We start from the raw sequence: 72,089 nt of genomic DNA, 5'->3' as shown, positions 1-72,089 counted from the left end.
TGGGTTGCTAGGGCTCCTGTTGGTTGTCAAGGCATACCCTGATTACAGCTGGGCAGCAGGCATTGTGCCGCCATGTTGCCTCATGTCAGGGCATTGCACCTTGTGCCAGTGCTTACGTGCTGCCCGGGATACCCTGGGTGTGCTGTGCCACGCCTGTGTGTACTTCAGGAGTTACATTTGCACTTGTGCATTATGCTGGAGTGCGGTGCGCCATGCCCAGGTGTGTTTTGGGAGTTAAGCCCCACTGACATTAGTGGAATCTCTTCCTTCTTTCCTTTCTTTCTGTTTTTTTTTTTTTTTTAACATGTGTTCCATATAGTAGGTCTTGGAGTTGACTATTCTTGGATGTCATGTTCCATTGTACAGGTTTGTGTTCTTTTCAATGCACAGGTTCAAGTGGATACCAGAAGCGGGGACTTTTGACTCCGCCCCAGTACAAATGGAGCCTGAGTTGAATGAGGATACATATGCTGATGAGGGTTTACTGAAGGGGCTTGGCCCGCAGGTTAAGGGGACATCCCTGGTTGAAAGAGACCTCAGAACTGCAGGTGATCAAAAGAATGGCACTAAGGCTAGGGCATGGCTCAGTGAGAGAGAGCTTGTCTACCACATGTAAGGCCCAGGATTCATGGGGGACAGGGAGGGGTGGCTAGGGCAGGGAAGAGCCCATATTTTTATGATAATGTCTTAAAGAGTTTCTTTTTTGGTGAGGTGTGTGTGTGTGTGTGTGTGTGTGTGTGTGTGTGTGTGTGTGTGTTTGTGTGTGTGTGTGTTGCTGAGGATTGAACTCAAGGGCATTATACCTCCCTATATTATTTTTCACTTGAAAACAGGGTCTTGCTAAGTTGCTGAGGCTGGCTTCAAACTGTGACCCTCCTGTCTCGGCCTCCCAAATACTGGGATTATAGTTAGGCTGCCACACTTGCCCACCATGCTTGGCCAAAAGAGTCTCTTGTAATATCTCCTGCCCTAAACCTGTTGTTTATGACTAATTGAAGAATAAGAAGGTAAGAAAGACACTTACTTTTGGTAGAGAGATTGAGCCCAGGAGTGTTAAACCTCCTCCCAGCTATACCCCTAGCCCTGTTTTTTTAAATTTTGTTTTGAAACAGGGTCTTACTAAGTTGCTGAGGGTCTCAGGAAGCTGTTGCCATTAGCCTCAAACCAGAGATGCCCCTGTCTCAGCCTCCCAAGTATTGGGATTACATTATTTGTATACCACCACACTCAGCTGTAAAGACAGAGTTCGTGCAGTGTGAGAGTGGGAGACACGAGCAATGGTCCACAAAACTCTAAGACAGTAAATCTCACCACACGTGGTTTGCGTCTCTCCACAATGTCACAAGGTTTACTCAACCTCGAAGGTGATAACATGCAGGAAGTTATTAGGAAATTCCCTATGTAAAGTTAAGCTAGTTTTGGATGCTGGGCGGCTGCTTTGCAAAAGCTATGAATGAGTCTCAAAGGATACAGCTCACACTAACACTTCTAACTAACAATTCTAATAAGTTTACTAGACTAACGATTCATGTCCAGAAAGTCTACGAGACAGTATACAAGTTCCATCATTCGAGCACTTGAATCAGCAATTAACAAGCTACAAACAAGCAGGGGGGCGGGGATAATGAGGAGTCCAGGAATGGAGGAGGAGATTCTGGGGTTGGTCAGAGAAGGAAGGCAGAAGAGTCCTGCTCATCCTGGTCAGTGGAAAGATCGCAACGGAGCCAAGTCATTGGATCCGAGTTGACACATGGCAAATTTGTGCCATAAACAGCTCAGCACACTGTGCTGAAAAAGTTGCTCTTTTATGGGGTTTGTGTAGGTGTTGCCGGGTGTCTTATCCAACCTTACCAGACGCTTGTCAGTAACCATAGTAACCACAGATGTGTCGATGATATCAATTGGGGGAAAGAACCTATGATCCCAGGGTGCGTGCTAGTCGGAGCCATATGCCGCATGTGAAACAAGTTGCTTATGAATGAGGCCCTCACATTGTTTTATGTCCCATGCTCTATACAAGGAAATAAGAGAAGATGTTTAGTAGCAAATTCTGAATTAAGGCCCAGGAGTTTGTTCACCATTTTGTCCCTTGTTCCAGTCCCGGTTTTATCCCCCTGCCCCAAGAGATTTTATCCTCCCTATTCTTAGGGGAAAGAGCAGAGACCTCTGTCTTGTAACTCCTTCAGGCTGACATGAGCCATTGATCCCACCTACCTGAGGTAGGATAGGCAAAATAAAAGTAACAGGTAGACTTTGCAACTCAGTGAGAACTTGTTTCAAAATAAAGAATAAAAAATAGGGCTAGGGGTGTAGCTCAGAGGTAGAATGACCCTGGGTTCCATCCCAAGTACTACAAAAAAAAAAAGTAAAAAATAATAGTAAAAAGTAGACAAAGAAAGGGAAGACTGTAGCTTTAAATCTAAAAACTCCACCGTGTTCTCATTTTTATCCGGAAGGTCTATCCGATAAATCTTAGAACACTGTATGTCTAGTGAATTGTGCATTTATATAATATTCAGATTTTACACTGATCAAATAAGTCAAGAGAAAAATACTGTTCCAAGCCCAATGATGTGGGTGCAGTCCAAGTGCTATCCATCCACTAGGTAACATCAACCTGAAGGTCATGAGAAGAGCCAGACCAGCACCACCTGCTCTGTACTCCACAAAGGAATCACACTCATTAGGCTGCCTCCGCCAAGCTTCCCCCGGACAGAGTTTCCTTTAAAAGAGCCCTTGCCCAGCGTGGTGGCACACCCTTGTAATCCCAGCGCTTGGGAGGCTGAGACAGGAGGATCGCACAGGTTCAAAGCCAGCCTCAGCTACTCAGTGAGGCCTCAACAACTTAGACCGCTTCCAAATAAAACATAAAATAGGTCTGGGGTATAGCCTGGAGGTCGAGGCCCCTGGGTTCCATCCTCAGGACCACAAAATAAATAAATAAAAATTTAAAAATAAATAAAAGAGCCCTGCAGGCCCAAAGCCTGCCTGCCTCTGACTCACCCTGCAACACGTTCTCTCTCAAAGGTGTACCTCTTACTTTTCTAAATAAACCTCTGCCTATGCCTCTGACTAGGTTGTGCCGAGATTCCTTTATGTCACGTAAGCCAAGCAGCACGTAGATCCAGAATGGAGGAACCGGCCCTTCTCCCATGACACTATTCAAGGAAGGTTATAAAATCTCTCAGGGCCTGACCAAAAAGAGGCAAGATTGGTGCTGCGATCTGCCTCTGAGTCTGGGGTGGGTTGAACCCCAATGAATATCAGCTTGACTTGGAACTGGTGAAGTCTCGAAGTCACAAATCTTACAGGCATGTTAAATAGGCAAGGTCTCCAGATCAGTAGGACAGTGGTGACCTGTGGCCACAAGCAGACTTATTTCCTAATGTACAAAGGCATCTCGTGTATACAATGGCAACATGATTAGTCAAAGCAAACAACGGTACATGCCAAAAGTTTTATTGGCCATTGAATATGTTCAGGGACCAGATACAATGAATATAAAATACTTACATATGTGAAACCTACATAGATTTAATTCTACAAACTTTGGCCTAAAATTTAGACAACCCTCAAGCACACTACTTAGCTCTCAGATATATGCACGTCTCTAGTCACAGATATCTAGGGTGTCAAATATCTTTGTTTAACCAGAGCTGTAATGTGATTATCCAAAAGACTTTAAAACAGATATTTAAACCTTAATTTTTTAGGACTTAGTTTCCCTAGGAAATGAAAACCTAAGAGTCAGCAGAAAACATAAAAAATTATCTCGATAAAGTACAAAATCTCAGCTCTGTAAGTTAGCTCCCTGCAAACGTTACCAAGAGTGGATCAATACCTCAAGGAAACCTTCTTTCTTTAAACATAGAGAACCACACTCGACTCATCGGGGCACCAAATTCTGATATTAGAAAATCTTCAAATAGCTTTTAGATTATAGCCAACTCAGTCACACAAATCTCCCTCCATAAGGTCCACCCTTCATAAGCCCTCTGTGGCCTGCCTGCTCCCTCTACACCTACAGAACTCCTCGGCAACCCACCCATCTTTTTCCCCCAAAACTGGAACAATCCAGATACTTATTTTTAAGGCAAAATTCATGCCTTACCATTTAAAATCCCCTCTCATCCCAAAGCATTTCATTTTCCATTTACCCTTTCTTACCATAGATTATCTCCATACCTATGACTTTCCTGTATCTTTTTATTTAATGATTTCTTTTTTCCTTAAATTTTTCAAATTTGCATTTTGAAACAATCTTTATAAAATTTCTGAATTTAAATAAATTATTTCTTTTTTGCCATACTGGGGATAAAACCCAGGAGCATTATACCTTCAAGCTACACCCCTAGCCCTATTTTTTATTTTATTTTTTATTTTTGAAATAGGACCTCACTGAGTTGCAAAGGGCCTTCCTAAGTAGCTGAGGCTGTCCACATACCGTGATTCTGTCTCAGCTCCTAAATGCTGGGATTCCAAGTATGCACCACCACCCCCAGGTAAATTTCCCCTTTTAAACAAGATAAAATACTTTGTTTTTATAGTTTTCTCATCAAAACACAGCTTAATATTTTTGCATATAGGATTACATGTTAATTAGAATTTTAATTCTTAGTAAACATTTCTGGAGAGACACTGGAGATTGATTCCAGGGGCATTCTACCTCTAAGCTATACTCCCAACCTTTTTTTATATTTTATTTTGAAACAGGGTTTCACTAAGTTGCTGAGGGCCTCATTAAATTTCTTTATTTTATTTTATTTTATTTTATTGGTGCACTGTATTCATACATCATAGTGGGATACAAACTTTTGTAGACATACATGCACACATCGCCCAGTCAGCCCCCACCCGATCCCCACCCCATTCTCTCCCCATCTCTCCCTCCCATGCTTGGCTTAGTGGTTGGTATCTAGTATTATAGCAATTTATCCAAAATTAAAAATGATAATCTCACATAACAGTTTCATTTGTCTGATACCAAGCTTTTGATGACTTAAAGATAACATTTCAATATTTCTTTTTGCTTTCTTTCTTACCAGAGAATATTTTTTTTCTATTTTTTTAGGTGAAACTATCATATATTTATATATTTATTTTTCAGAAAAAAATCTATCCTAATATGGAATATGGACTCTAGATACCCAAAACGATCTTGAAAAAGAACAAAGCTAGAAGATATATATTTTCTGATTTCAAACCATATAAAGCTACAATAATTGAAACAGTGTAGTACTATTCTAAAGGCAGATATATAAACCATTGGAGTTAAATAAAAGCCTAGAGCTAAATTCTTCCATATATTGTCAAGTTATTTTTGACAAGGTTTCTATGAACATTTGGTGGTGGAAATAATAATCTTTTAACTAAATATTGTTGAAAAATAATAATTACATGGAAAAGAATAAAATTGGACCCTTACCTAATCCCATATACAAATATTCACTCGAAATAGATAAAAGACCTAAATATAAATCTTAAGACTATAAACTTTTAGGAGAAAATCTGGGTCATAAAACCTCACAACACTGAAATTGGCAGTGATTTCTTGGATATGATTTCAATGGCACAGGCAACAGAAGAGTATACAAACTCCCTAAAAAATAAAAAAAATATTGTATATCCAAAGACAATGTAAACAGAGTTAACAGTTACTAATAGAATGGGATAAAATATTTCCAAATGCTATATCTGAAGGTATATTAATATTCCAACTAGAAATCCTAAAAGTTAACAACAATAAAGGCAAACAATATCCTTTAGAGATAGGTAAAAGACTAACATAAGTAATGAATCTCCACAGATAACCAATCTTAGTTGACTGTTGGATGGAAACTATTGTTTCTCTGTTTCTGGTGTGTGTTACCTATTTCTTCTTTGTAGTTAATCTCTTTGAGTATTTTCTCTAGTGCTGGTTTTGAAGACAAAAATTCCTTCAGTTTCTGTTTGTCATGGAAGCTTCTTATTTCTCCATCTAATTTGATAGAAAGTTTTGCTGGGTAGGAAATTTTTGGCTGGAAGTTGTTTTCTTTCAGAGTTTGGAATATGTTACTCCAAGCCCTTCTGGCTCTCATGACTTGGTTTGGGGAGTCTGGAGTGATTCTAATTCGTTTGCCTCTGAATGTCACTTGGCCCTTTGTTTTTGTTGCCTTTAAGATTCTCTGCTTGGCTTCCACATTGGTCATTTTGACAATTATGTGGCGTGGGGATCCTCTTCTCCGATCCTGTCTAAAGGGAGTTCTATAAGTTTCCTGGACCTGTGTATCAACCTCTTGCTCTATGTTTGGAAACTTTTCTGCTATTACTTCCTTGAAGAGATTGTTGATCCCTTTGGTTTCACTTTCTTTTCCCTCCTCTATTCCAATTATTCTTAGGTTAGCTCTCTTAAAATGGACCCATATTTCTTCAATATCAGATTCCTGCTGTTGGATATTTTTTTCTAGATTAGAAACTATGCGTTCATTTTTGGAATGATCATCTTCTAAGAGCGAGATTCTGTTCTCCATGTGGTCTAATCGGTTGTTTGTGCTTTGAATTGAGGCCTTTACTTCATTAATTGCATCCTTTATCTCTTTTTGGCTCTCTCTGAGTTCTTTTCGAAGCACCTCTATTACTTCTACAGTTATTTTTCTGATTTGATCTTCTAGAAATCTCTGATTTTCTGTTTTATCGGGTTCTGATGTTGTGGGGTTGTGGGCATTCATTGCTCCAGTGTTATTCCTCTTTCCCATGATTTAGGAAGTTTGTGCCTTCTCTGGGTTCTTCCCTTGGGTCACTACGACTTCACTTAAGGTGCTCTGGATCTCGAGTCTGTAGTATCTCAGACCCCACTACTCCTTTACTGGGTTGTATCACAGAGTCTCCGACCCAGAGAGTCAATAGAGGCTGCTTTAGACTGTGGGGGGTGCCAGGTTGCAAGTTCTCCTATGGTGTGATATCTCTGCCACCACCACTCCCCCACTGGGTCAAGTCCCAGGGAGTACAGTACTGGGATTTCTCCTCTGTGGCCCGCAATTTGACTCACTGTTCTTTAGTACGCAGATGTAGCTGTACTGGATTCGGGTGAATTCTCTGCTGCTGCCACCGGTGGCAATATGGCACCGCTGCTACGCCCTTGCCGTGAGGCTGGCGTATTTCTTCTTGGTTTTGATTTCCACTCTGAATCCCTGCGGCGTGTGCTGAGCTCAGCCACTGGGAGCTTTAGATTTTACCTGCGGCGAGAAATCCCACCTGGCTGTTCCGCAGTGGCTCACCTTGGCTTGCTGTAGCCGTCTGGTGAACTTGCCGCTGCCGCCGGCAGTAAAGCGCTGCTGCCGTGTCCTCAGGCGTGAGGCCGGTGTATCTCCTCTGTGGCTCCGAGCTCTGTTCTCAGTCCGCTTTCTCTCTGGAGCCTGGTGATTTTTTTGTTTCTCTGGTGATGGTGTTTTCTGGCTATGAAAGGCGTTGATTTTGTGGTAATGGAGATTGGTTGTTAGCGGGACTCTTAAGCCCCGCTTTTCTCGGTCGCCATCTTCCCGGAAGTCTCATTAAATTTCTGAGGCTGGCCTTGAACCTGTAATCCTTCTGTCTCAGCCTCCCAAGTACTGGGATTACAGGCATGCAATTGCCTCTCCCAGATTAATTCTTAAATCTTAATTTTTAAGCTTAATTCAAACACATTTAATAATAACCCCAAATATATTGACTTGTAGATATTAAAAAGCCAAAAATATACATTGCTTTTCAACTTTAAAAAAAAATCTATGATGTACTGAGGGTGGTCACCCATGCCTGTAATTCCAGCACTTTGGAGTCCGAGACAGGAGGATTGCAGGTTTGCAGCCAGCCTCAGCAACTCAGTGAGGCCCTGTTTCAAAATAAAAGATAAAATAGGCTGGGTGTGGTAGAGCGTGTAGCATGTTTGCAATCCCACTACTTGAGAGGCTGAGACAGGAAGATCGGTGGTTTAAAGCCAGCCTCAGCAACTTAGTGAAGCTCCCAGCAACCTAGTGAAACCCTGTTTCCAAATAAGAAATAAGGCTGTGGATGTAGCTTAGAGGTAGAATGTCAATGGGTTCAATCTCCAGTAATAAAAAAAAATCTTTATTTTTATCTTACAGCAAACTTAAATGAACTTACCTGCTAAAGACTTAAGTCACGTGAACCAAAAGACACTTCCGCTCATATCTTCCCAGTTTACAAGTGCCCGCTTATTTATAGGCTAATTAAAGTAGAACTTCTTGGAGGATTTTTATCATGTAGACACACCATATAACACGTACCCACAGGTGGTACATAGAAGCATACATATACATACAAACCAAGATCCTGTGGCCTTCAGCCCAAGATCCAGGCATGAGATACAGTGTTATACTAAACTAGATTAATCAGGTGTATAAACAGACAGCTACCTCTAAATTATGGATTTTTGTTTGCAAGTCTTGAACCAAATTCTTTAAGTAGAGATGTTTGGTTTTAAAAAGTTTTCTTCACCCTATTTTTTTTAAATCAATATGATTACTTCCTCCAGAGCCCTAAACCACCCTGGATCCTAACTTTGCATTCCCAGAATCATGACTTAGTTGAAAAAAGCAGAAAGTTGACATCTAAAGACACAGAATTCAGCTTAGACATCATTGATAAGGGCACGCCCAGTGAAGCAAAAGCGTTTCAAAGGTGAGGTTTGTTGTACAGACTTCAGTTATCAGCCTTCCCTGTTTTCTTAGTCCACAGAGACCCTTACAAATAGAAATTGCTCTTCTAAAGGATCACAAAGTCATACTTTGTAGAATTGTTTAGTTAAGTCATTTAGTCTAATTTGTTTTTAATCAGATATAGCCCTTCAATGAGTAGGGCAAAAAGCACTGTTTATGTCCGCCCAACTGGGGAAAGCTTCCCTTGAGCTTTTTGAAGCTTTTTAATTAAATTTGGTCCAATGCTGTTTTTAGAACTCATTTTGTTAGTGGTTTATCTGTTGGTAGAGCAAGAGTCAATGCTGGGGAAGTGTTTGGGGTCAGTAGATGTGCCGCTTATAGGGATTCCTTTCCGGACAGTCACCAGTGGGCCAGGTATGCCCTCTCCAGTGTTTCAGAAAGCCCCAAACACCAGAGTATAGCTCAAGGTGCGGGGTGACCACACCTTTCTGTGCACCTCCCAGACCTGCTGCCAGAGCTCCTTCCAACTCAGGAATGAGGTATGATCATCTTATATAAGAATCATATAAGACACTGCACAGCGTTAACACCTTACTTGTGTAGGGTCACCCGAAGTGGGATGATAGGAACATTTTTGTCTCTAATCTTTGGAGTCCAAGTGTTACTGGGTGGTGATTCCTCAGTTCTTGTTTCCCCAGTTCTTTTTTTCTTTTTAGTACTGGGGATTGAGCCCAGAGGCATTCTACCATTAAGCTACACCCCAGTCTGATTTTATGTTTTGTTTTTGAAATGGTCTGGCTAGGTTGCTAAGAGTCTCACTAAATTGCTGAGGCTGTGATCCTCCAGTCTCTGCCTCCCAAGTACTGAGATCACAGGTGTGTGCCACCATGCCTGGCCTTCCAGAAAGATTTCCATTGAGACACAGATGGGATAAGCATAGAGGATTTATATAGCAAAGTCAGTGGTCCCTCCCAAGAGAGGAGGCAAGGTATCCTCTGTGTGGTAGGTTTTTGACCTAGGTCTGGGCCTTTCTTCTTGTATTATAATTTGGGAGATCACTGCTACTTTACCCCACAGCTTAGTGAGTCTGCACTAATTCTACTTTGTCAGAAAATTTCCCATTAGTACCTAAGTGAAACCCCAGGTGTGTGTGTGTGTGTAGGGAGATAAAAAACCGCAGCATGAATGATGTCACAAAGAACCTAGGTCACCCAAGGACTTTGGATTCTCAGTGCACTGGGACACTCCACAGCTGGAAAGCTCCTTAGGGCAGTTGAACCTGGCTCTTTGCAGACGTGAGAAGTACCCATTCCAGGTTTCTTCTTACTGCATTCTTGTCCAGTGCAATCAACAAACGTGACTCATAGGACAAACAGAAGGGCAAGAGTGTGAAAGTCTTACTTTAAAAGCAAGAAAAATGGGGGATAGAGAAGGAGAAATGCCCCCAAACACAAGGAAGGGGAATGGAAAGAGAGCAGCCATTGAAGTTCTCAGGGAAAGAGCATGCATCCTGCGCCCCCTAACTGTTCTCTTGTGATTGGCCTGAATTGGGTGCTGGGGACCCAGTGTCCGTGGTCCAGTCTGAGTCCCTAATTTGAGCCTCCATCTTGGTGATTGGTGGATGTTTTTAATGTTCGGGTACCACTTGCCTGCCTCCCCAGCATCTCCCTTGATCACCCTTGGATTTGTTTACACTGGCTTCCCTCCAGTTTGGCCCGCAGGAGGGGCTGCAGTTTTGTTTTAACTTGCAGTGCCCTTGTGTGGTCATTGTTATTCCTGTATCTGTTAACCTTCTCCATTTCTCTTTTTTTTTTGCAGATAGTTTCTTTTAACCCTTTCTGTTCCTGAATCCTCTGTCCTATACTGCCTCGTTGGTTTTAGCTTCTCAGTATCTGGCCTTGAACGTTGCAATAATAGGAAGCAGTTCTCTGCATTTCTCAGTAGTCACACTTAAAGACTCAACTTTGAGCCGGGCGTGGTGGCACACGCTTGTAATCCCTGCGCTTGGGAGGCTGAGACAGGAGGATCGCACAAGTTCAAAGTCAGCCTCAGCTACTTAGTGAGGCTCTCAGCAACTTAGTGAGACCCTGTTTCCAAATAAAATGTCGGGTGTGGTGGTGCACACTTGTAATCCCAGCATTCAGGAGGCTGAGACCTGGAGGATTACGGTTCAAGGACAGCCTCAGCTACTTAGTGAAGCCCTCTGCAACTCAGTGAGACCCGGTTTCAAAATAAAGAATAAAAAATAGGGCAGGGTGTATAGCTCGGAGGTCGAATGCCTCTGGGTTCTATCCCCAGACCCGCAAAAAATAAATAAATAAATAAATAAGACGCAACTTTGGACCAGTAGTATGGGACTTACACAGCAGGTTCATTGGCTAAGATGGCAATTACTTGAGGTCCAGAAAGGTCGAAATTCAGGGGCTTGGCTGTTGTTTCTCTGATCTGATACCCACTCTTCCTCCCAATACTGGCTTCCCCAGCCCAGTGACCAAGAAGCCGAGCCCCCGTCCACCACCGACTGGCTGGATTGCATCTGGTTAAGTAAAGTGTCTCGTTCCTACTGATCCTCTTATTCTCAAAGGCCATAAGCAACACAGCGAACCTTCATTTTAGAAGGACGCACATGTATTTAGCATACCTGGTGTAAGAATAATAGACGGACAGTAATTTTACAGTTCCATCTAGTTCATCGTGAAATCCGCTGTACCTGCTCTATCCGCATGTCAGCTGGCGCACTCTGTCTTTGGACTTAGTTTAGCTTTCACGGTGCTCCAAGGACTTCAGTGGGGTCTCACACTCCCCTCTTCACCCTTACTTTGAGCTCCAGCAGTATCCACTGACTTCCTTTGGTTTGTCAGTGATTCAGTTTTGTTCCATGTCCATCACCCCAGCCGGGCACTCTCGTTCCTTCCCCACAGGGCTGCAGGTGACAGATGGGGATATATTGGAAGTTAAATTTGAAGACTGATTTGTGGGTTCACATTCAGACTACAGTTTAAAGTGAGAGATTAGACACTTCAGATTCTTCATTTGTTTGCTTTTATGGTACTATAAAATGAGCTATACCCCCAGCCCATTCATTTTTTATTTATTTTATTCTATTTTTTATTTTTTGGTGGTACTGGGGTTCCTGGAAGCCCTTCTACCTCCGGGCTACACTCCCAGACCTATTTTATATTTTTATTTGGAAACAGGGTCTCTTAAGCCAGCTCACCTGGCTTCGAACCTGCGTGATCCTCCTGTCTCCGCCTCCCAAGCATGGGGATTACAAGCGTGCGCCACCACGCCCGGCTCATTTTTAATTTTGAAACAGAGTCTTGCTAAGCTGTTGAGGCTGGACTCAAACTTGCCAGCCTCCTGTCCCAGCCTCCCAAATACTGGTGTCACAGGTGTGCACCACTACACCTGGCAAGACACACTAACTTTGGAAAAACCCTCAGCCACTGTTAGAGTGTCCCCACCAACCCCAGCCCCACCATCCACATCTTTCTGGGTCCTCTCCGCTTCACGATCCCCCGCCTCCACACATACTCCTCATCCTTCAAATGTCGACGACTTCACCGTGCAGAACAACTTGCCTCTCTCCAACTTGGGACTAGCTTTCCTGATTCAAGGCCGCGTGGATGGGATTGCTAAGTAAAAGGCTGTGCCAAAGAGAAATTATGTCTCCCCTGGAGGCAGAGCCGCTGTGCTTAGTTACGGGCGTTCAGTGTTCTCCCTCATGCCTCCTCTCCTCCTAGTGTACCTGCTCATGAGCGCTTGAGCTGGGAAGGATGAAAGAAGAGGAAAAGAGTTTCCATGAGCAGGACACATTCCAGAACTCTCTGGAAAGTGGGTGGGCTTCGGGTCCACTGAGGGAAGTCCTCGGGGGCTCCGGGAATGGACGAAGGCAGGGGAAGAGCCAACACCAGGGACTGAGAGCAGCCTGCCTAGCTAATAAGAGGCATCCTCTCCTACCCCAACCCCGGGAGGGATTATTATAGTAATGCCTCTTTCAAAGAAATAACAAAGGTGTAGACACATCGCACAGGTGCTGGGGGTCACAGAGCCAGGCAGTGGCAGAGCCATTCAAACCAGGCAGCCTGCTCCAGGGCCTGCGCCCTCGGTCACCACTGTGCTGCACAGACTTGGAAAACAGATCTCGCTTGATAGAATCCCAGCTCGACCGCTCACTCAGACCCCCAAGAGAGAAGTTCACTTCTCAGAGCCTCCGTTTCCTCAACTGCAATACTGCAGGTTCATTAAAACCCATCTCAGAGTGTTCCCTGGAACATAAAATCAGCTAACAGATGGGAAGTGCCTGGCACACATTAGATTCAATAAAATTTAATATTCCCCCTTTATGATATTTTCCGCTTTTGGTAGAAAGTATCATTAACAGTGTTCTTAAAGTGGAAAAAGTTTTCTAACGTTATTTCACTTAGTAAAAAGGATCATGAAAAGCACCGAGGGACCCAGCAAATGTCAGTGCTGTTCTTTTATTTTTATTAGTATAATTTAAACAGGAGGAAAACAATGACTGCTGGTCTGCAGGTAAAAAGATCAAGAATGTTGCAAGAACAATACAACTTGCTCTATTTAAAAAAATTAAACAGTGGCTCATTTGAGGAACTCCCCTTAACAAACATGACATATAATCACAAATAATTAGGCCGATTTTTGCTCCAAGTTACAACTGCCTTTGTTCAACATTTCTCCTTTCCTCGGAGACTGTTGAACAGGGTGACAAGCACAGCCCCATGCATCCTGCCGCGGGCGACCGAAGGACCCATTTATCCAGGTGCTGATGCCCCCAGCAGGAAAGCTAAACTTGAAACAAAATGTAATGCTAGGCTCGCAGCTCCTTGAAACAAAGGGCTTTGACTAAGTAAGGAAAACAAGAGAACTTTTTGCATTATGCATTTTTCTCCTCATATTTCCAGATAACCCTCTCACTAAAGACAAAGATTCCTATGTGGCGCATCCTGAATTTCACTTATCCCGGTTTTCATGCTTTTTAAATGTGCACAGCTCCTTCAGTTCCCAGCGGCTCCGAGGGACCTGCCCACGGGTTGATGCTGGGATGCTGAAGGTGTACGACGGAATATGGAGCCAAAAGCTGCCCACACCCACGAACCGGCCAAGGGCTGGGTCCTGCCAGCCCTGCCCTCACCTCGGCCACCTCTTTGTTACAGTGCACTAGCGATGTGATTATTGGAGCTCTCTCCTTTAAGCCTTAAAAATAAGTGTGAAATCAATTCATGAGAGGCCATTGGCCAGGGCTGAGTGCCTGCCTGTGGCCCAGCAGACCAAACCAAAACAGAGTCGCTCATGCTACAGCCTCTGTCACCAACTTGCAACCAAATCATTCATCGGACCCTTCGAGAAATCAAGAAAGAATAACTAATCCCTCCAAACAAGCATGATGCAGAAGCACCCTGTGCTTTAGCCTTTACAAGAAAATACCTTTGAAAACCCCATCCAGGTTTTGTTCTGTTTCTGCTTTCCTCGACCCCTTTCTGTCTCTAAACCAACCTCTCAGCTCCATTCACTGAAATATTCTGTTTTTGGAACAAGAGTTGCCTGATTCTAGAATCACACAGAAAAGCCAATAGAGATCTTTATGCTAAGTTTGTTTCCTTTTTTTTTTTTTTTTTTTTTTTTTTTGCAGGTCTGGGGATGGAGTCCAGGGGCATTCAACCTCCGAGATACACCCCCTGCCCTATTTTTTGTTGTTTATTTTAAAACAAGGTCTAAGTTGCAGAGGGCCTCACTAAGTAGCTGAGGCCATCTGCAAACCACGATTGTCCGGTCTCAGCCTCCTGAATGCTGGGATTACAAACATGTGCCACCATGCCTGGCTTTCCTTCCTTCCTTCCTTTCTTTCTCTTTCCTTCTTTCTTTCTTTCTTTTTCTCTTCTTTCTTTCTTTCTTTCTTTCTTTCTTTCTTTCTTTCTTTCTTTCTTTCTTTCTTTCTTTCTTCAGAAGTGCCAAAACTTGTTGTCTTGGGTGTTCTGATAAAACAGGCCCAGAGAAAAGCAGTTCCTTGCCCAGGTTCGCTACACATCCCACGACAGAAAGATGCACAGTGATGGAAAAGAAGATGCCCAGTGGTAGTTGGTCCCAGGAAGGACCAGCCCTTCTTGGTTCATCCAGCAAGGCCTCTCTGAAGAGGCGACACTCGTGCTAAGAATGGCCTGGTGGTGCCGGCCATTCTGAGAGCTGAGGGATGGCTTCAATGGCCACAGGAACGTTGAGCATGCTTGGCAGGCAGACGGGTTCCCTATCACCTGGAGGGTGAACCGAGGTGAGAGGCAGGCCTCGTTGGTCAGGATGAAGAGTTTATGCAAAGAATCTTGGGAATCCAGAAAATAATATGATCCACTGACCTCCAGCTGCTCTGTGGAGATTAGAGAATAAATCGCAAGGGGTCAAGAATGGAAGCAGAGAAGCAAATTAAGCAAGGAAGTCTGGGTCAGAGGTAGCTGAATGTTTCTGCAAGGGTCAGAAAGTATTTTTAGCTCTATGAGCTATTGTGGCCTTTCAGTTCTGCCTTTGTTGTTAAAAGCAACCATAGATAATACAGAAATAGCCAGGTGTGGTGGCTCACACTTGTAATCCCAGTACTTGGAAGGCTAAGACAGGAGGATCCGAGTTCACGGCCAGCCTCAGCTACATAGTGAGGCCCTCTGCAAATCAGTGAGAACCTGTTTCAAAATGAAGTATAAAAAATCAAGCTGGAAGTGTAGCTTGGAGGTAGAATGCCCCGGGGTTCAATCCCCAGCAACACACACACACACACACACACACACACACACACACACACACACAAGATGATACAGAAATGATGAGTGTGGCTGTCCTCATAAAACTTCTTTCTTAAGGACTGGCAAATGTCGCCATGGGCTATAGTTTCCTGCTTCTTGCTGTGGGTATTAAATACTAAGGCACAAAGTTACAGGCAGCAAAAACTTTCAGGTAATTGGATGGAGAACCACCTGAAACTATTTATTAGGGGGTAAAGGATGCTTATTTTCCATTCTTTGATACCAGTTTTAGCTGCAGAGATATAAGTACATTTTCCTTATAGGAAAACAAAACTTTACATATAAAGTTGCCTTTGATGGGCAGGGCAGCGTGGTCTTTGATGGAAGAAGAGCGTCTTGCCATCCCATAGATATGGAAGAAGAGGCCTGTGGACCGGATAGGACCAGGCGTGCGTGGAGGGGACGAGCGGCTCCTGCCTGAGAGCTGCTGTGTTCTCCATCATCCATGAGATCCGGTTGCACCGAAATGGAGGAGGAGGTAGAGCCAAGGAACAGTTACGACACGCAAGGTCTGTGGCACTCACGAGCAGCCCGGGACGGGCTGATCACAGCCTTGACCGTCAGTACCTCCAAATGCAGTTGTATATTTAAAGTTTTTATTGGTTCACTGCAATTTTACACAACAGTGGGATTCACTATTACCTATTTGTATGTGCTCATAAGATCATTTGGTCCGTTTCATTCCCTGGTTCCTCTCCTTCTCTCTCTCCTCTTCTCCCGGTCGTCCTCCTCTGTTCTGCTGGTCGCTTTTCTACTTTCATGACATTCCTCCCCCTCTCTTGCCTTCTTTTTCTCTCTACCTTCCTCATTTGACAAAGCATATGACCCTTGGCTTTCTGAGTCCAGCTTATTTTGCTTAACACAGTGCTCTCAAGTTTCATCCCTTTTCTTACAAATGATATAATTTCATTTTTTTGTATGTGTGTGGTACTGGAAATTGAACCCAGGAGCATTCTATCTCTGATCTAGACCTCCCCCCCAGCTCTTTTATTTTTTATTTTTGAAACAAGGTCTCACTAAGTTACCACATGCTGGCGTCGAACCTGTAATCCTCCTATCTCAGCCTTACAATTACATCAAGTACTGGGATTACAGGTGTGTGCCACCATGCCAGGCTATAATTTCATTCTTCTTTATAGTCAAATAAAACATTATTGTGTAAATATATCATATTTTCTTTCTTTTTTATTTCTTATTTCTTTTTTTTTATTTTTTTCAGTCCTGGGGCTGGAACCCAGGGGCATTCTACCTCCGTGCTACACCTCCAGCCCTATTTTTTTTATTCTTTATTTTGAAACAGGGTCTCACTGAGTTGCAGAGGGCCTCACTAAGTAACTGAGGCTGTCTGCAAACTGCGATCCTCCTGTCTCAGCCTCCTGAGTGCTGGGATGACAAGCGTGTGCCCCCATGCCCGGCCGTGTACCACATTTTCTTTCTCCATTGATCTGTTGATGGCCCCTGGGCCAGTTCCGTAATTTGGCTGTTGTGATTTTTGCTGCTATAAGCATGGTATACATGATCATGACAGCATACTGACTTTCATTCTGGATAGATACCGAGGAGTGGGAGAGCCGGGTCATGTAGGGGTGCTAGTTCTAGTCTTCTGAGGAACCTCCATACTGTCTCCATAGTGGTTTGCTAATTTACAGTCTCACCACCAGTGGAATACAACTGAATTTGGACATGTGGTCACATAGGTGGGCCCTAATTTGATAGGATTGGGCTCCTCATAAGAAGAGGGGATTAGGACACAGACACACAGAGAAGACGCCGATGGAGAGACATGAGGATAAAGCGCCATCTGTGAGCCAACGAGAGAGGCCGCAGAAGAAAACAACCTGCCAGTACCTTGCTGTCCGGTTTCTTGCCTCCAGGACTAAAAATATTAATTCTGCCACGTCTGCCACCCAGTCTGTGGTGCTTTGTTATGGCAGCTCTAGAAAACCAATCCAGAGAGGCCTAGTAGACCTTCGAGATGGTTGAGGCCACTGAGGGTTGGCATGAGGCCCTGCCCAGGGTGGTGCTGCAGAAGCTCCTCCTCTCGCTGTCAGCACTGTGGGTATTACTGTGCATTATTAACACAGATGCTTCTCACACTTCAACAGAAAGAGAAGACCCAGGCAGAAAGCACACGGGTTTAGTGGTGGGAGGGTGGAATTCCCCTTTGAGGTCTTAGGTTTCTCAATAGTTGGAGTTGAAGCCATCAAAAACATGAGAAAAGTAGTCATGGTGGCACATGCCTGTAATCCCAGGACCAGAGGCTGAGGCAGGAGGATCACAAATTGAGAATCAGCAACTTAGTGAGACCCTTAGTGTTTCAAAATAAAAAGTACAGAATTATATTTAGATCTTTTATCTATTTTGAGTTAATATTTGTATATGGGATTAGGTAAGGGTCCAATTTTATTCTTTTTCATGTAATTTTAAATTTTCAACAATATTTAGTTAAAAGACTATTATTTCCTCCACCAAATGTCTGTGGAAACCTTGTCAAATATAACTTGACAATATATGGAAGAATTTAGCTCTAGGCTTTTATTTAGCTCCAATAGTTTATATATCTGCCTTTAGAACAGTACTACACTGTTTCAATTATTGTAGCTTTATATGGTTTGAAATCAGAAAATATACATCTTCTAACTTTGTTCTTTTTCGAGATCGTTTTGGGTATCTAGAATCCATATTCCATATTAGGATAGATTTTTTTTCTGAAAAATAAATATATAAATATATGATAGTTTCACCTAAAAAAAAAGAAAAAATATTCTCTGGTAAGAAAGAAAGCAAAAAGAAATATTGAAATGTTATCTTTATGTTATCAAAAGCGTGGTATCAGACAAATGAAACTGTTATGTGAGATTATCATTTTAATTTTGGAATAATTGCTATAATACTAGATGTCAACCACTAAGCCAAGCATGGGAAGGAGGGATGGGGAGGGAATGGGGTGGGGATTGGGTGGGGGTTGACTGGCGATGTGTGCATGTATATCTACAAAAGTTTTCTTTGTATCCCACTATGATGTATGAATACAGTGCACCAATAAAAAATTAAAAAAATACAAAGGACCAGGCTATAGCTCAGTGGTAGAGCCCTCCTGGGTTCATATCCCCCTTACAAGAAAGAGATAGAAAAAGGAACGGAAAGGATTAGGAAAGGGGGAAGGGGAAGGAGAAGGGAAGGGAGGGAGGGAGGGAGGAAAGGGAGAAGGGGAAGGAAGAAAAAACACGAGAAAAGAGGGACTGTACTGGCCATCTGGACCCTGGTGAAACATCCTGGAGAAACTTAGACTCTGGGCTGATCCCCGGCCTCTTGACGTTTGCAGTCCAGAATTCAAAGTGAAAACTGTCACCCTCTTTCTATTATCATTTTGTCTGGCAATATTTTTCTGTCAGCTTTAGAAAATAAGGCAAAGCGGATTGGATGAAGTTTGGCATGGTGCCTGGCAAATCACAGAGAAGAAGGCCAGAGAGTCTCGTGCGTTGGGAGAAGAGTGGAACAGACTCCGGGCTGGGCAGGGATTCCTGAACTGCGGGAGCCAGCGCAAGGGTCTCTGCAGACCCTCCCCAGGAAAGCAGCCCTTGGCCCTCGCTTCCCTACACGCTTGCTGCTGTGTTCGTTGTGGTCACGTTGTTTTGTAGTTTATTTTCATTGTTGCATTTTCCTTTTCCTGCTATGCAGAAATTTTTCGTTTTTTAATATAGTCACATTTATTGCTTCTTCCTTTGTGTATTTCGCGGTTTGTGTTTTTCTTAGTAAGGACATCTCTGCTTTACAATTATAATTGTGTTTCATGTTTTCCTATAATATTTTATAATTTCCTTTGTTCGAATCATTAATACATCTGGAACTAACTTATTTTCATATGAGAAATGAAATAGTCTCTAGCCAATTCTTTTGTGTGTCTCCAAGTGGCCAGCCAGTTATTATAACTGTTTAATGCCTTGTATAGATTCCCAAACTTATTGACTGACTGCTCCCTTTTTAAGAAAATAAAAATCTTTCAGCAGCCCCTGGATGTTTCCACTGCCACTTAATTTTTAATCAGTGCCCCCAGTTGCACCTGAGGTTAACACCGTGCCCCACCCATAATTTCAATCCCCCCTCCCCAGTGGGACTTTGGGAGTCTATGGATCCTAATGTATCTCTTACCTGCACTTTGAAATACCATCTTGACTTTGTAGGAAGGCAAAACCTTACCTCTACCCTGTTACTGTTTTGAGCTGGGCCTAAGAATTAAATTGACATAAACATGTTATTTGGAGAATGCCACAGCATCTCAGGCAGATCTTGAGAAAGCTCGATCAGGGTATCTGCAACGGCGGAGATCCCCCATGAAGTATGTCTAGCATTCCTTTCTTTCATAAAATTATTTTAGGATTATTTGGATTAATATGTATAATTGGAATTTTATGTATAAACATTATAACTAAAACTGATGGGCAGTGGCTTGTGAGAGACTCAGGCAGCAAAGATAAGATTCTTTCCCAAGGATGAAGATATTGGGCCAAATATTAAGTTCAAACTGACCTTAGTTAGAGCCACTGCATACGATTAAGTTTGAGACGGCCTTGTGAAGGGAGACAAAATATACTATGTCCAGCACCGTTGCCCTAAACTTTATAATAAATAATAACTTTTTCCCATCCTTGGCAATCCTGCTTGCATGACTATGCCCTCGCTTTTCTGCCAACAAAAAAAGGTATAAAAACTGTAACAAATCCTGAATAAAACGGAGAAGTTTGAATCTGAATTCGTGTGGTCTTCTTCTCTCATCGACCTCGGTTTCCCCTCACCTTCACATGAACCTCGACTCTGCTAGGGCTGGACCCCGGCAGGAGAAAAGCATGCAAATTTAGTTACTGTAAGTTTTATGTGGCCCAGAAACCTGGGTCACATGAGAAAATGAAGACCCAAAGAAACAGAGTCAAACACTTGCAGTGAGACAAAGAGCCATAAAGGTGGCAGTGGGTCCAGGCCAGGGCCCTGGCGGGTGCTTAGTGGTGGAAAAGTGTCGACAAGCCAAAGGCTTATTGTAGAGACGCCTGTGGCCTCAATTCCCATCCCTGGTGATGAGAGCGTTGCTTTCCTGCTGGTGTAGGGAGGGCATCTCCCATATGGGAGTTTTGTCCCCTTTCAGGAAGAGAAAGGGGAGGCCAGAGAGCCCTTCTTGCACAGCAGCTCTTGGGGTACACTGTCTGCCACCCGTCATTCCTATACTAAACCCTCATGCTCTGCCATCTCTTCTCTCAGCCTCTGTTTCATCCAGTGCTCTGATGTCCAAACCTGTACGACCTCCAAACTTGGTCAGTGCCTGCATTGCACAGTGATGTCTGATAACCCTGGTTTGTTCTACTAACAACAACTCCTCCTCCTCTTCCTCTTCCTCCTCCTCCTCCTCTTCCTCTTCTTCCTCCTTGTGGTACTGGAGAATGGAACCAGAAGTGCTCTACCAGTGACCTTCCCAGCCTTATTTTATTTTTTGTTTTGAAACGGGTTCTCCCTAAGTTGTTGCCAAGGTTGGCCTTGAACCTGTGATCCTCCCATCTCAGCCTCCCAAATATCCTAATGCTTCTCATTCAGGATTTGCCCAGCTTTCATGTTAATTTTAGGCTCAAATTATCTGGGTATAACTTTCCATTTAAGGGTTATTTTAGTATGTTTACATAAATGGATAAATTTGTTTGGAAAATATTACTGTGGTACCTTGCAGAACCTTAGGAGGCCACCAAGAGACTTGAAGTGACTGCTAATTACAAGCCCTAATAGGTCCCACCTGCTCTTTTACAGCTTCAAAGATGGTCCCAGTCTGCAAGCCCGGCTAAGCTAAAATCAACATCCCCAAACTGAGCACGATGGCCCATTCGGGAGGCTGAGACAGGAGGATCACAGCTTCATGGACAGCCTCAGCTATTTAGTGAGGCCCTTTGCAACTCAATGAGACTTTGTTTCAAAATAAAGAATAAAAAAATAGGGCTGGGGGTGTAGTGTGGAGGTAGAATGTCCTGGTTCCATCTCCAGCATCGCAAAAAAAAAAAAAAAAAAAAAAATCAACATCCCCCATAATGTCCTTGGAAACCCCAGACCAAAAATAAATAAATAAATAAAAACAGGGGACTGCAGGGTCAGCAAAAGCGCACTAAAGAAGGGCTTCCTCTGCCTCAGCGCAGTCTTGCAGGAGCGGCCTTGGGGCCATTCCCAAGCAAACGCTTCCCTTTAACAAAACCTGTCTGCACTGCTACCCTTTGTCTTGTGCATTCTTTTTCAGTCTATATCCTTGGGGACACAGGTGTCACTTGCACACAGGTTGTACCTGTGCAACCACAAGTAGGGCCTTGTTTCCTCAGCTGTGTACCATTGTTAGGGGAAGATGAGATTTCCTTTCTTAAACCCTTGTCTCATTATCCAGGTCCTTCAGACATTTTTCTCCCTTTTCCAACTAGCTCCCTTCTATGTTGGATCTTTTGACAGCTTCTTAGTTTCCTTTACTGATTTCTTCCCTAGAGTGCTTACAATTTGGCATTTTTTTCTCTCTAGATCATTGGTAAGCCATGCTCAGTGAGCCTCATTGGGCTGCCCACTGTCTTTGTCACTAAAGTTTTATTGGCACACAGCCGCAGACACACCCATTCATTGACACTGTCTCTGGCTGCTCTCCTGCTCCAAGGGTGGAGGTGAATGTCATTGCAAAGACCTCGCAGCTCACTCATCAGGTGTCTCTTTACAGAGGAAGTTTGCTGACCTCTGCCCTGGACAGCTGTCTTCTCTGGCTGCCACAAGCACTTCTTTGCTGGAGCCTCCCCAGTCTATGAACATAGTCCAGAGCTTCTCCTGACCGTGCAGCCTCTGCCTCTGTGGGGCCTCAGCTTGAATGTCCAAAGTGCACCTGAAACTGAACCTCCATACCAAACTCTTTGCTTTATTTAGCCTGGATCCCCCTGTGTGGTAGTTAGCTTTCCATTGTTGTAACAAAATACCCAAGAAAACCAGTTTAAAAGAGGAAAGGCTTATTTTGGCTCACAGTTCCAGAGGTTTCAGTCTGTGGTTGGCCAGCTCCCTTGCCCGGGCCTGTGGCGAGGCAGGGCACCATGGTGCAGGGCGTGTGAGCAGAGCCCTCAGCTCACGGAGCCAGGAAGCAGTGACCTTCCCCCAACTAGGCCTCGCTGCCTACAGTTTCCACCAAGAATACCATCAAATTATGGATCTGTCCATGGATTAATCCATTCCTGAGGTCACTTCTCCAAAGCCCCACCTCTGAATATTACTGCACTGGGGACCAAGATTTCCAAGACAGGAGCCTTTGAGGGGACACTGCATGTCCAAGCAGTAACACCCATCTGCCTGCACGCCCCCAGCTCAGGACCCAGCTAGCAAAACCAGGACTCCGCAGGTGGACTCCACTGCAGTGCTTCCACCCGCTGCAGGCACCAAGCTCTGCCCGCCCCTCCCGGCCCCTCTCACATCTGTTCATCCTCACATCTGGCTGGGCAGGGGAAGAGAGCCAGGAGGGGGAGTCAGGGGCCTGGGCTTAGACACTTCCAACTGTTGACCAGGGCATATTAATGGAGCCCTGGAGCCCCTGCTGGAGCTAGAGACACAGGCCTGGCCTGCCTTCTGGTTTTTAGTACTGGAGGTTGAACCCCGGGGTGTTCTACCTCCAAGCTACATTCCCAACCAGTCTCCCCATTTATGAAACAAGTTCTCACTAAGTTGCCGAGGGTCTCCCTAAGTTGTCAAGGCTGGCTTGCCTTATACCTGCTGTAATCCTCCTGTCTCAACCTCCCAAAGTACTGGGATTCCAGGCGTATGCCTCCACATCTGGCTCCAGGGACTTGCTTTATGAATCAAATTTTTACCTCGGATTGTGTATTTCATTTATAATATATAATGTAGAGTGCTGTGGGGACGGCAGAGTGTCATGTGTGTGTGTGTGTGTGTGTGCGGGCTCTTCTATCCTGGTCTCCTCCTTCAGGAAGCCTCCCTGGATGTCCCCAGCTGTGTGACACCCAACCCTTTCTCACCTCGCCATACTGCAGTGGGCCCTGGTTGCACTCAGTCCTGATGTACGGTCCTCGGGTGTGTGCTCAGCCTGTGTGGTAGACTGAGCCCCATAAGAGCAAGGATTCCTATCGTTTTTCTTCTCCTAAAACTCAGCACAGAACCCAGGAAAGACTGGAGGTGCTTGTAAATGTGTGTGGAACTCTGCCAAGTGCCCTAAGAAAGCCCCCAGTCTCTAGGAGGGGCAGACACACAAATGAGCTACACAGCTTGGCAGAGGATCTGCAGAAAGGAGCTCTGACCCCGTCTCCAGTGGTCCCTGCCGAGGAAGAGGTCCACTGGAGGGAGCCGACACAGCCGGCTCACCCAGGCACAGGCACCCAGGGTGTGCGCCCAGTGGCCAGTGTTCAGGCCACGTGGGTAGCGGGGGCTCTGAACACCATGCCTGCGTCTGGCACGTGGAGGGAGTATTCCACAGTGAACCCTGCTTCATGCTGACCACAGCCAGCGATTCCGACACAGGGCGGCACCAGGGCTCCTGTGCACACCAGTTAAACCACCCGGCCCCTGCCCAGTCTTCCTTACAGGAAGCTTAATTTTTCCCATGTTCTTGGTTCATCACTACAAGTCACTAAACACAATTCCCGGTAGCTGGTTTTAGGTCTTCAGCTCCCATTAAGTGGGACTGAGAAATGTTTCTTCCCAATGCCCCGAAGCAAACTGTCACAAATTGTTAGATGTAGTGCTTTACAGAGGCCATGCTACAGATCCATATCCACCCCATGAGTACAGAGAAGCCAGCTTCAGGGGGAGGTGAAGGGTGAGGAGACCACACCGAGGACGTCTGGCTGGCACGGATCAGCGCTCCATGGCCATCCCGGGCGTCACGGGAGTGATTTTATACATCGCCAACTCTTGGCTTCCTGGAGTAGACCTCAGCCCTGGACAGCCCCAGACAGCCACTTGGGTGGGGAGGGCAGACACACTGTGGAAGTGCAGGGGGACCTTTGGCTTCTGCGTGGGCAGCTGGCTTCCACAGCAGTGCAGGACCCCTGCTGGCCCGGCTGCCGGCTCAGAAGCCCAGGACCTCCTTCAGCATGTCAGCAATGGAGCTCCAGGGCCTGGGGGAAGAGACAGAGGAGGCTGTCACGTTCCTTGCTCCTGGGTTGGGATGGGAAAGAGGCCATTGGGAGTGGTCACCCAAATGCTATAGATTTGGGGGTTATGGAACTGCCCACTAGGTAGCCATGGCTGGTTTAATCACTGGCCTATGGCAATTAGCTCAGCCTCCTGCCTGCATCTCTGCTCTGGAGATTGTGATGGGGACTGAAAGCTCCATCCTCTAGTCACTCGGGGGTTCCTCTGGAAACCACCCCCCAATTCTCCAAGTGTCTCTGCATTTACCTTTGCAAAAATACACTGATGGTTGAAAGGGACTTATTATGAATAAAATATAAGCTCTGTGCCAGGAACTGGGCAAAGACCAACTATATATTTAACAGCAAAAGGAGCCTGGGCCAGAGCCCCGGGATACAAAAAGCAAAAGGGCACAGGGGTGAGGGGCCTTGACGTGTACCTTCAGCAGGTTACTGTTTGATCTCGCATGGTGCTGATACCCAGGGCCAGAGTAGGCAGATCCCAGGGAAGAGGCTTGAGGCGGGCCATGCAGACAAGATGGGGGCAGTGCACACTTGGCATCGTGAGTAGGGGAGCCCAGGGGACGCCAAGTCACCAGGCCCCTGCTAGGTCACGCACTGCTCTGCTGTAGACGGCAGCAGGGGAGGTGGGAGGGCACGCAGGCCACCAGTGCCCAGGAGGGCAATGGATCTCTATGGTCTCCCCAGTGACAGCCCAAGGCTGGACACCCCTCCTAATGCCCCAGGGCAGATGTCCAAACCAGGCTTATTTCCCACAGGAGAGGCTGCACCCAAGCTCAGCTTCCTGTAGGACTGAGGCTTCTTTCCCTCACCCTGGGGGCTGTAGCTTCCCATACACCCCAGCCGCTGGACAGCTGGCAGGCCCAGACATCTACCAACAGCTGGTACCCAGCCCCAGCCTGCCTGGCACCCCAGGTCCGTGAGCCCTTGGGCATTACATTTGCTCCTACCCTTGCCGTTAGGACATCGATCAGCTCACCATTCCCAGGGTGGAGAAACCAGTCATTGTCGTCGTCGTCGTCGTCGTCCTCCTCCTCCTCCTCCTCCTCCTCCTCCTCCATCTCTGGCTTGACTTCCTGACTCTTGCCTGGTAGACATTTTCAGGAAATAAACTTCCTAGCACACACCTGGGATGCACACTGCACGACACACCCTCTCCCCACACCCTTCTCTTGGGCCAGCACAAGTCATGGAGGATTTGGGGGTTTGGGCACTGGGAACTGAACCCAGGGGCGTCCTACCTCTGAGCTACACCCTTAACTTTTTTTAAATTTTTGGTCTTGAATCAGGGTCTCACTAAGTTACTGAGGTTGATCTCAAACCTGCCATCTTCCTTCCAAGTGCTGGGATTACAGGCACACTGCTAGGCCCAGTTAGGAGCAGGGTTTCCTAAGGGACAGCTCTTAGCCCCCACTGGCACGGGCTCTTTTTACCCCGTCTCCCCTCAGCGGGGCGAGAACTCCTGTCCTGACCTCACAGCCACATGTGCGAGTGTTTGTCAAGAGCAGTGGATCCCAGCTAGAGGCAGTTTGCCCCCAGGGGACATTGGCAGTGTCTGGAGACATTTCTGGTTGTCATGATTTGGTGCAGGGAAGGGGATGCTACTGGTACCCATGGATAGAGGGCAAGGATGCTGTTGAACATCCTACAGCCTCAGGATAGATCAGGATAGCAAAGCATTACCCGACCCCAAAGGGCCAGAGCGCTGAGCTCCAGAGCCTGACCTTGGTGCCATTTTAAGTTTTGCTAAATCCTTCTGAATTGTCTCCAAGCCCCCAAAATGGCTGGTACAATTTGTACTCTCACCACAGGGGTACACACACCAAGCCTCACTTCTACCAAAATCGAGGATTATAGGTTCAGAAGTTTGAAACCCGCATGTCCCTGCTCCCTGGGTTTGGGATGTCTCCTCTTTGGTGACTTGCTGACATTTGCCCATTTTTCCTTTTAGATTCCCAGGAGTTCTCTATGAACTCTGCATCCTAGTTCTAAGATTGTACAGAGAAAATGCTCATTTGAAAAGTTCATTGTAAGCTGTGCATGGTGGTGCACACGTGTAACCCCACTACTTGGAAGGCTGAGGCGGGAGGATCGCAGGTTCACGGCCAGCCTCAGCTACTTAGTGAGGCCCTCCGTGACTTGGTGAGACCCTGTTTCAAAATAAAGAATAAAGCGTGGTGGCGCACGCTTGTAATCCCCGCACTTGGGAGGCTGAGACAGGAGGATTGCGCAGATTCGAAGTCAACCTAGCTGGTTTAAGAGACCCTGTTTCCAAATAAAATATAAAATAGGTCGGGGAGTGTAGCCCGGAGGTAAAAGACCCCTGGGTTCCATCCCCAGTACCACCAAAATAAAAATAAATAATTAAATAAGAAAGAAAGAAAGAGAAAGAAAGATGAAAAAGAAAGAGAAAGAAAGAAGGAAGGAAGGAAGGAAGGAAGAAGGAAAGAAAGAAAGAAAGAAAGAAAGAAAGAAAGAAAGAAAGAAAGAAAGAAAGAAAGAAAGAAAGAGAAAAATAGGGCTGGGGATGTAGTTCGGAGGTAAAATGCCCCTGGGTTCCATGCCCAGTACCACACACAAAAAAAGTCTTACACGGTCTCTTGCATTCTGCTCTGTCTCGTTTAGATTTTTCCTTTCCCCAAGATCATAAGCACATTTCCCTGAACTTCCTATAAATGCATTTACACATTTCTTTTGTAAGGCTCAGGTTTGATCTCTTGGCAGTCTTTTGTGGTGAATGGTGTGAGGGAGGGACTCTTCTCTCGACTCTATACTGTAACACCGACCTCCTCTTCCTTCTGGCTCAGTGGCAGGACCAGTCAGCGCAGGGCCTCCTGCCCGCAGCTCAGGCCCTCTGCTCTAGTCACCCTGTCTCCAGCACAGGGACAGCTTCCTCCTGTTGGCTGCCTCGCTGTACCTCCTGTGGCCCTCTTCAAAAGCTCTTCCGGCTCTAGGTTCTCTGGTGACTGCTGCAACGTCTGTAGCTTTTATCAGCAGAGCTTTACCCAGAGCCCACACAGCCCACTTCAGAACCTCTGCCAGTGCTCTGTTGCTGAAACAGACCCATCCCCATTTCCCTCCTGGTGTAGAAAATGACAGGACGGACTGTTTATAACGTCACTCTGACCTTTGAGACTTTCTATACTAGAACCCAAATGAAGACAGGCTCTGATGGAACACAGAAGGCAGTTGATAAAGAACAGGAAAGTTTAATTAACCAGTACAGGGAGATTTTCATGGGCCAGCATCACCTCCAGGAGCTGAAGGACTGAACAAGTGAGAGGCACGGCTGGACCCTGGCTTCGTGTACCCACGGCACAGAGGGGCTACCAACGTGCCACGGGCAACAGCTGGCCCAGTGCTCAATCTGCTTCCAGCCAGGGTCCACCATCAGCACTGAAGTCCACGGGGCACTGGTCCCATCCAGACGGGCTCCGCAAGGCCATCTCTTAAGCTGAGCCACTCCCCGCGGGAGGCAGAACGGGGCTGGTGGCGCACGGCCTACATAGCTGCAGTGGGGGCAGGGGGCTAGCTGGGCCCAGGGTAAGGTGGGTTTGGGGAAGAAGGGACTTGAGGAGTAGCATCTGGAAGCCCAGTAAGAGGGGCATGAAGGGGAAAGAGAAACCACAGCTTGTAGCCACAGGGGAGACAGCCCAGGGCACAGCCGGCCAGGCGCAAGGAGGCAAGGCACCCTGAGTGCGCTGTGAACAGGGCAGAACGGGACCAAAAGAAGAAAATGGGGAACACAAAGCGGGCATCCAAACGGGAGAGCCAGTGCACCCAGGTCCTCGCGAGGATGCCTGGGGATGCTCGAGGCAATAGGCAGCAGGACTAGCAAGACCTAGGAGAAGAAGGAGGAGATGGTCAACAAACCAACCACGCTGGAACTGGGTGTCCAGCCCAGGGCCTGGATCCTAGCCAGCCCTAGCTCCAGCCCCTCCAATCGCAGGGGCATGGCCAGTCTGGGGGAGAAGGCCCTGTAGGTCAGAGCCGGGCCCTCAAAGGCCACTCAGCACTCCAGGGCCAGGCTGGACCAGGGAACCAAGATCAATGGCCTTGGGCTTGATGGCTGCTGTTTCCAGTCTGTAGGGGCTTAGGGAAATCATTCTGACCCCTAGAAACCAGTTTTCCTGCCTATAACATGAAACATTAATATGCACACCACACAGGTTCTTTCAAGGACGAAGGGGTGTCTCTTATCCAGTGAGCTCCTAAGCTAACTAAAGGTACCTCCTCACAGCAGGCAGTCCCATCCAAGGGGCAGAGGGAGGGAGAGGGGAGGCTATGTAAGAAACACCCAGGGACCCATCACGATGGGAGGGAGACTGGCTCGGGCATCTGTAAAAAGAGGTCTCCTGCTTTCCTCTCATCTCTGCATCGAGAGGCTGCAACATACCAGCAACAACAGCCACTGCCCAGCATCCTTCACTGTCTATGGCATCCGTGTCAAGATCAGCTGTTCCGTGGTGATGATCTATGGGAGAAGGAGTGGCCATGAGAGCCCAGCAGGAAAAGGGGCAGCTGGGTCCCGGGCCCTGGATTCCACCCCACTGTGCATGCGTGCCCACACACAGCCACAAGCCTCCCTCCTCCAGTGGACCCCGTTAGAGTTTTGGAGGAAAACTTGAATGAGAGAAAGAGGGAGGCAGGATCTCCAGGGTGGGCAGAGGTGCGGCTGGGGCAGTCGCCGACTGTCACCCGGTGCCGTCACCTAGAGCTCCCCATACACGTGCCTGGTTGTGGTCCTCTATTTCCCAGAACCTGGAGTCCGACGCCAGGTAGTGATCCTCAGAGTAGAGTTGCCACGAGAGAGGCAGCTGGCCGAAGGGCACCTGGTTGGGGCACCGGGACTCGTGGGGGTGCACTGTCATCTGCCACAAGTGCACTCTGACGCCGGGTTCACGCTGCAGGGACCAGAGAAGAGGGACACAGGAGGAGTAGGGCTCCCACCCACTGTACTGCACACAAACGGGGACCCTGGAGGACCCAGCCCAGGGCTGGGTGGCTGGGGTCAGAGGTCAGAGGGGTGTGTCTTCAGAATCCCAGACCAAGAGCCTGGAGGCCACCACCTGGGACTCCATCTGCAGCGGGGATGACGGGATGACCACTGCTCTTCTGGACCAGTCCTCCCTCAGTCTGCACTGCCACACCTGGCCACCCTTCTCGCCTCCAGCCTGTCGGCACTTTGAATTTTCTGGCTATTCTCCTGTCTTAACCATTTCCATAGTTTTAAAACCCTTTTTTAAAGAACAAGATGCTATCTTCTGGGTACAGTGGCTCATACCCATAATCCCAGGTACTCGAGAGGCTAAGGCAGAAGGATCAAGACTTTGAGGCCATTCTGGACAAATTAGTGGCAAATTAAAAGGTCTGAGGAAGCTAAGTATGGTGGTAGTATATTCCTGTAATCCTAGTACTTGGGAGGCTGAGACAGGAGGATCCCAGGTTCGAGACCAGCCGCAGCAATTCTGTGAGACCCTGTTTCAGAATAAAGTAAATAAATAAAAGTAGGGCTAGGAGTGTAACTCAGAGGTAGAATGCCCCTGGGTGTAATCCCCAAGACCTCAATGGTAGAGTGCTTGTCTAGTATGTACAAGGATCTGGTTAAATCTCCAGTACTGCAAAATATAAATAATAAAATAAAACAAGATATTCCTGAATCCCAAGGTCTAAGAGTGATAACTTTTCAAAAAAAAAGGTATTGTAGATTTGATCATAATCTTTACATGCTTTTATTAAACATAAAATATCCTAAAATTTGGTGAATACAGAAAGATACAAAGGTGAAAATAAGAGTTACTACAAAACTATAACCAAAGCCTAGTGTGGTGGCACATACCTGTGATCTCAGTACTTGGGAGGCGGAGACAGGAGGTTCACAGATTGAAAGCTAATAGGCAGTAACTTAGTGAGACCCTGTTTCAAAATTTAAAAATAAGGGGGCTGAGATTATATCTCAAACGTAGAGTGCACCTAATTCAAACCACAGTACCACCAAAAAATAAAATACAGCACAAAGGAGCTCTAGGTATAAAGCAACAAAACAGAAAGCCCTCCACACCTCTTTACCAAAGGATATGTTCTCTTTTTTTGATGGAAAGATTTTATGAGTTAAGGATATTAGCCTTTCATCAGTCTAACATGTTGCAAATAATTTTTCTGTTTGTTGTCCTTTTTATGGGCTGTTTTAACGGAGCACGATGTCATAAATTATACAGAAGAATAAATTATTATTTCTTCTCCTTCTGTTTGGATTTTGCCTTGAGATCATGGGTCAGCAAATGAAAGGTCATGGGCCCAATCTGGCTTGTCAACTGTTTTTGTAAATAAAGTTTTATTGTAAATAAACTAGCACTCATTCCTTTGCATGCCATCTTGGGCTACCTGTGCATCACAATAGCACAACGGAGTAGTTGCAAGAATCCTTACTGCCTGCAGAGTCTAAATATTTACAGTCAGACCCTCTGCAGAAAAAGCCCCGCTGCTCCTTGCATTAAATCACATTGAGTTCTTATTCTCAAACCCTGAGACTGTATGTGAAAATTCTGATCAACTTTTCATTAACTGTTTTACATAAGAACAAAAAGTACTACCTAGGTCCCTATAGCCTACCCCATGGCAAAGTTATTTGAGGAATCCATTCTATTCTCATTATCTCATTACTTTTTCTTTTTTCTTTTTCTTTCTTTTTCTTTCTTTTTTTTTGGTGGTACTGGAGTTCCTGGAAGCCCTTCTACCTCCAGGCTATACTTCCAGACTATTTTATGCTTTTTTTTTTTTTTTTTTGAAACAGGGTCTCTTAAGCCAGCCCGGCATCCTCCTGTCTCCGCATCCCAAGCGTGGGGATTACAAGCATGCGCCACCACACCCAGCTCATTAAATACTTTTTGGTACCATTATAGTGCACTCTTCACTGGCATCAAGAAACCATCACAGCAATCCATCACCAGAATATTTTTCATCTTCTCAAACTAAAACCCCATGTCTGCTGCTAAGCATCCCTCCCCATCTGCCCAGTGGCGCCTACGCTCTTCTGCCTACTCAAAGTACCTCATATAAGTGGAATCATATAGAACTGCCCTTTTGTGACTGGCTTATTTCACTTAGCGCCACGTCCTTCAGGTTTACCTTAATTATAGCACATGGCACCATTTCTTTCTTTTTATTTATTTATTTTTTTGTACAGGGGATTGAAGCCAGGGGCATTATTCTACCTCCAAGTTATATCCCCAGCCCCCTGTATTTTTCTTTTTTTTTTTTCAAATACGGTCTTGCTAAGTTGCTAAGGTTGGCTTCGGATCTATAATCCTCCTGTCTCAGCCTCCCGAGGCCTGGGATTACAGGTGTGTGCCACTGCACCTTGACGGTTTCTTTCCTTCTTAAGGTTCAATATTTCATTGTATGCATCTAGCTATCTCCTCATCCATTGATGGGCACTTGGGGTGCCTCCACCTTAAGTTACCGTAATACTGCTGTGAACACGGCTCCACAAGTATCTATTCATGCCCTCGCTTTAACTTCTTATTTGCACCCCAAACTGGACCTGCTGGATAAGATGTAACTCTACTTTTTTTTGAGGCACCGTCATACTGTTTGCCACAGTCGCTGCACCATGTCACATTCTCAGCTATTAAATATTTTTCTCAGCTTTTTTTAAAACTGAAAATATCCAAACCCAAAGCCAACATTATATTGAATGGGGAAAAACTGCAAGAATTTCCGCTACAGTCAGGAACAAGACAAGGATGCCCACTTTCACCTCTCCTTTTCAATATAGTCCTTGAGACTCTTGCTGCAGCAATCAGACAAGAGAAGGAAATCAAAGGAATCCACATAGGAAGAGAGGAAGTGAAATTATCCTTATTCGCAGATGACATGATCCTTTATCTGGAAGACCCAAAGAACTCAACCAAAAGACTTCTGGAGCTGATCGACAAATTCGGCAAAGTCGCAGGTTACAAAATCAACCTAAAGAAATCAGTGGCCTTTCTTTATGCCAACAACGAATCCACAATGAAGGAAACAAAAACAACAATTCCATTCACTATAACCTCAAAACCAATAAAATACCTAGGAATAAACCTAACCCAAGATGTAAAAGACCTCTACAACAAAAACTATAAAACATTAAAGAAAGAAATAGAAGAAGACCTTGAAAGATGGAAAGATCTCCCGTGCTCATGGATAGGCAGAATAAATATCATCAAAATGGCCATTCTGCCAAAACTGATCTATAGGTTCAATGCAATTCACATTAAAATACCAGTGACATTCTTCAGAGACCTAGAAAAATCAATCATGAACTTCATATGGAGAAAGAAAAGACCTAGAATAGCCAAAGCAATTCTCAATAACAAGAAACACGCAGGAGGCATTACAATCCCAGACTTCAAACTATACTATAGAGCAATAGTAGTAAAAACAGCATGGTACTGGCACAAAAACAGATATACTGACCAGTGGATTAGAATAGAAGATACAGAAACAAACCCACACATCTTTAGTCAATTAATCTTTGACAAAGGGGCCAAACACATACGCTGGAGAAAAGACAGCCTTTTCAACAAGTGGTGCTGGGAGAACTGGCTAACCATTTGTAAAAAGATGAATCTAAACCCCTATATCTCACCTAACACAGGAATCAACTCAAGATGGATCAAAGACTTAGAAATTAGACCTGAGACGGTGAAGTTAGTAGAGGAGAACATAGGTTCAACACTACAACATATTGGCACAGGCAGTAACTTTCTCAACAAAACCTCCAAAGCTCAGGAAATTAAAGCAAGAATAAACAAGTGGGATAACATTAAACTAAAAAGTTTCTTCTCATCAAAGGAAACTATCAATAACCTAAAGAGGAAGCCTACAGAATGGGAAAGGATCTTTACCAGCCACCATTCTGATAGGGGGCTAATATCCAGAGTATACAAAGAGCTCAAAAGGCTCTACACCAACAAAACAACCCAATCAAGAAATGGGCAAATGAACTAAATAGACACTTCACAAAAGAAGAGATACAAAGGGCTAATAGATACATGAAAAGATGTTCTTCATCACTGGCCATCAGGGAGATGCAAATCAAAACTACACTGAGATTCCATCTAACCCCAGTGAGAGTAGCAAGCATAAAGAAATCAAACAACAACAAATGCTGGCGAGGATGTGGGGAAAGAGGAACTCTTTTACACTGTTGGTGGGAGTGCAAACTAGTTCAGCCACTATGGAGATCTGTGTGGAGATTCCTAAGAAAGGTGGGAATAGATCCACCATATGATCCAGCTATACCACTCCTGGGTATCTTTCCAAAGGGGTTGAATTCAGAGAAATACAGCAACATATGCATACCTATGTTCATAGCAGCACAATTTGTAATAGCCAAAATATGGATCCAACCCAGATCACCATCAACAGATGAATGGATAGCAAAACTGTGGGAAATACACACAAGGAATTCTATTCAGCCATAAAGAAGAACAAAATTATATCATTTGCAAGAAGATGGAAAGCCCTGGAAAGCATCATGTTAAGTGAGATCAGCCAAGCACAGAAGGAGAAGATACACATGTTTCCTCTAATATGCCCAAACTAGAAAACACAAAGGATACCAGTAGGACCCCAGATATTAGAGGGGAAATACTAGCTAAGTTTTAATGGAAAGATAGGAGAGGAGAAAGGCCGATCTTGATTAAGGAGCATCTTCACCTGAACATGTGTAAAATTATGAATAAGACATGGTTAACCTGGCCAACCATTGGTGGGGGGGGAGAGAAAACGGGGGCGGGAGGGAGAGGGCACCAAATATAGTATAAATGTATACTATTTATGTTCAATAAAAAAATTGTTAAAATAAATAAATAAATAAATAAATAAATAAAAATAAAAAAAAACTGAAAATATCTAGTCCAGAACTTTTTTTTTTTTTCAGTACTGGATATTGAACCCAGGGGCATTCTACTTCTGAGCTATAACCCCAGTCCTATTTTTTTTTTTTTATTCTTTATTGGGAAACAGGGTCTCACTAAGTTGCAGTGGGCCTCACTAAATAGCTTAGGCTGGCCGGGAAACTACAGTCCTCCGGTCTCAGCCTCCCAAGTACTGGGATTACAAGCATGTGCCACCACGCCTGGCTCAGAACTGTTTGCACCTTATACCTTCTTTGGTATAGGTATGGGAAAGACTTTCAAATGTTCTCCTCCAAAAGTTTTTGGAATGACCAATTTAAAGATCACTAGAAAGGGTGTTATAGTTTAAAAAGTCAATGAACTATTTATAGTGGTTTAAGAGTCTTTGCGGGGGGGATTGAACCCCAGGGACATTCTACATCAGAGTTACAAACCCCATTCTATTTTATATTTTTTATTTTGAAGCAAGGTCTTGCAATGGTGCAGAGGCTGGCCTTGAACCTGCAATCTGATTGATCCTGCTGACTAGGCCTCCTAGGACACAGGGATTAATAGGCCTCTGACACCACTCCTGGCTTTAAGTAGTATTTTACATAACAGAATAAGCTTTTACCACAATGCACATATCACATATTGTTTATTTTACCTTTCAAGGATAAAATCTTGGAAGTTTTGATCTTTGTGATCTAAAGTTCTTTGGGAGGGCAGTTTCAGACCTGGGTGATTACGGCTAACACCTGGGGAGCTTTTGAATCTAGAGTCTAGGACTCCACCCACGCCTAGGAGTCAACTCCCAGAGGTGGGATTTGTTATCTGTTAAACCCTTCCCAAGGACGTAGTGGTGGCACAGGCCTATAATTCCAGTATTGGGCAGCTGAGACAGGAAGATCACGGGTTTGAAGACAGTCCCAGCAAGTAGTGAAACTCCCATCAACCTAGTGAGACCTTGTTTCAAAATAAAAATTAAATAGGGGTGAGGGTATAGCTTGGAATTAAAATGTCTTTACGTTCAATCTCCAGTACTACCCCCCAAAATTTTTTAAATGTTTTGCGAGGTTTTTGAGCATGGGTGATGTCTGTGACCCAGATACTAGAGGTACATTACTCCCATTTTGCAGAGAATCCAAAACCCAAACCACTTTCATCCTGTGGGCCCACCTGCTGTCTCCAGGTGGCAAGGCCTTTGCTTATGCCAGTCCTGCCTCTTTCTTTCTTCCTTCCTTTCTTTCTTTCTTTCTTTCTTTCTTTCTTTCTTTCTTTCTTTCTTTCTTTCTTTCTTTTTGTGGTACTGGGGGTGGAACCCAGGGGCCTTCCACCTCCAGGCTACACTCCCAGACCTATTTTATATTTGGAAACAGGGTCTCTTAAGCCAGCTGAGGCTGGCTTTGAACCTGCACGATCCTCCTGTCTCAGCCTCCCAAGCGCGGGGATTACAAGCGTGTGCCAGGAAGCCCGGCTAGTCTTACCCCTTACTGACCTCCAGAACCACTACAGTGTGCACGGGCCAGAATTAACTCCTGAATGCCTGTGTCTGGGCTACACCTCGCCATCTCCTGCGGCCCCTCTAGGCAGGGGTCCACTCTGCTCCTGGACCAGCACAGAATGTTCCTGCAGCGTAGGTGGAAACGACCTTCCTTCCGCACTCAGTCATCCTTGAACCCATCAGGGTGGGGTCACCCGCGCCCTCCTGCAGCCTCCTCTGGGCCGCCAAGACTCACTGTGTAGCGGAGGCAGCAGCGCCGGCCCGGACCTCGCCCGTGGGGACCAATCTGCACGACCACAACCACCCAGGTCCTCCCCTGCTCGTCTTCGTAGATGCCAGGCCTTAGGATCCGCAGGCGGTCAGGGGGGAGCCAGATCCAGGGAGCCGCGGAGGCCATGGCCGGCTGCGCCCTGGGCGGGCCTCCAGGCCAGCGTGGAGACCTCCGCAGGCGCTCAAACCCTCGTGGAGCCAATCCCGCAGTGGGGTGGGGCCAGCGGGGGTGGGCCAAGAGCAGGAAGAGCGCGGCACGGGTTCACTCTCCCGGAGTCACAGGGGCAGAAGGATGGCTTCCGGGCCGAGCTGGGTGGCTTCGCCCCAGGTCTCTGTACCTGCAGCGCAAGGGTGACCTCCCCAGACCAGTGCTCCAGCCCCTTCCCTTGGCCCTCTGCAGCCTCCTCTTTGGCCCCCTCGCCTCGCTTCCCCACTGGTGATTTTCCCCTGCCCCCCAAGCCTACCTTCGGGCCCGACCCCGCCGGCGGCACCGCGCTGGTCTTCAGCGAGTGTCCGCTTTTCCATCATGGCTCTGTGCCTGGGACCCTTCTAAAGGCGTCCAGTGCGGGGCTGTGAGCTTAGTGGGTTCGGCCCTGGAGGCATCTAGTCAAAACACACTTGGGCGAATCAAACTCCCTCTTCTTAGAAAACAAGGCTGCACCCCATGCACATTTGCAACCAGGGTCATTTAAAACGGAACCATACCCAGAGGGCTTGGGGTCCCCCGCCGGCCAGTCCACTGCGGAGTCCAGGAGCACCCAGCTGGCCCGGCCAGCTTGTCGGCTGTGCTCGGCTCTGTTCATAAAGCAAGAGGCCCACTGGGTCAGCACACTGGGCCCCACACGGACGCTCAGGAACGAGACCCGTTCCTTTTTGAAAACAAGCATGGGTCTTCCGCTTCCGATGGGAGCGGGGGTGGCACACCTGTACCTCGTCAGACCTTTCTCACAGGCCCGCTGGTTTCTGTCTCACAACAATCGTGAACGAGACTGTCATCTCCACTTCATAAATGGAGAGGTTCTGCGGCTTAGAAACACAGCAAGGTGGGTGCCGGAAGAAAGCTGCGCCCAGCTGTTCTGGGCTCTGCCACCCCTACTGTTTACTGCCGCCTTGGCTGAGTCAGGCCCACTCCATGCAGAGGTCAGGATCTGCAGCAGGAAGATCTGTGGAAGCTGCTGGAGAGGGGCTGTGGGGCCCCGGGGTGGTGGCTAAGAACGCCTCCCTGGGCGGCAGGAGGTGTGCAGAAATTGGACTTTTATGAGCTAACCTGAAGCCTTAGCCTTAGCATAAGTAACGCCGTGTTGCTACCCTAGATGACCCAGCTAGCCACGCATAACTGCCCTGTTGGCCTCTGTAATCCCTGCTTAACCTGCACCTGCAGGAAAAACCCATTAGAAACTTTCCATCTTCCTCACAACTGAGGGCGGGGTGGGGTGGGGCGTATAACAGAAGGATTCGTCTTTGTCATGACCAGAGTGTGGGTGTAGAAGGGATCGATGTTGTTTGCTGAGCCCCTGTACAATATCGCTTTGACTTCTGAACCTTAGGTTTGGTTACATACCCCCAACACCCGCCTTGCTGTACTACCTGCTGAGAATCTGAACTTTGCACCCATTGGCTTGCAGTTTCCCTTGTATAAAAGGAGTCCTGAGAAAAGACTTGGGATTGCACTCAGTGCTAAACACCTTGCAGTGTAGTCACCAGCCAGCTACTAAAGACTTTCTGTGTGGTCTCCCCGGCAGTTTTACCTCATATCAAAACCTCCGTCCACATCGTGTCTGAGATGTGGCTGTTTCCTTGCGAAGGTACCCATCTCTGCTACCTGCGACCTGAAGGGTTCACTCTCTGGAATGGATGTCACCAGAGCCTGTGAGGAGCATACCAATCTCTGGGGGATCGCTCCCTTTCTTTGCCTGGTCCCACAGTGTGGTCAGGTGTGGCTCACTGCTGCCCTCTGCCAGCACAGGGAGCCCTTCCCAAGCCCAAGAGTGCTGGGTGAGGGATGGGGGGAGGCTGACTTGTGCAGCCTTAGAGGGCTGGGCAGGAGTCACAGAACCCTCTGCACATTTTGCTCAGCTCCTCCCATACAGCAGACAAGGTGCTGGGGGCAGAGAGCCTAGAGACAGCATGGCCGATGGAACTGGGGCAGTTATGGCAGGAATAAAGATGAGAGGAAAGGAAACCCAGGGTGTGTTTGGGAACCAGAGAGCTGTGAGGGTTTTCTGGTACTAAGGATGCAGGCTCATATGATACAGGATAAGGATGTGGCTGAGCTGTGGGCATCTTTGGTTAAGAGCAGGTGCAGGCATCACCAAGTAGATGCCATGGGGAGGTGCTACTCAGCTTTACAAACCTGGTTTGGGTGGTGGTCCAGATAGAATGATGGGCTCCGTTCTGATGGCCAAGGGTGATCATAGCCTCTCCCATTCAAGATTCTTCACTGAAAGAGCTGTGAGCCTGCCAGTTCTTTCAGTAGATGTGTAAGTTGGCACTTCTCCCAAGGACATTTTTTTTCCCCTTCGGGTAAGACAATCTAAAACCCAATTGAGGGAACAAGGCTTTCTGCCTTAGCTGAAGACTTGTCTGCCTCTGCAAACTATGCCCTCCATTAGTGTCAAGCAGGAGCTTTGGTTTCTTCCCTGCTCCAATAAGAAGTTCACAGGGAGAAATAGATTCATTTTTCATGGCTGGGCTTTGTGGAAGGGGGGGGGCCCAGGGTTAAATTCATTCAGCCCAGACATTCCTTCTTCCTCCCCCCCAAAGATGGAGAGAGTGGGTTTCTTCAGTGGATGGCGTTTTCCATTTACAAATGAGTTGGGAAACCCACAGTGCACAGTCTCCAGCCTCCAGCAGAGGATGTTGTCTCCCTTTCAGTCAGAAAAACTCCCCCTTTTCTTCACACTTTTGCTAGAGCGTCAGTCTCACGTGAACTTGACTTAAAGCATGCAGGCTTACATTGCCTAGAGAGTACTTCAGGCTTTCTGTCTCTGTCTCCAGGAGGCTCTGGCTTCCAGACAAAGATGTGACCCGAATCATTTAGCGTTTGCTGTCAAACAGCCTGGAATCCAAAGCTTAGTTCTGACATTTACTCCTTGTGTGGCCTTAAGTTTAAACTTAACCTTTTTGAGCTTTCTATAACACAAAGATGGTATTTGCCTCATCAGATTGTTAAAAGGAACAGGGTTGACATTTGTAAAGCCCCTGGCACATGGTAGGTCCTCAATCAATGGTAATTTATTAACTGGAACAGAGACCACTTCTGACTCATCTCTATGTTCTCGGCATCAAACCTGTGCCAGGAACACTGGAAGGGCACAGAGAACACTTGTTGGAATAAAATATCCTTGAGTCAAATGGTTTCCTGGTTCAAAAACACTCCAGCCAAGTCCAACACGAGCCCAAGCTATGCTGGAAAGAGAATTCATTCGGAGACACCCTTCCTGCCAACTCTTCATAAAACAATGCCCTCAGAAATAAAAGTGCTCACAGTTAAAACAAAGGCCCCCAGTATTGAGAGTGCGCAGTGAAATAGAGAAGACAGAGGGGTCAGAAGAGATAGGGCATCCTCCAGGCAGAGGGTCCCCTGGGGTCTCCTAATTATCTTGTCTTCTTTGAAGGTCTGCTTTGTGACAGGCCTATTAGGGTAGCAGAGTCACTGAGATGAGTCTCGCGATCTGATTGGCTAAGGAGGCTACCCCTCTACGCCTGGAGCTTTTTCTGATCTAGGCACAGAGTTTCCCCGGCACATGCACAAGCTCCACCTGCATCTTCCCTCTGCTGTCTCTCTGCCTGGCTCCTGGGGCCATGGTTTTAAATGGTTCTTCATTTAAGCCATCAGAATGACCCAGAAGGAAGCAACTGTCTTTAAGTGGGTCATTCCCCAAAGCATGGTGGCAGCCTTCTGAGCAGAAGAAAGTGGGTCTTTGCAAAGGGCAGCATCCAACAGGAAGCTGGGGGGAGGCCATTGCGTGTCAGAAGCCCCACAGGGGAACTGTGCTGTGCTCTTATCCTCATTTTAGAGATGAAGAACTAAAGATCAGAGAGTGGCCATCGCTTAGCCAGGACATCAGAGCCAGTTCAGTATGTCTGACTCCATGGGTGCATGGTGGGCCCTCTGTGAACTCTGTCCAGGGACGGTGTGCAGTGAGGCTGAGGTGCATGAGTAGGGCACATGTGCCCCGGTAACTTAGTAAACCACCCTTTTTTCATATAATCCACACAGGGCATCTGTGGCCTGGCTCTAAGCCACACCATCACAACAAAAAGCATCATCTATTTAAACTCAGGCTCTGTAGGATGCAGTTGACCAGATGTTCTGGGATGAGCAGCCCCCTTTGCACACATGGAATGTGGGAAATGCCCAATAGGCAGGGCTACAGCCTTAGTTGCCTGGAGCAACCATGTCAGGAACCTGGGATGCCAGCCGATACGCTTGGCTGTGAGGGGAGGCAGATTGAACCACCTCTCCCTTCCACTGTTCATACAGGTGTCATGAGGACCCTCCACCATGAGAAATGAGTCCACCCACCACCATGTCTCCAGGTCAAATGTCAAAATAGAATGTGTGTTTAAGACGCAAACTCCGGAGCCGAATCACTCATGTTCAGACCCCAGCTCTGCTATAGCCTACTTAGGTGAACGCCTGTCACAGAGGTGTAGCAATAACTACCTACTGTGTGTAGTTGTAAGCTGCCTGTGCTGAGTACTCAGCACAGGGCTCGGCACACAGTAAGCACCGTATGTGTTGTTGTTGGGTGTTGGGCAGCTCTCCTGCTTTCCCTTCGAAGCCAGACTTCACGGGAAAGGCCAGAGGTCCTGTCCCTCCACCTACCACCGGCACAGACGACCTTATCCTCTTGTTTCTGCTGCTCCTGCACCTGCCCTGCCCCAGCCTCTGCTGAAACTGCTGCCCTGAAGGCCGCAGGGGTGACCCTCCTGATTGTCATGAACCGTGAGTCCTTCCTGCAGGTGCTGGCCTGGCGTCTCCATGGCTTGTCGCCCTGCCTGCCTTTCCTGTCTTTTTCACCATCTTTGATTTTCCACTGGTTCCCACCTCTTGACACTAGTAGTTGTCACCTTTGGACATAAGGTTTCAAATGTTAGGCTGAGTTGAAACTAACCATCAGTCAACTACTAGAAGGCTCCACTGAACTTCTGAACAAAGTGTGTATTTTTCCCCAACCTCTGCTTTTCTCATCAGCTAGATCTGAGTGTTTCAATGAGTTAGAGATCTGGTGACTGAGGCTTCTCTGAACACACAAAGCAGAAGATGTGATCACTGGATAGCTGTCCATCTGTATCCACCGAGCCGGAGTCCCAAGCACCCAGAGGAAAGGTCAGTGGGGTTCCTCACAGCCTGTCTATGTGCCTAACACTACGGGGACCTGCTGTAGGAAGTGGTCGGGCAGAGGGCCAGCGATGACCAGCCCCCAAAGGTACACAGGCATGTGGCATACCGCCCCATCTCCTGCACCTGTCATCTGTCGCCGCTTCTTCCCAGCCACTTGAACTCTGTCTCCATGTGAGCTCAGCCGTGACCCAGCCCTGAGTCCAATGTGATCATCATGTAGAGAAGAGGAGTGTATTAAGGACACCAGTGTCTGAGAATTCAGCGAGTCCAGCCTGTGTGAGGACATACTGGGGTCAGATGCTGAATCCATGCCCCTACCATACACCTTAGAGATGGGTCACAGATGCCCTGCATGGATTATGTGTCGCTCCATCTAGAAGTATTAGTATTGATAATGGAAGCCTTAGTATTGATAATGCAGGAAACACTTTCTATCCCCAGCCCAATCTCCAACACACACACACACACACACACACACACACACACACACACACACACACACACAGTGACCCTTTGCGAAAACCAGATGCCTACATCCAATCTCAGCTCTGCTTTGGGCCCTGCTTCCTGTTAACAATCACCCTGATATTAAGTGGATAAATACAAACTCTACCTTCTTAGAGGTTATACTAGGCCTAATACCTGCCTGGTGCCTAACCAGCATGGTGACAGCCGATCTTCCTGTTGATGATGCCAAGCCTGCTGCAAGCAGGGTCCCACAGAACATCTTGATGGGCACTTATTTGGAATGAGACATCTCAGCTGAGATTTGGGGTCTGAACGTACTGTCTTCAGGATGGTGAAGAGACTCCTCACCTCTCGGAGCCTCAGTTTCCCGAAGGCTCTAAGTCCAAGCGATCACATGTAGACGTCCATGCTATGACACCATAAGGGGAGCTGGCCCGGGCTTGATCTTGATGAAAGGCGCTAGAGAAACGGAATATTGTAATTCTCTCCCCTTGAGATGAGAAATCAATCAGGAATAAGAGAGTTCCATAAGGAAAAGAATTACCTGTGGTTAAGAGAAACTGTGAAGCAGTTGCTTGGACCTTTGTTTATTGAGTGTAAAAATGCTGTCTTTGCTCTGAAATATTTGCAGGACTTTCTGGGGTCTTGATTCAAATCACCTTTTGTCATGCTTGTTCTGGGTTTTCACTCTCCCTAACCTTCTAGACACCAGAGGTCCCGGGATGCAAGAGATTCCGCAGCTGTGTACAGCTTCATCTTTATCTCCTTTAAAAAATACAAGTTAGAACCTCAACAGAGAGCCAAGAGAATGGGAAAAAAATTTGCCAACTGTGCCTCCAATCGAGGACTAATATCTAGAATATATAGTGAACTCAGAAATTCACATCTAAGAAAACAATCAACCCAATCAAAAAGGGGCAAGTGAACTAAATAGACACTTCACAAAAAAAGAAATTCAAATGGCCAATAAATGTATGAAAAAATGTTCAACATCATTAGCAAGTAGAGAGATACAAATCAAAACTAGCCTGAGATTTCACCTTACTCTAACTAGAATGGCAATCATTCAAAACACAATAACAAATGCTGGTGAGGATGTAGAGAAGTGGGAACTCTTAATACATTGTTGGTGGGATTGCAAGTTAGTGTAACCACTTTGGAAAACAGTATGAAGGATCCTCAAAAAAAAACAAACCTACCATATGATCCAGCAAAAGAATAGAAAACAAACTACCAAACTAATGCATGCATGTTTGTGTTCATATCTGTACAATTCACAATTGCACAATCATGAAAGCAGCCAAGATGTCCATCAACAGATGAATGAATTACAAAACTATGGGATATGTACACAATGGAATTTTACTCAACCATAAAGAACAAAATTATGTCATTTTTAGGGAAATGGATGGAATTGGACAACATTACAGTAAGTGAGATTAGTCAGTCACAAAAAGGAAAAAAATGGGATGCTCTTCATAATATGTGGAAGCTAGGGAGAAAAAGGGTCATAGGAGGGACTCTAGACAAAGAAGGAGAAACCATAGATGAGCAAATAAGGCGACCTAACTGAGGGGATGTGAAGGGGGAAGAGGGAGGCTCCCTACTGTGCATGATGTACATTCACAAACACATCAAAGTCGCTCACTAAGCCAAACATGAGAAGGAGGGAACGGGGAGGGAATGGGCTGGGAATTGGGGAACAGATAATTGAGTGATGTGTGCACGTATGCCTCTACCAATTTGTACTCCATTAAGATGTATGACTACAATGCACCAATAAAAATTTTAAAAGTAAAAATAAAAAATAAATATATAAAAATGTAAGTTAGAGTCTTGTATTCAGTGTCAAGCTTAGCAAAACACTTTATATGACTGTGTGAAGCTATAAAACGTGGCAGGCGTAGGAGAGTGCCAGGAGTTTATACATTTAATCAGTAGAGGCGTAAACGTTCCGGATTTGTTTTCATTCGGTTTCTTACACTCCCTGCCGCCCCTCCTCCGGGGTTCCCCAGCATTCTGTGTGCTTTCCAATGTTTGATGGACTAGCTTTGCTAGTTCTCCCTGTTGGAATGAACCAGCCTGCGTGGATAAAAGCACTCCAGATGATTTCAGAATCTAAAACAACCCCAAGCACAAGAGGAATGATTGCTAGAGTTAACTATTGCTTTGGAATCCTCTGTATCTGTTTCACCGGGCTGGGGCCATCACCCGCCTGCTGAGGGGCTGGACCTACCTTTGCACAAACCTCTCTCCTTTTACTTTCACTTCTCCATTCAGGAAGTGTTTATGGGGCTCCTGCTCTGTGCTGGTGTGGCCCTAGCCTTGGAGCTTCACAGGGAGTGGGACAGGCAAGACCCTCCCGGCCTCCAGACACGGCCATTCTAGTGGCAGCCGCTGACGATTAATAAAAAATAAGCCGGGCGTGGTGGCGCATGCTTGTAATCCCAGCATTTGGGAGACTGAGACAAGAGGATCGCAGTTTGCAGCTACTCAGTGAGGCCCTCCGCAACTCGGTGAGACCCTGTTTCAAAATAAAGAATAAAAAAATAAGGCAGGGAGGTGTAGTTCAGAGGTAGAATGCCCCTGGGTTTCATCCCCAGCACTGCAAAAATAAATACATAAAAATAAATAAATAAATAAATAAATAAATAAATAAATAAATAAACTAACTAACTCTTGTACTTCAGATGGTGAACTATGTTGTAGGAAAAACCAACAGTAACAGGTGGGGGATAAGGGAGGGAGAGAAACCTCACATCAGAGCCTGTGGTCAAACAGGACCCCTTGGAGAGATGGGTGTGAGCGGAGACCTCTGAGTTGGGATGGAACCCACTGCATGATCTGGGGACACATTCCCAGGAGACATAGGGATGGTGAGGAGGTCCTGGAAGCAGGACAGGCCTGGAGGAACAGGAAGGCAGTGAGGAGAGCCATCTTAGAACAGAGGAAGAGGTGGGGACAGGCGGCAGGTCATCGGGGGCCTCGCAGCAGGTCAAGGTCCTGTTCTGAGAGCCCCGAGAAGCTGCAGGAAGCAACAGCTGGCTGCAGAAGATCAGTGCAGATGTGAAGGCACCTCAGGCTTTAGAGTGGAAGACCAGCCCGCCAGAGGGAGGGAGCTGAGGGAGGAGGCGGCCTGGCCTGAGTGGAGACCCGTGGTGAGAAGTGACAGCAGCGGGGATAAGCTTTGGAGGACCAGAGAGTGGACTGAGTGGGCAGTGAAGGGCAGGGACCCTTGCGTTCCCAACAGGGGCTTCCCAGCCTCCCTGCCTCCGCAGTGCCCGCCAGCTTCCCCTCTGCCCACGCGCCTTCCTGAGTCCACTCCACCCAGTCCGTTCACTCCAGAGTCTCTCCCGCCCCCACGTCTGCCAGCGTCTGTTCTGACCAGCTCCGAGCAGGAGAGGAAGAAAAAAGAAATTCGTGACTAGACTCTACAAACGTGGCAGAGCTGGGCCCAGCATGAACGTGCCAGGGGTGTAAATCAGCCGTCTCCCCTAGCAGAGGAAACACTTACTCATGCAGATGAAGCGCAGTATTCCTCTCCTTGACAGCCAGCATCTCAAGGAGCCTTTTCTGCGTCCGTCCATACTCCTATGAGGTGGGAGCTCCTGTTTCCCATCTGTAGACTCCGGGGTATGTAAGGCAGCTCCTGGTTTAATAATGAGCTTCCAACTTTTGGCAGGGCCATGGAGTTCTGAGGCAGGGGAGGAAGGCGGGGGGAAAAACAGGAAAACACACCTCAGAGTTGCAAGGGACAGTTACCTCAAAGTCAGGGAAAGCAGACCCAATACCTGTCCAGTTACTGAGATCACGTAGGGGCTCCCAGGAGAGAACCACCTCCCAGCCCCAGAACTGGGCATCAAAGTCCCAGTTCCAAGTCAGGGCTCAATATTTCATATATTCATTCACTCACACAACACTGTGCATTGAAAATCCACAATGAGCCAAGCCCTGGGTAGATTCTACACGAGGTACTGGCAGGGGTGGGCACAGAAGGGACTGATGAAATTGCCGTGCGCTGATCAGTGCTGGAAGAAACCAGCAGCAATTTGGGTGCTGAGAATAACAGCCCAAAGGCAATGGCACCTGAATAGAGGCCTCTGGGTGAGGTGGGCAGAGATAGAGGACAGAATTCCAGGCTGAAGGACCGCCTTTCGCAAAGGCAGAAAGGCAAGAGGCGCCTGGCAGGTGCAGGAAGGCGCTAGGAGCTCAGGGGAGCTCGGGTATGAATGGTAACATGTGGTAGGCTGCTTCTAAATAGCTCCAACCATCCTGACCCTGAAACTCACACTGGTGCAGAGTCCCTTCCTTGAGTGTGGGTGTGACCCATGACTTTCTTCCAGTCGACAGATTACAGGATAGAAGTGCCGGGATGCTCAGAGTGCACGTGTCTAGTGGCTGCATTATAGAAGATGGTGATGTTTATCTGGCTCGGGTCTCTCACTTCCTTGCTGGCTTGTCACATGGGAAAAGCCATGTGACAAGAAGCACACAGAGCCTCTAGGAGCTAAGGGTGGCCTCCAGCTGGTGGGGAGGGGAAAGGAGGCGCTCAGTCCTAGGAACCCAAGGACACACATCCTACTAAGCCGCGCGAGCGTGGAATCACGAGCTTCTCCAGTTGAGCATTTGCGTGAATGTGGCCCTGTCCTGCACTTTTTGCTCCACCTGGGGAATCCTTGAGCAGAGGACATAGCTAAGTTACACCCAGACTCCTGAGCCTGGACCTGGTGAGACAATAGACGTGTGTGTTTTAAGCTGCAGAAATTATTTGTTATTTGTTCTCAGCAATAAATGATAGATGGGGGGGGGACTGGGCAGAGAGGAGGGGCAGCTGGTGGATAGCATTGAAAAATACAGAGAGAGGTTAGGACTGACAAGCTCACAGGCCTTGGATAAACCAGGTATCTTCATAGGACCTCAGTACATTGGAGTCGATAACCTGGTGTGAACTTTACCTGTTAGATAGAGCTCGGCAGTTCTGCTGGCAACTGGGCGAGACGCCAGAGCAGGCTAGGGTTACTTTATACTCACCCTGGAAAGAAAGTGGCAGCCCCCAGAGCCCAAAGGAGGTCCCTGAGGACATGTCCTACCCGCTCATCTGCCCTAACCTCATTTCCTTCCTAAGGTCAAGGCTGGATCTGGCCTTACCCGGCAAGAAGAATCTTGCTTGAAACAGTGCAAGAAGCTACAATATATGATGCCAAATCTCCTAAAGTCATTGGGTCTAAAATAAAGCAATAAAGGATGCAGATTGTGGACTCACATCTTTCCCTGCTAAGCAACGATAACCACCAACCCACAATTATGCAAGTCTCTACAGCTCATTTCACACAGAGCCAGCTTACTTCTGCTGAGTCCACAATCCCCATAATGGTGGGACTGGGGAAGCCTCCAGGGACAGGGCTGCTCCCCAGAACATCTTCTCCACTTATTCTCTCCATTATGACTTCATTCTTCGGGGTCTTGAACATGTGTGATCTTCCAGAGCTAGCGTCTCCCAGAAGGCAATGTATACAGGAATCACCCTAAATCTTGTTAAAATGCATAATTGCATCCAGTAGGTGTAAGACAGGGCTTGAAGCAGGTGTAAGATGGGGCTTGAGGGTGCATTTCTAACGACTCCCGGTAAGACTGAAGGGGATGACACCCTGAGCAGCAAGGAGGAAAGTTCTCAGATTGGCCACACGTTGGTTGAAAGCACCAGGAAGCTTTTTATAAACCCAGTGCCCAAGTTGCATCCAGGATGGAACAAATCGAATTCTCTAGAAGTGGGGCCAGGACATCTAGACTCCTTAAAGCTCCCTCTTTTCTCTCTTCTCTCTTTCCTCCTCCTCCCCCTCCTCCTCCCCCTCCTCCTCCTCCTCCTCCTCCTTCCCCTCCTCTTCTTCTTCCTCTCTCCTCTCGTACTAAAGGTTAAACCCAGAGGCATTCTACCTCTGAGCTACATTCCCAGTCCTATGTTTTTATATTTATTTATTTATTTAGTGGTACTGGGGTTCCTGGAAACCCTTCTACCTCCGGACTACACTCCCAGATCTATTTTTTATATTTTTTTATTTGGATACAGGGTCTCTTAAACCAGCATGGCTGGCTTCGAACCTGCGCGATCCTCCTGTCTCTGCCTCCCAAGCATGGGATTACAAGCGTGCATCACCACACCCAGCCTATTTTTTATTTTGAAACAGGATTTTACTGGCTTCAAACCTGCAATCCTCCTGTTTTAGCCTTTCAAGTACTGGGATTATAGGTGTGCACCACATGCCCAGCTTGATTGATTGATTGACAGCAGTTACAACCTATCAGGGGAAATTTTCAATTCACGGAAAAGTGGTATAGATGGAATAGAACCAATACTAACCGACAAGAGTAGACTCTCAAAGTCCGAATGAGTGAATGGTGAGGCTGTGCTGCACTCCCAGGGGGTCTCTGGCCATAGGCTGAGGTAAGAGGTCCCGGGTGAGCCCAGAGAGAATGAGAGGGGAGGTTGGGCTTGTGGCTGGAGCTCTGGTCCAGGAAGGCTGGGCGCATTTCTAGAGTCCTAAGCACAGCAAGAGTGGCAGGGCCTTCACCCTACCAAGCCCAGAGCCTCTGAGGCAGCAGACAGCTGTAGTGGGTGCAGAGGGGCTTCAGGCAAGGACTCATCAGGCCCTCTCTGTACAGAGGTTGCAATTGTTCCTCAATCCCTCACCCTGCTTCTCAGGGAGAGCAGCCAGGCAGAGACATGCCAAGACACAGCCAGATGTAAGAAGACTTGTTCCCCCCACCTACCTGCCAATAACTGCAGCCTGTGCCTTCAATTCAGAGTGATGGTGGATCTGGATCTGGAGCCAGGCTGATCCTGGCTCCGCCACTGCTCACTAGCTGAGCATGGGCCCACATCCTTGCCTGGGCCTCACTGTCCTCTATAAAGAAACCATCTTGCCTGGCACTGTGCTCATCCAGGCTGGACATCAGTGAGAAGCCAGGTCTATCCCTGCTACAGGCTGGATAGCAGTGTGACCGGTGACCATGCCTGCTCAATAGAGCGTCTGTTGGTCAAGTGCTGCTTATAGACCAGGCTCCGAGCTCAGTGGTTTACAGCCGCTATCTTGTTTCATCTCCACCAAAACCCAAGGTGAGGCAGCATTGTCCTGCCATTGCACCAAGGAAATGATGCAAGATGTCCAGATCCTTAGCCTAGCACAGAGGCCGGCCATAGCTTCCAGCACCTCATGAGTCCCACACCTGAGGAGTGCTGGGCAAATGTCCTTGTTCCCCTTCCCAGATTCCCTTTCACACAGCACCAGATGCACTGTGAGTGTCCTTGAATGGTCATGGGAGTCACTGAAGGGGGCTGGGACAGCACAACAGAGCATCTACTCCAAGGCAGGAGTTGGCCACTGAGTTGCAGTGGTGCTTGGGATAAGGCCTCCCTTGCAAAGTTGCTCTGAAGTTAGCAGGTAACGTAGGCAAGTGCCCTAGCATGGGGCCAGGCCCACAACAGGTGTGCAGTTTACTGTGCTATGATGCTATCAGGAGGAGGTTGGATGGGAGCCCCGTTTCCCTGCTTCCTGCTGGCCCCACACATGGAGACTATGCCCACTAGACCTGTGGAATGAGCTGAATCTACCAACCTGATAAAAGCCCATGTGCAGAAGTGACATTAACCCACTTCAATTAGGGTAAAAACATGCAGAAAAACCTACCTTCCACAGCCCAGGATAGAAGGCACAGTGGGGGCTTTGCTGCACAGGGAAGAATCTATTTTCTCTCCTCCAGAGTTGAGTTAAGCCCATGTAGGGAGCTCGGAATGTTATGTTCCTTTCCACTTGGTGGTTGCTTTGGGGGAAATAACCTGCTGTCTCTGTAAGGGAGGGGCCATAACAGGGAGATGGTCCATCAGGTGTCAGAAGACCTTGGTGACCTCAGGTCATCACCTCTTTTAGACTTGCCTTTTCTATGTGTCCATCCAGGGGCCCTTATTTTGTGTCACTCTGGTTTCATCCACTCAGTGGATCTGTAGTTGGGCGGTACCTAGGTTCACATTCTGGCTCTGACACTTGGTAACCACATGATCTCTCACCTCTGGGACCTCAATCTTGTCTGCTGTGCAATGGGGTTGATGCTGCTTCCTCCACAAGACTGTTGCAAGGATAGAGTTAGACGCTGTGTGAAAACCCTTGACAGGCAGTTAACTACGCCTTGAAAATGTAAGGGATCCTTTTTTCCTGTTTGATTTTCAATCTGGAACTAGGGTCCGCTCTTCGCATGCCTGGTGCTGCCATCACTATAGAAAGCTGCTCCAATTAACCTATCTGGGGATGAGATGCACATGATGGACAGCCAGTCCATCCTATCCAGACTATTCTAGCACCAGCCAACCTCCAGCAAGTGCAGACTCATGAACAAGCCCAGCCAAGATCAGCCCAGCCAGGCCCAGAATGGCAGAGCCACACACTGACCTGAGAACTTGTGAGCAACGATACATGGCTGTTGTTTGAAGCCACTACACATTGGAGAGGTTTGTTATACGGCAATAGCTTACTGATACAACCAAAAAGAAGCAGAGCCCTGGTCTGGAAGCAAAGCGTAGTAAAGCTTGAGAGGAACTTGTAATATTCATAGGCAAGAAAAGTCAACAGAGCCCACAGCTCAGGTGCAGAGTTGGTGTGAGGCCTGGTCCTGTAGGGCCATTCTGCTTCCATGAAATAATCCAGCCTGAGGACTGAGCTGCTCCAAGGAGAAGGTACCACAGGATAGTGGAGGCCCCATTTTTTTTTTTTTACATAACCTCTTTTTGAGAGGAGGTGCCAAGGAATTAACCCAGGTTAACTTACTTCTGAGTTATACCTCCAGCCCTTTTCATTTTTGTACTGAAACAGGGTCTTGCAAAGTTGCCAAGGATCTTGCTACCTTGCAATCTTCCTATCTCAGCCTCTCAAGTATTGGGATTACAGCTGTGTGCCACCATAGCCAGCTCCACCCTCTCCTTTTATACTTGCACATGGCACAGATATTGATGCTCAGAACTGGGATAGGTATCTTGCAAAAATGAAGGAAAGGAAAAAATGAATGGTAGGGTTGCCAGTTCAGTGAAACCAACGAACCAATCCCAGAAGTTTCTGTTTGGGGTAAAAACAAGCCCTCCTCATTTCAGACACATGAACCTGCTGTCTGTTCCTTGCTGCTGAATCATGCCGCCTCTCTGTTGTTTGGTAGCTGCTTGGTCCTTGCAACTACTGATTTTTTCAAGACCAGACCAGACAGCAAGAGACCACCATTCCATCTCCATGCCAAGGGTCCAGGCTTTGATGATGGATTTCTGACTTTAGTAGAAAGTCATTTGGTGCTCAGCCTAAATGTGGTGCAGATGTTCTTTTTTTTTTTTTCTCGTTTACTCATGTTCATTTATTTTTTTTATTTTTGTATTTTTTTATTGGTGCACTGTATTCATACATCATAGTGGGATACAAACTTTTGTAGACATACATGCACACATCGCCCAGTCAGCCCCCACCCGATCCCCACCCCATTCTCTCCCCATCTCTCCCTCCCATGCTTGGCTTAGTGGTTGGCATCTAGTATTATAGCAATTTATCCAAAATTAAAAATGAGAATCTCACATAACAGTTTCATTTGTCTGATACCAAGCTTTTGATGACTTAAAGATAACATTTCAATATTTCTTTTTACTTTCTTTCTTACCAGAGAATATTTTTTCTATTTTTTTTAGGTGAAACTATCATATATTTATATATTTATTTTTCAGAAAAAAATCTATCCTAATATGGAAAATGGACTCTAGATACCCAAAACGATCTTGAAAAAGAACAAAGCTAAAGATATATATTTTCTGATTTCAAACCATATAAAGCTACAATAATTGAAACAGTGTAGTACTATTCTAAAGGCAGATATATAAACCATTAGAATAAAATAAAAGCCTAGAGCTAAATTCTTCCCTATATTGTCAAGTTATTTTTGACAAGGTTTCCACGAACATTTGGTGGTGGAAATAATAATCTTTTAACTAAATATTGTTGAAACATAATAATTACATGGAAAAGAATAAAGTTGGACCCTTACCTAATCCCATATACAAATATTAACTCAAAATAGATAAAAGACCTAAATATAAATATTAAGACTATAAACTTTTAGGAGAAAATCTGGGTCATAAAACCTCACAACATTGAAATTGGCAGTGATTTCTTGGATATGATTTCAATGGCACAGGCAACAGAAGAGTATACAAACTCCCTAAATATATATATTGTATATCCAAAGACAATGTAAACAGAGTTAACAGTTACTAATAGAATGGGATAAAATATTTCCAAATGCTATATCTGAAGGTATATTAATATTCCAACTAGACATCCTAAAAATTAACAACAATAAAGGCAAACAATACAATTTAGAGATAGGTAAAAGACTAACATAAATAATGAATCTCCACAGATAACCAATCTTAGTTGTCTGTTGGATGGAAACTCTTGTTTCTCTTGTTCTGGTGTGTGTTACCTATTTCTTCTATGTAGTTAATCCCTTTGAGTATTTTCTTTAGTGCTGGTTTTGAAGACATAAATTCCTTCAGTTTCTGTTTGTCATGGAAGCTTCTTATTTCTCCATCTAATTTGATAGAAAGTTTTGCTGGGTAGGAAATTTTTGGCTGGAAGTTGTTTTCTTTCAGAGTTTGGAATATGTTACTCCAAGCCCTTCTGGCTCTCATGACTTGGTTTGGGAAGTCTGGAGTGATTCTAATTGGTTTGCCTCTGAATGTCACTTGGCCTTTTGTTTTTGTTGTCTTTAAGATTCTCTGCTTGGCTTCCACATTGGTCATTTTGACAATTATGTGGCGTGGGGATCCTCTTCTCCGATCCTGTCTAAAGGGAGTTCTATAAGTTTCCTGGGCCTGTGTATCAACCTCTTGCTCTATGTTTGGAAAATTTTCTGCTATTACTTCCTTGAAGAGATTGTTGATCCCTTTGGTTTCACTTTCTTTTCCCTCCTCTATTCCAATTATTCTTAGGTTAGCTCTCTTAAAATGGGCCCATATTTTTTCAATATCAGATTCCTGCTGTCAGATATTTTTTCCTAGATTAGAAACTATGCGTTCATTTTTGGAATGATCATCTTCTAAGAGCAAGATTCTGTTCTCCATGTGGTCTAATCGGTTGTTTGTGCTTTGAATTGAGGGCTTTACTTCATTAATTGCATCCTTTATCTCTTTTTGGCTCTCTCTGAGTTCTTTTCGAAGCACCTCTATTATTTCTACAGTTATTTTCCTGATTTGATCTTCTAGAAATCTCTGATTTTCTGTTTTATCGGGTTCTGATGTTGTGGGGTTGTGGGCATTCATTTCTCCAGTGTTATTCCTCTTTCCCATGATTTAGGAAGTTTGTGCCTTCTCTGGGTTCTTCCCTTGGGTCACTATGACTTCACTTAAGGTGCTCTGGATCTTGAGTCTGTAGTATCTCAGACCCCACTACTCCTTTACTGGGTTGTATCACAGAGTCTCTGACCCAGAGAGTCAATAGAGGCAGCTTTAGACTGTGGGGGGTGCCAGGTTGCACATTCTCCTATGGTGTGATATCTCTGCCACCACCACTCCCCCACTGGGTCAAGTCCCAGGGAGTACAGTACTGGGATTTCTCCTCTGTGGCCCGCAATTTGACTCACTGTTCTTGAGTACGCAGATGTAGCTGTACTAGATTCGGGTGAATTCTCTGCTGCTGCCGCCGGTGGCAATGTGGCGCCGCTGCTACGCCCTCGGCCGTGAGGCTGGCGTATTTCTTCTTGGTTTTGATTTCCACTCTGAATCCCTGCAGCGTGTGCTGAGCTCAGCCACTGGGAGCTTTAGATTTTACCTGTGGCAAGAAATCCCGCCTGGCTGTTCCGCCCAGATGTTCTTATTCAATTCAATTTTTCTCAGCTTTTTCTTATGAGAAGCTCTTGACATGTTGTGTCATTTAATATAACCTATGTCCCCTCCTCAGAGCAGCACAACCTATCAGCTACTGGTTCAGATCTAAGTGGTTGTCTACCTAAGAGTCACAGGAAGTCCAGAAAGACAGTGGGAGAAAACATGAGATGTGACGCCTGCACCATGCCCTCCTCCTGGGCTCCACTCAGACCTTCCCACTCCAAAGCAAATCTAATGAGCAGCAAGAGATGCAAAAAAGAGCACAGAAACCCGAGCACCCACTGCAGAGACTCTGAGGCTGTGTGGCCTTGAGCTTGGCACACCCCTCTCTGGGCTCTGGTTTTCTCTCCTATGAGAGGAGTGCTCACTAAGCTCGCTCCCCACTCTGCTCTTCTGAGTTTTGTAAGTCTTTCTCTTTAAAAAAAAAAAGTTTAAAGAGTCTTTCTCTCTTTTTTTTTTTTTTTTTTTTTGGTGGTACTGGGGTTCCTGGAAGCCCTTCTACCTCCGGGCTACACTCCCAGACCTATTTTTACATTTTTTATTTGGAAACAGGGTCTCCTAAGCCAGCGCGCGCGGCTGGCTTCGAACCTGCGCGATCCTCCTGTCTCTGCCTCCCAAGCGTGGGGATTACAAGCGTGCACCACCACGCCCGGCAAGAGTCTTTCTCTTTAAATCCCACCTCTCTGCAACTACAGCTGGCAGGATAGACCTGAGCTTCAAATCCAGCTCTGATACTGAATGCTGATCTAATATTAGGCAAATTCTTAACACTCTAATTTTTAGTCCATTATCTATGAAAGGAGATTATTCCTATTTTATTCTGATCATTAGAAATAATGCATAAAAGATATAAGCACAACGAAGATGCTCTGCAGATGGTAAACACTTCTCTTCATATTGTCCTTATTATTGTCCTCCTTAATGTGACTAGAATGGAAGTCAGGTGAGCATTTGCCCAGGGGGTGGGTGGAAAGAGCCCACCAGCACATGAGAATAAAATATGTAGTAAGTAAACAAAATTAGATCCCCCTGTCTTGGCCAACACTCTCACAGCTATCATCCAAGACAGCTGACCAAACAACATAAAGGATGGAAGGCATATTTGCTCACAGTGTTTGGAGGTCACTGAGTTTCAGTCCATGTTAGGCCAGGTCACATCTGTGGAGCTCAGGGAATAAAGGCGGGAAGAAGAGAGAGGGAGAGAGCGAGATTCTCACATCATGGAGGCCAGAAGCAGAGAGTGCAAGCAAGCCAGGGGATTCAAAGACAAGAGCACAGTCCCTAGGGCCACACCCCCAAGGCCCACCTTCTCCAGCCACACCCTACCCGCCTAGGTTACCACCAAGTCAACCCATCACAATGGATTTACACACTGATGAAATTACAGACCTTGTGACTTAATTGCATCAACTCTGAACATTAATACATGAGCTCTTCAGGGGACATTCTCTATCTAACCCTAGCACCTCTATGTGTGCATCATACCAACCAAGAGTGGTTGGTATGATGCACACTGAATTGGTGTCATCAGGAATTTGGAAACGATGGGAGACAAATGAACAAATGGCAGGTGGCTGGAGATGGTCCCCCTGAACTGGCCTTTATGTCATGTTAGAAAAAGCAAAGAAGGCACACCTGTGAGCCTAAAAGTGAACACACTTATCCTGCCTCTTGTCACCGTGGAGTTGAGTTCTTCAGTCCCTTTGCTAAAATGGGCAAGAACTTTGCAGTAATGTTGAAGGGTCTGTTGTCCTAGTCCCAAGGCCCTTGACACCAGAGTGTCTGTCATCGGAAACCACATTCATTACCATGTTTGTTGTGGGAAGACATATTAACTCAGTTTAGGTGGGTAACCATATCTGTTACAGGTGGTCCATTCCACCTGCCATTCTTGCTGGTAATTAACTCACCTGACCTCCACATTCAGTTCCATTCAACTGAGCCTTCAAAAAATAAAGAAGAAGTAGTTTCTACATACTGGTAAAATTAGGAACATGGCTAAAGGCATTTTTCTCTAGATTTCTTTTTGCAAAGAAGAATGAGATGACTTTAAAGAGATGTAGACGCAGAGTTTGTCCAACACAAATCACAGAAGAAGAGGGGGTCAGACTGCTTTTTAATCTAGCTGTCGTGAAGCCAGACCGGGGATCTGCTGAAAGGGATTTCTGAGTGAAGAGGATGAGACATCTCAGTTGGGAAGCTGCTCATCTCCCTGCCTCAGACCAGGGGGCAATTGTGAATGCTTGAGGGGGATTTGTGCTGTGTCATCTTAGCGAAGCTTAGGATCCCTTTCCCTGAGTAGTCCCAGGTTATCGTGGACCTAAGACACTTGTGGGGCAGGGGAGACGAAGCAGAGTCCCCTCTCCTTACATTCAGAGGGTGGGCACGGAGCTGGCCACGCTCTCGCACCTCATGCTAGCTGCTGCTGACCTTCTGGCTCCCCTCCTGGGCATGGGACAGTTGGCCCTGCAGCGTGGCCAGAGGGGTCAGCTCTCACAGGTACCAATGGCTCCTGCATAAATCCCTCAGCCACGCGCTGGTTCCAGCTGCCTTTGGACTTAAAATTCTGGACCTGTAGCCCTGTCTCATTCATCTCCTGTGCTGGTTGCTCTCATGAAGCATATAGTCACTTACTGATTTGAAAATACTGTGATGGCCACTCGCAAGGCCCAGCCCGAGGTACGGTCTGCAGATGGAGAGAGACAGGGTGGGTTCGCTGACCCTGCCCTCGAGCAGCAGTAATCAAGTACAATCGTGTACTACAGCATGGTACAGCCCCTCCAGCAAGCAAACCATAGAGGACAGAAAAGGGCCGAGGTCAACCCGTCAGCCTCCGGGTGTTCCCCAGGACCATCTTCATCTCTGAAGACTGTTTCCTTATGTGGCAAAATACACTTTGCAGATGTGATTAACTTACCGACCTTGACGTGGGGAGATGACCCTGGATTGTTCGAGTGGCCCTAAAAGTCATGCCGAAGGGTCCTTATCAGAAGGAGGCAGAGGGGACCCAACTCCAGAAGAAGAAAAGATGAGGCAAAGAGGGAGGCAGAGAGACATTTAAGCAGACTGCACTGCTGGCCTCCAGGATGGAGGAGGGGGCCGCAGGCTGGAAAAGGCCCGGAGACCTCCTCCCGTAGAGCCTCAGAGGGAGCCTGGCCGGCCTTGGCTTCAGCCCAGGGAAGTCCCTTATGTGCTTGGACTTCCAGAACTGTAGAAGTAAATCTGCGTGGTTTGAAGGCAGCCGGGTTCCAGCAGCCACAGGAAACTGGCAGAGATACTGGGGCTCAGGACGTTTTCTGGCCTGGCAGCAGGGAGCACGCGTGGTCAAGGAGCTGCTGCGACCCTTAGCCTTTGCCTTCAGGGAATCCAAAGGAAGAGAGGTGGGATTTGCCGCAAGTCAGTGTCTGCGGGTGATGCACGCACACTACCAGTGATATCACAGAGCTCCGACGGTGCGAGGAAAGGCTCGGGACATGGCATCAAATAAAAAGAATAGGGGTTTTAATTTATATATGGCCAGCTGCACTGTGCTTAAAAACGAGGGAGGGAGTGGGGCTGGACAAAAACAAAACAAAAATTGCAATGTGCACATGGCGGCTCCCTTTGTGTGGGGGTCTCTGTACTTCTCTGTAGAGAGTCTCAGGAGGATTCAAAACCATACAATGACAGCTACCCAATGAATAATGAATATCCTGATGTTTCTGAAATGTCAGCAGATGAGGGGGCTCCCAGCTGCTCGTGGGACTTGGAGGTTGGGCTGTGGGTGGAGGAGTGTGTCAGGGGAGCACTGGGCATGGGAGGAGGCCAGCTGCAGACAGTCATCTTCCCCCTGGTTTTCCACCTACCTACCCCACTGGTGTTCTTTTGCAGAGGGAGGGAAACTTGGTGTCCCCTCTCCATGTCCATTTCTGCTCCTTAGGCTCCCTCCATTGTCTGGGGACACAGGCAGGCTGCAGGTCCGTTTCAGCCAGCCCAGGTCTTGTTCCTCATCCAGCTCTGCGATGCTGCACTGCCGCTGGGCTCTGAGCCTGGCAACCGCCTCCTCCAGGTCTCCAAGCCTGGCCCAAGACTCTTCATGGCCTTGCTGGAAGGGGACTCTGGCCTCCGAAGAACCACTCCTTGTCCTCTGTGTAGTTTAGACAGGAAGGAACCCAGGACCAGAGGAAGAGAGGGCAGCACAGGCAGGCCATGGGTTGATGGCCATGGGTAACAGGCAGACCCTGGTGCCCACCTGGGGCCCAGAGGAGCCCCTGGCCAGCTGAGCAGCTGGGAGGACGGGAGCCTCTAGACCAGGGCCCTGCACTCATCTGATGAGTGAAGAGCAGATCCGCCAGCTGGACACAGCAGGAGGAGTGTGCAGGACCCTGCAGGGCTGGAGGGAAGGGCTGCTCCCGGCTCCGTGGTCAGCGGAACCAGACCGGGAAAGACCTCCACATCTAGCAGAGCCGAGGCTGGGGGCCCGGAGCAGCGGAACTGCCTTTTGGCACTAAAAATTACAAACATGGAAAGCTGAGAAAGAACAAGGCTGTGAGCCTGCCCACCAGGCAGACGTCGCTGGGTTCTATTTTTATCAAGAAGTGCCACATTCTATTACACTACTCCAAAGCAGACGCTCATTTGAACAGCAAGGAAGTCTTGAGCAGGGGTGGCTTTGAAAACATAAGACTAGGTTGCAGGATGGATGTGTTTGTGTGTGTGTGTGTGTGTGTGTGTGTGTGTACATGTGTGTGTATGTATGTGTGTGTACACGTGTGAGCACCCTGGGGGTGGCACTCAGGAAATGCTACTGCAGAGGATTCTAACACTTGCAACCTGGCTGGGTCGGAGGTGCACACCTGCTCTTTGCCGCTCCCAGGTACCACTCCCAGGCCCTGCATGTTCATTCCAGATTCGGAGAACCCCAGTCAGACACTCTTTCCTCTCATTCTGAGCCTGCTGCTCTAGGCGCCAATCAGGCTCACACAAGCTGAGGCACAATCTTGACACCAGCATCCTCTTCCCCTGCATCCAAACTGGGCCCAAACCCTCTCCACCCACCCTGCACCTTTCTCCTTCCATCCACCATCAAAATAAACAGGACACACTTCCATCCACTGCCCTCCTCTCGGCATCTCACTAGGAACACCTGAGCATCTGCCAGCCCTCTTCCTCATCTCTTCTCCCATGTGCAAGGAGACGGCTGGCTTTCCAGATCCTCCCTCCCCCATGCCCTGCAGATGGGGAAGACTGCCTAAATGCTGGCAGAACTTGACACAACTCTCTCCCCTCTGCCCCTACACCCCATGGAATGGTAAGAGTTGCCAACTTGCAGGAACCAAGAGAACAGGAGGTCGGACAATGGCAGACAAAGGATCAAAGCTCTGGGTAGGAGGATAGAAGAAATCAAAGAAAAAGGAGACACACAGGGAAGAGAAGAGGGGCTGTGACTTCAAATCCACCAACTCCGGGATCACCGTCCCCTTCACTCTGAGGCCTGTTTTCCTCCAAGCGTGAATTCTCAAAAGGTCCAATAACATTTAGAGTAGTATAGCCATTTAATTAGTGCCTGTATGCTTTGTTAGTTTACAGAGTACATTTTTAGATTAATCAAGAGAAGTCTACAGAAAGATGTTATCCAACGCCCAACGATACGGCTGTAGTTAAGTGCTATCCACCAACTATCATATGTTAACCTAAAGATTCTGAGACGAACCAGACCACGGCGACCTGCTCTGTGCTTCATGATCAAAGGATCGAGCTTCTTTGGCTGATGCCACCCCAGATACCTTCCATACTCAGCATCTACAGTCTCCTTTAAAAGCAGGCTGTGCTTCCAAAGCGCGTCTCTCACTGTGGAGATGGCGCGCATTCTCCCCTGAATGCACGTCTCTTGCTTTGCTAAATAGATGTCTCCCTGTGTCTCCGACTGGCTCATGCCATAATTCTTTTCTGTCATGTCAGCCAAGGGCCCCACTGGTTCTGAGTTGCATCCCCCTCTCTCCCCAACTGGGAAGTGCTTCAGACCCTTCACGGAATTGACTCCTCTGCCATGACAAAAGGACCCGGCACATTTGGATGTGGCCTTAGAAGAGTTAAGAAAAGGCCAGGCTGAGGACAACGTAGAGATGGGCACCAAGAGCAGAGATCCTCGAGGGAGTCCAGAGAACTTCGGGCACGGGGAAGGCCTGGCGCTGAACGCACACGAGTAGCGTGAAATCACTACTCAGAACCCCAAGCCCTTTCCCCAGCCTGCTTGATCAGAGCACACCCCTCTCCCCACCTCTTTCGGGAGATATCAGGTGATCCTATGGGGACGCTGCACCTGTCCGCCTCCAGGACACCAGGTGCAGGGAAAGTGGGCTCCTGGCTCAAATTGGGGTGTGTGCATTAGGTGAAACTACATCCTGCATTAGGGGAACCCCTGGCCCCTTCCCCGCAGGCAGGTCTAAGATCTCACACACACACACACACACACACACACACACACACACATACACACACTCTGTGTGAGATAGGGCAGAGGACCTGGGAACAGGCAGAGTTAAAAGAGGCCCTCTGCATCACCTTCTGTAAGCTGCATTCAGGACAGCCTTTGTAAACAAGGACGGGGAAGACGAGCAGACTAATGACGCCAGGAGATCAGAGCCCACCAACCCATGAGGTAGCAACACAAATTCAGGATTGAAATTGGGCAAAAAGCATTGGTCCCCCAAGACCCAACTCTGACCAATCAATAAAGGATGGAGGAGGAGGCTCAGAAAGGTTTAAAAGCTCACCTCCCCAAAACTTTGGAGGTTACTCTCTTTCACAGACCCTTCCTTCCGTGTGGAAAGGGTGGTTTTGTATTTTAGCTTTCCTGAAAGTTCAACTTTCATACCCTTCGTTAGTCCTTGGACTTTATTCACTGAAATCCACTGGAGAAGAACCTCATTAGAGGTGACACCCATGTCAGAATCAGGAGAAACTGAACGTGCTGTGGAGGAGATCATTGTCCTCTGACGTCTGGGGTCCTCTGTGAGAAGTTTGGCTCACCATCTGTATTAATCTGGGTTCTTTAGAGAAACAGAACCAATAGTATAGATAGGTAGGTAGGTAGATAGATAGATAGATAGATAGATACATACATACATACATACATAGATATAGGGATTTATCCTAGGTACTGGCCCCTACAAGTAGAGGCCAAGAAGTCTCACCACCTGCTAATCAGCTTCAAGTGGTGTAAGTTTGGGAATAGGAGAAAACTCATGTTCCATCCCAAGGCATCAGGCAGAGAAAGCAAATGTTCCGTGACCTCCATCTCTTCAGGCCCTCAAGGGATTCTATAAGGTCTGCCCACCTCTGGGAGGGTGGCCTGCTTTTCTCAGTTATTACTCAAATGCTATTCTCAGCAGGAAAGACTCTCGTAGATACACTTAGAAATTACATTTAATCAAATAGTCAGACATCCCATGGCCCTGTCAAATTGTCATATGAAATTATAGCTCACACTTTCCAGTCACCCTTCAATATAGCTGGCCAAGTGGAACCCCTACTCATGCACAGTTTGCTCTTAAAAAAAAAAAAGACAGCTGAAGAAGAAAAAGAAACAGCTGACTCAGGACAGACTGAGGGAACCTCCTATAGGAGTGAGAGAAAAGCCAATTAGTTCAAAAAAGAAAGAAAACGGGACCTGGAAAAGATTAAAACAAGGAGAGAAAACAACCTTCAGAAATTAGAAAAAAATATATTTTCAGGATAAAAACAGGAAGAGGATGCTGTGAACAGGGAGTGGGAAGGATTCTTAGATTTAATGGCATTGAGGAAAGTAGAACAAGAAGGCAAAAATATTAAAAAAAATAAAATAAGCTGGGTGCGGTGGTGCACACTTGTAATCCCAGTACTCGGAAGGCTGAGATAGGAGGATCGCAGGGCTACGGCCAGCCTCGGCTACTTAGTGAAGCCCTCCTCACTAAGACCCTGTTTCAAAATAAAGAATAAAAAATAGGGCGTAGCCTGGAAGTAGAAGGCCCCTGGATGCAATCTCCAATACCACACAAAAAAGAGGAAAAATGAGAGGAAAGAGAATAGATAATTAGCAGATCCAGCCAGCCTGGAATCTGACTCCCAAGATGTTCTAAAACAAAAACAGAGGTGCAGGTGGACACAGCTCACCTCCAGAGGGCGCTGTGCACAGGGAACATGGGGTCAAATGCCTCAGAGGCCTGCCAGGAACAAAAAGAAAGAAAACTGACAAATCCATAGTAAAGCCATTTCCCCAGAGCCCGAGGACATGTGTGTTCAAGTCGAGCACAAGAGCAGGACATTGTGTGGAGTTAAAGAGCATCAGAAACAAAGAGAAATAATAGCAATAACAGCTCAGATTCAGTCACCATTTACTAAGTTTTGGCACTGATAAAGAAATTTATGTGTAATCCCCAGTGAGAAAATACTGATCATATTAAGAAATATACTGGAATCTGGAAAGCTATCAAAATTCTCAGTAGCTACACTGTGTACAGGAAAATGGGGGCGATGCTTTCAAAGTTCCAAGCGGGGAAATTCCCCATCCTAGAGTTACTCTACTAGTCAAAGAGGAGAGCAAGACAAAGGCATTGCTGAATAAGCAAGGACTCAACTAATGTGTTTCCAGTTCCCCCCTTTCTTAGGAAGCTACTGGGAAATGCACTTCTGGAACACACGGAAATGAGAAAGAGAAGAGCACGTGTCACAAGCTCCTCCCTGCTGCAGTTTGCGATGTGACAAGAGTGTATAGGGCAGCTGGGCGTGGTGTGATCCCGGTACTTGGGAGGCTGAGGCAGGAGGATCGCGGTTCGCAGCCAGCCCCGGCAACTTAGTGATGCCCTCGCAGCTTAGTGAGACCCTGTTTCAAAAGAAAAAAATAAAATAGAGCTAGGGGTATATCTCAGAAGTAGAATTTTCCTGAGTTCAATCTCTAGTACCAGAAAAACAAAACAAAACAAAGCTAGTGTGGTCCAAGCCAGAGCCCACTGCCCTGGCCTGCTAGTCCCTTATCCATCCCTCTACCTGAGGCCCGCACCTCCCATCCCTGGACCACACATTGGCCTGCTCAGTGTCCACCCCACGTCTGTGTTTTCTCTTCAAATTAATCCTCCTCTGTTTCAAGAGAGATGCTGCCCGATTCTAGTTTACCTCTTCCCAAATGATCCCCTCAATGGATGCACATTGTTTTCTAGGATAAAATAAAAGCTCCTTGTTCTGGCATCCAAAGGCCCACATGACCTCCGCAAGTCCCCCAATCAGACCTGTCAGTCCAGATGTAGCACCTGGCAGCTCCTCCAGCGGGCTGAGCCCTTGCCTCTCCCACCTCCCTGCCTGCTGGCTCCGTGCCTACAATCTCCCCTCCTCCCGCATGCCGCCTCCATCAGATGAGCTTCAGCCTGTCCCACATATTCTGGAAAGTCCTCCCTGCACCTCCCATCCCTCCTCCCAGGCGTGAAGCCCTCCTCTGGTTCCCCACAGCCCCCTGTGGCACCTACTGCCTGCCGCTCGGCATTATACATACCCTGCTCGTCTTCCCCACTGCACCGTGGGGACCATGGGGACCTGGAGAACAGAGATGAGGCCTTTTACTCTTGCATCATGGGGAACTGGCCCAGTGTTCAACATATAGACCCAGAGAATATTTATTAATGAATGAATGGAATGATTCACTATCATCCAGACTTCATCTTTGACCCAACCTGCACTTATAACATCTACTTATTCCTCTTTTATTTGGACTAGAGATTGAACCCAGGGACATTTTACTTCTGAGCTACATGCCAGCCCCCCACCCGCTTTTTTTTTTTTTTTTGGTGGTAATGGAGGTGGAACCCAGGGGCTTTCTACCTCCAGGCTATACTCCCAGACCTATTTTACATTTTATTTGGAAACACAGTCTCACTAAGTTGCTGAGAGCCTCGCTAAGTAGCTGAAGCTGGCTTCAAATCCGTGCGATCCTCCTGTCTCAGCCTCCCAAGCACGGGGATTACAGGCGTGCGCCACCACGCTTGGCTTCAGCCCCCCTTTTGTTGAAACAGGGTCTCCCTATCTCCCTAAGCTGCTGATGGCCACACTGAGTTGCTAAAGTTGGCTTCAAACCTCCTATCCTCCTGTCTCAGCCTCCCAGGTACTTGGATTAGAGACGTGCAGCACCACTCCTGGCTCTGATCTTCCTCTTCTTACACCCAACTCAGGAGCACCCCAGCCAGAGATGCCTGTTAAAGACAGAATGTTTGTTTGCCCAAAAGCCCTATCCACAGAGGTGACTGCATCTGGAGCTAGCACTTTCATGGAGGTAATTAAGGTTAAACGAAGTCATAAAGGTAGGGCTCTGGCCCATAGAGTTAGTGTCCTTAGAAGAGGAGACACCAGGAAGCTCCCTGAGCTGTAGAAGAAAGGCCACCTGAGGACTTTTGAGAAAGCAGCCATCTACAGGAGAGAAGAGCATCCTCGCCACAATCAAACCCTTCTGGACCTTGATCTTAGACTCTTTAGCCTCCAGAACTGGAAATAAATGTCCGTTGTCTAAGCCATCCTGCCTTAGGGCCTCCCGCGAAGGCTCTTTTCACATGCCCTCGCTAGCCCTCCTGGCTCTCAGCTCTGGAGCCCAGGGCTGCATGCCCCAGGCCCTGCTACTGTCTGGGAGCATGCCCAGGCCATGGCGGCACTGACACCCCAGGAAGGTGTTTCTACAGATCGCTACTGAAGCAGGATGCTGCGCTGGGTGCTTAGTAAACTGCACAGCCCCAGTTGAAATACATCTCTCTAGCCAAGCGTGGTGGCGCACGCTTGTAATCCCAGCACTTGGGAGGCTGAGACAGGAGGAATGCAGGTTCACAGCCAACCTCAGCTACTTAGTGAGGCCCTCTGCAACTTAATGAATTCCTGTTTCAAAATAAGGAATAAAAAATAGGGCTGGGGATGTATCTCAGAGGTAAAATGCCCCTGGGTTCCATCCCCAGTATCACCACCAAAAAAAAAAAAAAAAAAAAAAAGGAATACATATTTCTGATCCCCATGGTAGATCTTCCTTGCTCTTGCTTTTCTAGAAGGGTCCACTGTGATACCTTCCATAGGCCTTAACTGCAACTGAGGTCCTACATATCGGGAGCTTCTTTCCTGTACCTTGGAGATGGAAACCTAAGGCCAGAGGGTCCACTTGTCTCTTTTAACCAAAAGGTCACCTTCAGCAGCTTTCTCTTCATCTGGGTTGTTCTAGAGGTTGGCACAAAGTAGGAAACTCCTGGGTGTGCTTTGATGGTCTGTTTTGATGTTAGGGTTTTCAGAAGTCTCTGGGCAGCACATACCAGGAACCCACCAGGGGGCGCTCACGCTTCCCCAGTGAAGGGAATGGTGGCACATCCTTTGGAAGGCACCTGGAACTAATTTTTTTCGGTACTGGGGATGGAACCTAGGGGGTATTCTACCTCCAAGCTACACCTCCAGCCTTATTTTTTATTCTTTATTTTGAAACAGGGTCTCACTGAGTTGCAAAGGGCCTCACTAGTAGTAGCACAGGCTGTCCGCAAACTGCTCTCCTCCTGTTTCAGCCTCCTAAATGCTGGGATTACAAACATGCACCACTATGCCTGGCTTAGTGTTCACATTTCTGATCCTGTAATTCCACTTCTGGGAACCCATCATAAGAAAATAACCTATGTGAGAATATTTATGTAAAAAACCATAACTACAGTATTTATAATTTGGGGGAAAAAATAAAAAATAGCTGATATAAAAAAGCTATGGAATGTTTAAGAAAATTATGATAAATTCACTCAATGAAACATTATATAGTATGTCACCTCTTACAAAAATACCTTAGTAATATAAAAGCACATGATATGAGCTTTAAAAGTAGCATTTAAAGCAATACGATCATAACTAGATACAATTATGTGCTTACCTATAATTGCAAATGTGAACAGGCAAAATACTATGAAAGAAATACAGCAAAATGTTAATGGCAATTGTCATCGGGCCATTGAACTATTAATTTTTTCTTTCTTCTAATAGCTTCCCATTTTTATTTAATGGTGCAATATTGTAATATTTAAAGCCATTTTCAAAGAACCAGAATGTCTGGATTCAAAATGGCAGCTGGTGACAGCTGCAATGGATTCCGTCCTAACTTTTTTCTACAATATCTCTGGAGACATGGTGAAGTTGAAATCTCAGGCTATTAACCCAAACTAAAGCTGACAGATGACCTTGGCCAGGAGCTGGTGTCTCCACTAAGTTGAAGACAAAAGAATCCATAGCATGAATGATACAGGTTCTATTCCATGAGCCAAGACAGGGCACGAAGCGCCTTATACCTCCACAACTCCACAGATTCTGGGTCTTGAATCTTCTTCCACAGAAAACCTGGCCATTAATTGTCTCCTGAGGACTAAACCCCCCAAGAAACATTTTTCTCCAGCCGCTCTCTTCTCTCTCCAGATGTTTTTCTGCAACTGTTCAGATTCAGCAACTCCAGAAAATAGTGGGCGGAAGGGGTGGGGCACCACAGTTGCAACAGACGGCAGTCCTCTGCCACCATCCCCTAAGCAGGGAGAGAAACGAGAACTGGTATTGGCTATGTTCTCCCTGTGGACAGAGCATCGGAGGGGCAGGGGCAGAGGCAGGAAGATGCCCTCGCAGGTAAGCCAGAGACACTCAGAACAAAGCCTTCTCAAAAGGGGCCAGCGCACAGATGGGCCACTCAGAGGTAATCTGGGAATGGTCTGGACAGATCCTGCCCCTCTGAGGATGAAGAGAGACCACTGGGTTTTTTAAATGGTTCTAATAAAAGGTGCTGTAGAGAAAGGGGAAGAGAATCTTCTCCCAGAGACTCAGAGAAGGATGCATACTCCTAAGCACACCCCCGCAGAGGAGCCAGAAGACGGCAGCCAACTGTTTGGCATTCTCAGAAACACAGGGAAAGGACCGGGCGAAATGAGAACAGGTGGAGATGAAAAGAAAAAAAATGAGGACTTTCAAAAAGGTGTCAAGGGAAATTAAAACCTTAATAACAGGAGGAACGCGCACATCGAACGCGGAAAAGATCAAAACCCATATGTTGGAAAATAATTGCATACACGGATAAGCTAAATTATGTATGTTTTCATCATTTTCAGATCCACAGGGGCTGAGAAGCTGCATCCCCTACATACCTAACCCACCGAGGAGAAATTCTGTGAGGGCTTCCTCCAGCTGGCCCACGGAGGAGTCAGGACCGAGAACTCAAGGGAGGAGCAAAGGATGGTGCTTTGCTTTCGCTCGATACAGACCCCAGTCGTGGAATCCATTTTCAGGGTGTGTTACTTGGTGTGCTTTGAAGTCTCGGGGTGACCCTTAGAGTCCTGGGTAAATGTCAGCCATTCATCCAGCAGGCTTGCTTGCTGAGTATCTGCTCTGTGTTTGGTGTGCTGGAGACACAGAGCTAGAAAATGTTCCTTCATCTTTAAGGACCTCGCGACTTGTCAGGGAGACACACACAAACACACTTGCAAGGCAGGCTGCTCCGAGCAGACTCAGATCAGAGAAAACAACCATAACCTGGTCTTGGTCCACATTCCATGTTCACTAACACTCCAATTATAGTATTTCATACTAACTTATGATAGTTGAGAGAGAGGGAGAGACATAGATGAAGAGAGAGACAGACAGAGACAGGCAGAGCGAGACAAAGAGAGAGCGCGAGAGCGAGATTCCTGCAACTTGGAAAGCTTAGTTCCATTCACCCCGGGGCACAGCTGGCTGTGTTGTGGGCTCAGGTCCGGGTCGGTGGTGAATCAGGCCGGGGTCTCCAGGCCCAACCTTACCCAGTGCTCATCCAGAGCCAGAGCTGAGGACTTGCCCCACGGCCAGGTCAGCGTTCAGCCTCCTCACGGGTGGTCAGAATGGCAAGGTGAAGGCTCCTTAGGAGAAGAACCTGTGCGTGTGCAGGCTCAGGTGCTGACACTTAGAGTCCTCCGGTTGCTAGAGACTCCACATGGTTGCCAGGGTGCTCTGCTGAGCAGCCCATCATGCATTGCTATGTGCTCGCCTGTGCTGTGCTGCACCTGTGTGTGCCGCGAGGGTGACGCTTGCGGTGCGCGTTCTTCCTGAGCCGTGCCCGTGGGTTTGGGGAGTTAAGTCCCTGTTTGGCTTTAATGGAGCCTTTTTTAAAAATTTATTTATTTATTTATTTATTTATTTATTTATTTTTGGTGGTACTGGGGGTGGGAGCCCAGGGGCTTTCTACCTCCGGGCTACACTTCCAGACCTATTTTATATTTCATTTGGAAACAGGGTCTAAGTTGCTGAGAGCCTAAGTAGCTGAGGTTGGCTTCGAACCTGCGCGATCCTCCTATCTCAGCCTCCCAAGCGTGGGGATTACAAGCGTGCGCCACCACGCCCGGCTGCCCAGCTGTTTTTTAAGACCTGTACCATTCCCTACTCCCACCAGCAGTGCAGGGGTGGCGGCGTGGTCCCTCCACAGTCCTGCCAGCTTGGGGTGTGTCCTCCTTATCTTATACACTCTGTCAGGTGGACAGTGGCACCTCATTGTGGTTGGTACCCGCGCTTCTTTAATGGCCGGCGATGGTGAACATACTTAGATATGCATATTTGCCATCGGTAGGTCCTTTTGCTGAAACGTCAGTTCCCATCTTTTGCTCATTTTTTAACTAGATCCTTTGGTTTTTTTACAGTTGTGTTTTGAGCATGCTTTATATATTCTAGATATTAAGAGAACGGGCGTTCTCTGGGAGGAATTCCTGGATACATTGGCTTAACTATTTTATCACATCATGCATGGAGTCTGGCAACCAAATTCTCTACATCAGGGATCCAGGAAGGAACAGAAGAGTGAAGAAGGAGGAGGTTTCAAGAATGGTTCACAGCATCTTGGCTCCTCACACTGCCAGCCTCTGAGCAGTCCCACTGAGACCCTGCTGTCCCCATATGGGCTGGTCAGCATGCCTGTCCTCATTTATCAAGAGTGGACAGTCTTAATGATAAGATGCCGGGCAGACTTTCCTGATGCCATCCCCCATCAAGGCTCATTGCCAAACATGGTGCTTACCCTCAGCTACAGTCCTTCTTGAGCAGGTACTTGCCTTGAGAGGCACCGCTCCAGACCATGTAAAACCAATTTATGAGCCGCAGCAGCCCTAGGGCTTAGTTTAACCAATGGAATCAGAAACCCAGCTTGAAGGGCACTGTTACACTTCACCTTCCCTTTGAACTCATTTTAGAGTTATTGATCCTAAAGGTAGAAGACGGGCCACTTCAAAATGAGGCTCCGAGAGCCGCGCTACAGAGGAGAGAGTCTCGGGGTGATGCTGCCATCAGGTATGCCTCCTACGGCACCTGCTCTGTGCAGTGTCACTTGGGCCCACAGGGCAGGCCTCCCACTTGGGAACCCTGCAGCAATAATACAGTAAGAAAAGGACAGTAAGGAAAGGCCAAGCATATGAAACACCATAATGACGATCAATAAATGAAACTAAACGTGCTGACACTGGCAGCAAAGGTGAGCCCCATCGCCTGGGGAGAAGCCCAGCAGCCCATCTCCCAAGGGCCTCCTGGTCCATTTTCACAGTCCAGTCTAACCCTTCACCCCGTATGCTTAGAAACTAGACTTTTCTGGTTTTCAGTAGATATCTATTAAGCTAGCCCAGAAGAGGGAAGTAAGGAAGAGAGGGCTTGTTTATTAACTTATTCAAGCAACACAAAGGGTCACTCTTGTGGCAGCTGGAGCAGCCCAAGCCTATACTACCACTGTCTTCTGTCCTGTGGGGATCTGGGTACAGCTTAGTGAGCAGGAGTGTGAGGACACATCTCATTTAAGCTCAGGAGCCTGAAAATCATGGGATCAGGAGTTCCAATGTCCACAAGCAGAAGACAGATGTGCCAGCTCAAGAAGAGAGTTGTTTTGTTTTAGGTACTGAGGATTGAACCCAGAACCATTCTACCTCCAAGCTACATCCCCAGCCCTTTTAGTTTTGAAACAAGGTCTTGCTAAGTTGCTGAAGCTGTCCTCAAACCTGTGATCCTCCTGTCTCAGCCTCTCAAGTACTGAGATCAGAATTTGCTCTGCCTTCCTGTTCTGTCTGGATGATTGGATGACCCCTCCCACATAGGCAGGGAGAGCTTCATTCCTTGGGATACCGATTCAGACACCTACCTCTTCCAGAGACGCCCTTACAGACACACCAGAAATCATGTTTTTCAAGCTATCTGGGTACCCTTAGCCCAATCAATTGACACCTAAAGTAAGCCATGATGGCCTGGGTTCAGAGTCCTGCTCTGCTGCTTGCTAGCTGGACACATAGAGCATCCCTGGCCTCTCTGGGCCTCAATTTTCTTTTCTGCACTTTGCAGTTGATGTCTAACTCTACAGGGTCATTGCATGGAATCAAGGCATCAACACCCCAGCACGCAGGACTGTAAAGGAAACCTTTACCAAACTGTAAAGGAAACCTTTACCAAACAGTAAAGGTTTGTGCTTAGTAGATGTGGTCAGACCACAGAGACATCTATTACACTCGGAATGTAAGGTTTTCACAGATTGACCCAGTGTTTTGCATAGGTCATGTTTTCCCATTTCCATCTTCCTCATGGCTTGCACAGCTTTTTGTACTTTGCCGCCATTACATTCTCCCCCATTTGCACTGCCACCAGCCCCACCAGAACAGGGCTGTCAGACAGGAATCACGTCTAGCCCTGGTTGCCTAGACTGTTCTGCCCATAGCACTAAACTATCGTCAACATCATCACCACCATCACCATCATCATCATCATCATCATCACCAGAGTTCTAATTGCAAAAACTAAGTGTGAGCTCTGTATCTACACTAGAGTGGACCATCTCATAAAAAGATACAGACTGCCGGGTGTGGTGGCGCACGCTTGTAATCCCCGAGCTTGGGAGGCAGAGACAGGAGGATCGCGCAGGTTCGAAGCCAGCCGCCCGCGCTGGCTTAGGAGACCCTGTTTCCAAGTAAAAAAATGTAAAAATAGGTCTGGGAGTGTAGCCCAGAGGTAGAAGGGCTTCCAGGAACCCCAGTACCACCAAAAAAAAAAAAAAAAAAAGATACAGCCTCGCACTGTACAGAAAACACCAGTAAATGTTCACACTCCCCCCATCCTCCCTAGACTCAAGTAGAAACTGCTCACAGGTCCTGCCCACACGCAGGGGCCACCCAGAGAAGGGACGGTGTTACTGGTGGTCCATCGCTGCCCAGGAAAGCAGACCGTGTCTGTTTAGGGGAAGAACCACAGGTCTGTCTATTGATCATCATGTGCAATGATTCAAGAGTGTAGACTCATCACCTTCTGTGTGCAAGGCACCATCCTACATACTGTAAGACACGAGGGAGGATGCGAGTCTACGCTGGACCCAGCATGTGCTCCAGAGCTTCTCCAAAGCCAGCTGTGGGCGCTCCTTCCTGTGGGGCTGGCTCCTCTCAAGAAGGGCTAAGAGTGACCCATGAACCTCCCCAAAGTGATAGTACCTCAACGTGGAGGATGCTCTTTCACTCAAACACCACACTAACCCTCATCCCAAATGGCTGCCTTATCCGGGCATCCGCCAATTTAGGAAAGTCTCGTTGGGGAGTGGATGATGTGAGGGCTCCAGACCCCCACAACGGGTTTCTACCAGCATCCGGAGGTATCTGTTTGCTTTCCTTCCCATAGACGCCATCTCAGGGCTGTGGGCCACAACTAAGAGAGGACTTGGCAGCTTCAGTGCACTCCTAAAGATGAAACAGAAGCAAACAGATCTCTAAAGCTGTGTGTGCCTGGCATGGAGGGGGGCCTTTGGGGAAGTAGACCCCAAGCTTGGTGAACCCCTCCGCGGCTCCATGGGAGGGCTGGACACACTATTCTGGGGTGGGGGGGTGGGGTCTACTTGCTAGTTAGAGCCAGGAATCTCATATACCCACAGAAGCATCTCTTACGCCCACAAGATGAATTTTGTATTTTTACAAATAACGTAGTATCTCTAAAATTAGCATTTTTCTCTCTAAAGAAGAATGTGGTTCATAAAAACACTTCAACAGCCCAAGAAATGTAAAAGGTTTCGAACTGCCACGACCACTGCTGACCAGGGCGAGTGTGGCATCTGTCAGGTGGGGACATGGAGCCTCACTGTGCAAA

The 72,089-nt window shown here is 47.0% G+C and overlaps 1 protein-coding gene across 1 annotated transcript; it reads right to left on the bottom strand.

Annotated features, from left to right (window-relative positions):
- Positions 1 to 29,032: 29,032 nt before the first annotated feature.
- Positions 29,033 to 36,382, bottom strand: TCL1B (TCL1 family AKT coactivator B; the record flags this gene model as incomplete). The annotated part of the gene is made up of 3 exons (XM_080707224.1): positions 29,033 to 29,074; positions 29,334 to 29,504; positions 36,221 to 36,382. The coding sequence occupies 3 exons, from the start codon at positions 36,380 to 36,382 to the stop codon at positions 29,033 to 29,035; spliced, it is 375 nt and encodes a 124-aa protein (XP_080563350.1).
- Between the last annotated feature and the right edge of the window lie 35,707 nt (positions 36,383 to 72,089).

This window comes from Muscardinus avellanarius (genome assembly GCF_963383645.1).
Source record: "Muscardinus avellanarius genome assembly, chromosome: 12".
Classification (NCBI taxonomy): domain Eukaryota; kingdom Metazoa; phylum Chordata; class Mammalia; order Rodentia; family Gliridae; genus Muscardinus; species Muscardinus avellanarius.
Note: the sequence above shows the minus strand (reverse complement) of the source record. Positions and strands in the feature narration are given on the sequence as shown.